Raw genomic sequence first — 52,691 nt, 5'->3', positions numbered from 1 at the left:
GTTGCTACCGCAGTCCTTCATAATTTTATTAGAATACATGATAGGAAGGATAAGGAATTTAAGTGAGATGAAAGTAACTCGGATAATCTAGAGAGCAATGATGATGAAACAAGGAGTAATAATCAGGAAAACATTGGTAATGTACATGATGAGGAGATGAAAGTGGTTCGTGACAATACAGCTCGGTCCATTTGTGGGCTATAAACAATACTTTATTAATTATGTTTTAGGCTAATTTTTAATGTACTTTAAGTTTTTATTGTTCTTCTCAACTACTAGTTTAAATTATTGGTGAATTATGTAAAAGTTAAATTTGAATGACATTATTGGTTTAATTTGATGGTTTGTTGTTCTATTTTCCATTATATGTATGCTTGGAATCTTTATCTCAAGAAAAAGTGTATATATATATATATATATATATATATATATATATATATATATATATATATATATATATATATATATATATATATATATATATATCATAGAGAAATATAATAGAATATTCATAGTATAAGAATTCCTTCCACCAAGTTCAAAAGATGTATAATTAGGTATATAACAATTCAATCTAAAAGAAAAAGGAGTATCTTTTTTTTTTTAGTAAAATTCTATTTTGTGATAGTTTGTATACAAAAATAGTAATTAATAAGTCATACATACTTTGGTTTGCAGAGATGTTGAAATGAAGGCTTAAACAATGTTAGTTATTTTACTGTTATAAACAAATGTCCTTGTTGGTAATTTGTTTATGAAATTACACTTTTATAATAATGTTATCTAAAAACTCAATTGACAGAAAAATTACTGTTTAATTAATATTACCAAATGTTAAGTGTGTTTTCAAAAATTGTTTTTTTATAAACTATATTTTGAAATCGCACTTTTTAAAAATTGCACTTATTAAAATAGCACCTTTTTTTTTTTTTTTTTTTTTAAAATGACTACTTGCACTTTTAGCTATTAATATATCCATTTTAATTGTGTGAAATCTTTACAAGACAATAAAGATGATTATTAAATAAAATAATAAATAAAAATACATATAGCATCTAACGATATTTTCGCTGCTACGGATGGGCACGAGCGTGGGTATCATTTCTCAATCATAAAAAAAAATCCCCTACTCCACAAGCTGTGGAGCTAAACTCAGTGACGTAGTTAAGTTGAGTCCCTTCAGCACCCAGACCCAGCCACAGCCGCAAACACAAACGCCTCGAGGATGGGCTGCGAAGTCTCTTCTTGGCTGCGCGCGCGCCCGCCCGTGGCCACGACCATCACGAGCTCAGGCTCGCCAAAGCGCGACCCCTTCTTCTTCTCATCCTTCAAGCTCACAATCTCTTGCTGCACCTCTGGTCCCGCGGATTCTCCTCCATCGTCGTCTTCCTTATCTTCCCGCTCCTACAGTCGTCCATGGTACAACCCCCTTAGACATAGGCCGTTGGTTCACGATCCGGAGATTGTCCGCCACTGGGTCGAAGCTGATCAGCCACTTGCACCGCCAGGTACATATATTATTGATATTCTCGTTGGAATATTCTTAGCAACCAAACGGCGCACTAGCATTTGAATTGCTTGATCAAGTTCTAAAATGAAGTTGGTTCTGTGCGCGCGTCCTTAGAGAATTTTCCTGTTTTGAAGCTCATGCAAACTAGTTTGAATTATATAGTAAAACTCTAGCACATTGATTGAACAGTGCATTAATTTTGTTGTGGTTTGTGGCTTGTGTGCGTGCCAGAGAGATTTACAGTTGTGTCTTATAACATATTGGGGGACAGAAATGCTTCAAAGCACAGAGATCTCTACACAAATGTTCCTTCTTATTACATGAAATGGGAGCGGCGTAAAAGGGTCATATGCAAAGAACTCATGGGGTGGAACCCTGATATAATCTGTTTGCAAGTAAGGTTCATTTGTTATTTATTTATTGATTTCGTGTTTGCTTTTTGATTGTTATAGCTAATTTGATTTACTGAATTGGAGTTTGGGGTAAAACTTATGGTGGATCTTGTGATTTTGTTAGGAAGTCGACAAGTATTATGAGATATCAGACATTTTGGTGAAAGCGGGTTATGTTGGGTCTTATAAGGTTAATTTTCAAATTTGAGCCAACATTGTCCGTGAAGTTAGTATTTTCTGACACATTTAATTGTATTTGACCTTCATACAGTTCCATTCAGCTGCCATTTGAAAATCGTCTTGAAATGTTGTTTAGTAAAAATAGCTTAAACCAACTGATTCGAAACTTGTCTTGAAAAAACTTTAAAATTTCCAACCATCCAAAAAGTTCAGAAGAATTTGACTCGCTTTTTAAGCTAATATTTTCAAATTGAACCAATTTGTGGTGTGTTTGATTTGATAAACGGACCACATATGGTGGTCTTTCACTTGAAAACTGTTTTTTTTTTTTTGGGACCTGGAAACCTGTGTAATGGAGCTGTATGAGAGTCATGCCCAATATTTAAATGGAGGTTCTATTTAAGTTAAAACTGAAAATTCAAAGTAAGTTGTTTGCACTTTGCAATTGTAGAGACGCACTGGAGATACTGTTGATGGCTGTGCTATGTTTTGGAAAGCTAATGAGTAAGGTTTTTTTTTTCCCCTGTATTTTATATTATTGTTTCTGATACTGGTTAGGTTACAATAAATGAATAGTTTTTGAACTTCTTTCCATCAGGTTTCAGTTATTAGAGGAAGAGAGTATTGAATTCAAGGTGTCTGGTCTTCGTGATAATGTTGCTCAACTTTCTGTTTTTGAGGTATCAATTTATTAGCATATGCTGATATTTTTAAGCAGTATATGATAAATGGTCATTTTGATGCTTTGGAGTCTAACCTTGCCCTCCATGCAGGCAGATGCATAAAGATGAATCAAGAAGACTACTTATTGGTAACATCCACGTGCTTTATAACCCAAGTCGTGGTGATGTTAAATTAGGTCAGGTAAGTCCTTTTACCTTGATGTCCTATTATATTATGCATAACTTGAAGATAATTACTTTCCTTACTGTCCAGGGGTTAAATTAGGTGACTTAATATTCCTCTTACAATGATTTTTCTCAGATATGAGGTGCATCTAATGTATCTTATAGCACCTCCTCCCAATTGATTTTGTATTCTAACCACGTCAAAAAAGTTTGTAATTCGAGCTTGTAACCAGGTGGGACAATAATGTGATTGGAGGTATTGGGGGGTGTTCACAAGTGGGGTGATATGGTGTCATTTGGTTTGTTCACCATAGCGTGAAGTCATTATTGGCACGCCCCCACCCCTTGGGTTAAAGGGCACCCATCCACCATGTATGGGTAGCTAGCTACTGGTGGTTGATTAAAAAATATGGCAATTTAGTGGTGGTGCTCTAATGTTGTCATTGGGCCACATATGAAGTGAGTCTATGGAAACATATTAGGAGGGGTTGGGATGCCTTCTTCAGTTTTGTTAGTATTGGAGGCGGTGGCGGCTCTTAGACCAAGTTTTGGGATGACATTTGGTGTAGGGATTGTTCCCTGAAGGAAACATTTCCGAAGTTATTTTGCATTGGAAGTAGCGCTGCAACTAAGCTGAGTCAAGCCGAGTATTGAATGTTCAAGCTTAGGTCGTTTAATATTTTTTCAACATGAGCCGAGTTTTAGCTTATTACCTGGCTAGATAATCTGTTCAAATTCTGTTAATTTATTTTTCGAATGAACTCGAGCTTGTTCACGAGTTGCTCAATTAATTTATTCATTGCATATATAAAGAAAATGTTGTGATTGTTAATTTTTTTTTTTCGTAAATCCATACTAATTATTCTTAAGATTTTATTATCTGAGTTAATTAGATAAATTAACTCGAATCTAAAATAATCATATCTCAATTTCTGCCTCTTCTCCTCCCTCTGAATAAAATTTTTTCTTGCCATACTATATGTTTGTTGTATAATATGTATATACATTTATTATACACACATATATACATACACACAAATATGCATATATCTATATTACAACTCACAGTTTCAATCATTCAAGCTATATCTATTACATTACAAAAAGGATTCTTTTTGATCTTTTTAAATACTTAGGGAAAAATTCACTTATAACCCCTGATCTTTCATCACTTTTATAAAAAGATATACAAACTTTAAAAAATGTCAATTTAAGGTATCCATCTTTCAATATATATATATATATATATATATATATATATATTTTTTTTTTTTTTTTCCAATTTCAACCATATATTAGAATTTTCCGTTAAATCCTATCAAAATTTCAAAAATACCAATGTGTTTATTTTTTTAAAAGAAAATTATAAAATTTTCAAATATTCAAGCATGGGTATTTTTGTGAATTCCGTTAAATTCTGACAAAACAATAAATCCTAACAATTTATTTATTTATTTATTTTTTCTAAAACAAAATGGGGTATTTTGAAAATTTTGACAGGATTTAACGGAAAATTTTAACGGAGGGTTGAAATTGAAAAAATTTGAAAGATGGATACCCTAAATTGACACTTTTTAAAGTTTGGGTACATTTTTACAAAGTGATGAAAGATCAGGGGTTATAAGTGAAGTTCTCCCAAATACTTAAGATGTTCTCATTACAAAGTAAAAAATAATTCTAAAATAAGAATGAGGTTATACGAGCTTATACGAGTCGAGTTGAGCTTATACAAGTTTGGCTCGTATAATAAACGAGCCTAGAAATTTGTTGAAGCTCTGTTCGTTTAATAAATAAACCAATCCCTAGCCGAGCGAATTTGAGCCTGTTTGCAAGCAACGTTGTTCATTTACAACCCTAATTGCAAGGGATAGGGATGCTTTGGTGGCTGACCATATGTCTGCTCACAATGACGAGATGCTTTGGGACATGAATTTTATCAGATTGGTGCATGATTGGGAGGTGGATTATGTATCTTCTTTTTTCAATGCTCTGTATTCCATTAGGATGGGTCGGATAGGTGAAGATAAGCTTAGTTAGATTCCTTTGAAAAGACTATCTTTTGAGGTCAAAACTTCTAACAAAGTTCTCCTTCCCAATGTTGGCTCCTCATTCCCTTGAAAGAGCAACTTGAGGTCTAAGGCTCATTTGAGGATGACTTTCTTTACTTGGACAACACCTTTAGAAAAAATTCTCGCCATGGATAATCTCCGCAAGCGTTACATCATAGTAATAGATTGGTGTTGTATGTGTAAAAAGAGTGGGAAAACTCTTGATCGCCTCCTTCACTTTGATATTGCGAGAGATTTGTTAAATTTGATTTTAAGATGTTTGGAGTAAAGTGGGTTATGCCCAGACAGATGGTGGAACTCTTGGCGTGTTGGAATGGAAGGTTTAGTGGGAATGATTTTACTGTTGTTTGGAATGTAATCCCTTCTTATATAGTGCACTTGAAGAAAAAAGAAATTCTCAAAGTTTTGATGATTGCAAGAAGACTAATTCGGATCTACAACTTTGTTTTCTTAAATCCCTCTTTTAGTGGATTTCTGCTAATGCCCTTCTCAATATCTCTAACTTTGTAAATTTTGTGCTCTCTTTTCTAGTTCTTGATCTTGCTAGGTGTTTTTCTCTTGTATATATATCATGTGTACTTGAGTTAGGGTGCTTCTTAATGAATTGGCTTTACTCATTGAAAGAAAGGTTTGACACATTTGTACATAATCTTTATTTCTAGCAAGAGTGAAATGTGCTTGTAGAAATAAGAAAAAAAGAAGAAGGAAGAATGGTAATAAGACAGTGAGACGGTTATTATCAACATTCTGGGTGATGGGTGCTTTGGTTGTTTTTGCTCTCCCCTGCAACCCCCCTTCTTTTGTTATGGATGTGGTTTAAGGAAATTTTTCTTTGGAAAATGTGAGCACATATACGAGTACCAATTCATGGTTGTCGGTGTTAGCATATTTTGAACTTTTTATTGCAGTTTTGGTTAATTAATTAGTGATGTGATAACATTTGGCATAAAAGTTTGTGTATTTAATGTTAATGAGAAAAACTGTGGTTTGCTTCTTGTTTTTTGTTTCTCCTTCTTCTTTCTTTCTTCCCTTTTTATTTTTTATTTTTAATTAATTAATTAATTATTATTATTATTATTATTTTTTAATAATAAAATTGTTATCAAGCTTTTCAATGTTCTGCATTGATTTGCTGATGTGCTTGGATATTGAATAGCTTAACTTTTCAGATACGCTTTCTCTTGTCAAGGGCACAGATCCTCTCAGCAAAATGGGGTAATGCCCCTGTTGTGCTTGTCGGTGATTTCAATAGCACTCCTCAGGTGCAATATCTTAAGCTATTTTTGTTTTGAGTATACTTCTTGCTCTAATTCTTACCCTTCTCATTGACAGAGTGCAATATACAAGTTCCTGTCATCCTCCAAGGTGATTGCTTAGTTGTTACCCTCACGAACATTATCAGGGTTATAGAAGTCATTCTCTACCTGAATGATACAGACAGTAGTCAGTTTGTGAACCAAAATACACATTTTATGGGCGAGGTGCTTGATTGAAATTTATTCTGGTTCCTATTTTGCAGCTAAATATCTTATCATATGATATAAGAGACTTATCTGGGCAGAGAAGTTGTCATCCTGCTCAAGTTCTGGGTGTCAAGAAAGAAATGAAGAGTCCATTTATCTTGATGAATAGGTACTATTTCTTGTTTGTGGTAGTTACATGTTACTTTCCTGGTGCACTGATATACATGTGTAATTCACATAACGGATACATACATTTGATATGGTTGAGAACTTTGGCCAGAGCAGCATAGCTGTGCTTGGACCTGGCCCAGGTTCATTATGCAGATGATTTTGCATGGCTTCACAATTAATTGTGATGCAGTTTTCAAAATGGGAGTTTTTTAGGTTAAGACATGCAATATGGGCGCGAGATGTGATATGTTGGCACCTCGTTATGCAACTGTTGACACAACTATTGAATTTTTTTTATTTTTTTATTAAACAAAATATACAAAACCATGTAAAAGGGTTGGGGTCTGGTTTTGTGTTTTCTTTTTAAATTTTTTTTTAAAAAAAAGTTAAAAAAATTAAAAAGAAATAAAGAAAAAATCAATAGTTGTCTTTGGGTGGCAAAATATCATTTCTTTATAGGCGCAAATCAACATAATCTACTCCTTTTATCTCATGAGGAATTAAACAGTATTTTTTTTTTGCTCTCTCTCTCTCTCTCTCTCTCTCTCTCTCAATCATTTATGAATAGAGGTTCTTCGCTTTCTGAATTTCTAAAACAAAAGAGCATGCTTGTCACCTTCTGGCAGATTTTTGTGGGATTTTCATCTTGTTTTCTGAATTTCTAAAACAACAGAGCATGCTTTTGTCACCTTCTGGCAGATTTTTGTGGGATTTTCATCTTATTTATCAAGGATTCGATCCCCTTAGATTCCAGAATCTAGTTATCTATCTTAAAACTGCAGGTGCTATTCTTTTATGGGCTAAAATCATTACTTAAATTACTAGTCCACTATCTTCCTTTCTATCGTAGTTTGAATTTTCTCATTTCAAATGGTATCTTCATTTTTTCTTCCCATCTTATGATCTTGTCCTATTCCACGATTTTGAATGTAGTAAGGCTTATTTTGGAGTTGTTGATGTCATAGGCATATGCCTACTCTAGGTTCATTAGAACATCTTGATTCTTGTTCATCATTTCTTGCTCCGAACAGTGAAAATATATATTATATTTCTTATTTGTGATCATTGACCTTTATATGTTTGAACTCTGTTCATTTCAGATTATTTGAAAATTGCTGGACGGATGAAGAGGTAAAAGTTGCTACTGGAAATGCTGGGTGCCATTTACTTGTGCATCCACTGAAGCTTGCCAGTGCCTATGCCACAGTGAAGGTAATTAGGTTCTACTCTTTTAAAACATTGTAGTTTAGGCCCCGTTTATTTCGGCGTAAAACATTTTCTGTCTGAAAATTGGCTATTTTCCGTTGTTTGGTAGCATCACTGAAACTGGTTGTAAAATGTCCAGCATTCCCTCATATTAAACCCAGCAACTTCATCATGCATCAACCCATCAGCACCTCTCTCATTCCTATGCTTTATTCATTAGACCAGTTGAATATCATTCCTATTCTTTATTCATTACCATAAATTTGCTCTGCCTCTGTCCCTGACCAATGCGGTGTTCTTCACCCTCTTCTTCTTGGTGGTCTGCTTCTTGCTGACCCGGTGGCGTGAGAAGATCTGCAACTCGACCTCTCTAGACGTTTTCGACCTCGCCAAAATCTTTGCCTTGGTCTCCTCCTTCATCTACCTCCTCAGCTTCTTCCAGTCCATTTTTTGCCCTTCCACCGACGTCTGGGCCACCACTGATGACAAAAACCATGCTGAGGATGTGATTCTCTAGGCCGACACTTGGAAAGTCTCTTGCGGTGGGGCTTGTCGATTGCACACTGTCTCCACCCTAAGTTGTACCCACCAAGGTGGTGGCAGCTCCAGCAAGCCAAGAGATCTAGGAGATCATAAAGTAGGTGGTGGAGGGGAGGATGCCGTCGTACTCACTGGAATTGAAGCTGGGCGATTGCAACAGGGTGGTGGGGATCCAGCAAGAGGCGCTGCAGAGGGTGACTGGAAAGCCCCTGGCTGGACTGCCACTGGAAGGCTTCGACTACCCGTCCATTTTGGGTCAGTGCTGTGAGATGCCGGTGGGCTAGGTTCAGATTCTGGTGGTAATTGTTGGGTTGCTCTTGCCTGACGGTAGGGGGTACTCAGTGCCATGGCGACGACAAAGGGGAGCTACGAGAACTATAGTTGTGCGAGTGAGGAAAAGCATAAAATGTTTTCCCCCCAGTGCCTTAGGTTTTTGGTGGTCGTGGGAAATAATTTTCGAATTTTTATGTTGCACCACACACGTAAAAAAAGTAGGAAAACGTTTTTTGAAAAATATTTTACGTCAAAACAAACGGAGCCTTAGATTTTCTTCTTCTTCTTCCTAGGAAGGCTGGAAGTTCGATCTTCCTATCTTGTGCAAAACACTCACTAGAATTTCTTGTATTTCATATCTTCTCAGGGCTCTACAAAAACAAGGGGACCTGATGGTGAACCTTTAGCTACATCCTACCACTCGAAGTTTCTTGGAACTGTTGACTATTTATGGTAAATTTCTTTTCCTGAAAGTTATGATGATGATTCTTCTAATGGTGGTTCATGATGATGGAAAAATCAAATTTCTTGTACTGATACAGGTACTCTGATGGTCTTGTACCTACGAGAGTTCTAGATACCATTCCATTTGATATTCTACACAGTACAGGTGGTCTCCCATGCAAGGTAGGAACACTCAAGACTTTTGCCTCCTGATGCAATTTGAGTTGAAATTTTTTGAAGTTTTTGAATGAATAATATAATTTTACTTTGAAGGGATTATGGCAGTTTGTCTTATGCATAGATTTTGGTCAGAAAACGAAATTAAGTGAGGGTTAGTGTTTTAAGGTTTAGGATTCTCTTGCTTGATTGTGGGTTTGAATCTTCTTCGTGAAACTCAAAAGCAGGTGTTCTTGTAACTGATAAAAATACCCTTATAAAAATATTTATAAAAACAAAAAAAAAATCAGAAAAACATAGAATTTTTTTATTTTTAAAAAAATGGTGGCCCACGGCAACTGCCGAGGATCACTAGACCCACGACAGCAGCCATTCCTTATTTTTTTAATTTTTAATTTTTTTTTAGAATTTATAAGGGTATTTTGGTCTTTTTGAGAACTTTTAGGGGTATATTCGTCTTTTTGCTGTATAAAAGGGCTATATTGCAATTTTTTAATAGTTTGGAAGAAGTGGACATTGTTTCAATTGAAAGTTTGGAGAGACATTGCAAATTGCCTTTTAGTTCGAGAAGAGTACGTGTACTTTTTCTTAAAAATTATTTACAAAGATTATAAAATTTTAAAATAATTTAGTAGGATTATAAAATTTATAAGCATAGCAATGCTCATTTTGTTTACTTCAATAATTTGCGAGTGCCTTATAATGTGTTTTTTATTGTATGTATAGCTGTGGTTGTAGGTTTAGTTGTACATTCGTTTATATCCAAATCTGACGTGTTGTTTCTTGTGCAGAAAGTGGGTAGCGATCACTTGGCCTTGGCTTGTGAGTTTGCATTCACACCAAGAACAAAAGAAGGCAACAATAAAACTACTACAACAACAATCTCTGGTACATCTGCCCCAGCATCTAGAGACGAAAATCATTAGTTGGTTACGTATAGGGCTGGAATCGAACCGAGTAAAGTCGATTGAATGTTTCAAGTCCTGTTAATTTGATTTGATTTGATTTTAAACATGAGTCGAGCTTGAACTTATTACCGATCTAGATAATTTGTTCTAGCTTGATTCATTTATATTTTGAGTGAACTCGAGCTTGTTCACAAGCCGCTCCGTTAACTTATTTATATTAGTAAGTATAGTGATTGTTTATTTTTATTTTATTTTTTGTAAATTCATACAAATTATTAGTTAATTAATTATTATTAAGATTTTATCATTTGAGTTAATTAAATAAATTAACTTGGATCTTAAATAATCTACTCTCGAGTTTATATGTATGTTTAATTCATTATGCGCACATATATTTATACATACACAAAAATTAAACACACATATCTATATCAAAACTCACATTAACAATAATTTAAGCTATATCTATTATATTAGGAAGATAATTCATCTTTACTTAAAGATGTTTTAATTATGAAATTAAAATAATACTGTAAAACATAATAAAAATGAAGTTATACGAGTTTATACGAGTATAACTCATTTAATATTTGAGCATAATTTTGAATTCACAATCAATTCATTTATTAAACGAACCAAATTTGAGTCGAGTTTATACGAGCGGATTGTCGAACGAATTTGTTCATTTACAAACCTACTCACGGAGTTGTGTTGACCTTTTAGAAACTTCAATCAACCGAGAGAGGACCTTCTCTGTGGATTATGCTGCAAAATGAAATTTATTTGTAGTAAACAATGAAATTTATTTGTAATAAACTTCAATCATCTCCCTCTCAAACCAGAACCACTCATGATTTAGTGTTGAAATGAAAGGACACAGAGAAAGGATAATCAAGTCACCCATTATGATAGGCTAAAAGCTTACGTAATTGCTCTAAAGGTGTAACCTTTATACTTATAATCAAATAGAGTTGCAAATGAACCGAGCCATTTGTAAACAAGAATCAACTCTTCGATCATTGATATCAAACATAAGACCTTTAAAACAATATTAGCCAAAAATAACCCTCTTATTTTCTAAATAAAATCCCTTACTTTTATGAGATAAAATTTTGGAGGTGTTCCAGATGTGATAATTCATAATTAGTAAAATGATTAAGAATATATGGTTGACAAGCCAGCCTATAACCAATTAAAATGACAGGTTATTTTTTGCTTAATCATTTTACAATTATGGACTGCTACATTAGTTTGTAAAAAAAAATATAGTAAAAACCGCAACAAAACTCATAAAAAAAAAAAAAAAAAAAAATTCCAATTATGACAGCTTATAATTATCTAGTTGTATGATATATATACATGAATCTATAATAGAATTATTATATAGATTCATAATTTAGGACTTCTATCACAACACGTTGCAATGATTCATTGATTTTGGAGTGTAGTTTAATGATATTATCTTCTTTTTTTTTTTCTTTTTTTTTTTCCTTGTTGATATTAGCTTTCTCAATCTATCGTGACAAACTCACAATCAAAGAACATGTACAACGTGGCAGAACAAGCGGATTGTGCACTGTACAGCGTGGCTTCTTGTCGACAAAACCAATCCTAATCCCTTATCCAAGTCGCTTTATATATCTTAACCGTCCATCTTCAGTTCTTCACCAAGGGCCCAGATACTTAATACTGTGCACGTGGGCGTATTCTGAGTCGCGAAACCGACACATCTTCGACAGGCTTCCACCACGTGGATTTCCTGACATTACCGACTTTCGCTTACTCCGCACGGCAGGAATCGCCGTCCAAATATATCGGGGACCCTCTGCGCAGCGTTTCGCCCGTCCCCTGCTCTCTCGGAGCCTCCGATTTTTTGCTTCCAAGGAATTTGTATCTTCTGCTGCAGAAATTCTAGAAATCGGACTTTATAAAGCGGGAAAAGAGAAAAACACGAATTAAATGTTGCAGCGGTTCGTTGACAACGTCCTCGCCGTCACAAAAGAGTGAGCCCACCCCTTTCCCAAATCCCATTTTGTTCTTCTTCTACCGCATGTATATAGGTATACTGATTTGAATAGTGTGATATATGTATTGATCTTGATGTGAATGGTGGAAGTGGCCTTCATAGTTTCATTTTTTTGATTACATGAAACTAGAAATGGTTGACGTGACATTTATTATGGTTTTTTTTTTTTTTTTTGTAAAAAATTTGGGTTTTTATAATTGGTTCTATATATAGAACGCTTTGATGATTCAATGAGCTGGGTCATTAAATCTAATTTCGATATCTGGGTTTTTTTTTTTTTTTTTTGGGGGGGGGGGGAGGAGAGTTGTATTGATTTCTAACAGTTAAAAAATTGTGTTCTAAATTAAGCGCAACAATATTCTGTGAATGTTTTGTTGTACAAGGGCAATTCCGTTCTTGAACATCAGTGGCCTCTAAATGACTGGAATTAGATGAGAGAATTTTACCCTTTTATGTACTTGAAGGACATCCTTATAGCTATCTTTAGAACGATGGAAAAGTTGATTTTTTGGGTCTTGTTAGTGATGAGCAGTCCAGGCAACCCATCTTGATTTCTTGTGATCATACTCGCAGGGTTTTTGTTGACTAAGTTATTTAGTTACCACATATTAGCTGCATTTGATAGTCTTTGCAGTTGGACTGGGAGTACACTCTGTGTCTGTATATGGTGAAGGTTGCATATCATATAAATGTATATGATGCCTGTGTTTGATCCTCATCAGAAGTAGGCCTTGGTGAAAGTTTTGGGACTTCCAGAAACAAATATATAGATCGTTTTGACCGGTTTCACATGTTTTTAGTGAGTTTGAAATGCCAATTCACCATTTTTGTCCTTCCTTGTTTGAGATTATAAGTTCTCTATGCTCCACTGCATTTTGCACGTTTTGGTTTATGGTGTTTTTTTTTTTTTTTTTAAAATAATAATTAATAATCAAGTTTTAACTTTTCCAGTTGTGGGGGTTTCCTGTTCAGGTTCTTATCCAAATTATCTGTAATTTTTCTATGCTGTCTTCAGAATTGCTAATAACAGGGGTTTTGGTTGATTTTCTGCTTTACTAGTTTGAGAGTATTTGGGTGTTACTGAGGTTTATATTTTCTGATATTATGTTACCAATTTATTTTTTATTTTTTATTTTTTATTAAAGCATATTTTTTCTTTTTCTTTGTCATGATATGACAAATTTGCTTTTTTGTTTTTATTTTTTAGTGCAGGTCAGTAAAGACATTCACTTATGAATCTCTGAACAATATTGTGAGGCTGATCAATGGAGTGTCAGCACTTTTGTTGACCATTTTACCAGGGAAGGCTACTATCCTTGAAGGTATCCATGGCTGGGAGCTTAAGCCAAGCTTTCGTGGACCTCGATTTCCACGCTGGATGGAAAAGTAAGTTTTTACTAGTTTGGTGGTAAATTCTTTTATGAAATTTTTCTGCACCAGAACTTGCATGGGGAATTGATATCTTTCATTTTTGAACAAAATGGACAGACTTAATAAAAAATACAGGATGGATAAAGTTATTTAACTAATTTCTGAGGAGTACTTTTTGAATAATGGAAATTTGAGTTTTTAATTTGTTGAAAGTGAGGTTACTTAGTTCTTTTTCTTCTCTCTGACTGTCTTTGCAATGAGCATAATTTTCTACATTTCTGGCGTGCATTCGATTACTTCACAATCACCCCCATCCCCCTCAAAGTTGAGTATCAATACTCAACATCTAGACCATAAAGCTTTCCTATGGTATGCGGTATGCCAATATAGGCAGGTTTCTTATCTATTCTACATCACAAGGTAGCTAAGTTAGAATAAACCCATTTCCTAGATCTTGGATTGGATGTTTCTACTAACTTACATGTGAAAATGGGCATGTGTTGAGTATTGTTGTGTAGTTGGACCAACTCTCTCCATAATTTATCTTCACAAAATAAGCTCATACATTGATGTGAAATTTTCATGTACTTGCAAGTGCATGAATCGTTTTCAAATATAGTTTTGTAAGTGTGAGGTCAAACCCATAGGGAATTGGATTAATTTAAGAAAACCAAATAGCTCTAAACCAATTAAATCTTAATCTAGTTAGAAAAATGAGTGATTTTAATTAAACTATTTTTTTTTTTTTTGATAAGTATTTTAATTAAACTAAAATTGATCGTAAAAATATGCAATAAATAAACCAAAATAATCAAAAGGTAAATTTTATTAAGTGACAAATTACTAATGTGTAGGAATTCACACTCATCAATTCATAGCAAAATATATCTATGGTCATCAATTTCTTTGAAACTTTCTTCATAACAATCTTGATTTTTATCACGTTGCCATAGATAATAAAATATTCTCATTAAGGTTCTATAAGAATCTCGTGCATGTTTTCTTACTTATCAAAAAAAAAAAAAAAAAAGAATCTCGTGCATGTTCTTCTTCACTTAAAAGAATAGAATCAAATCATCCAATGTATCCGTTTATAAAACAAATCACAATGGATATCCAATTTTAATATTTTGAAATGAAAATCCAAGCAATTAATTATCTTATAAAAATAAAATAAAAATCCAAGCAATTAATTAATGGAGATTATCCCAAATCACGAGAAAACATGATTAAACTCATATCCAAGACTCATCTCCTTAATTAAATTGAAGCAAGAACATTTAAATATCAAAGCTAATTTATTCAGAAAATATCAAATCAAATAAACATATATTTGCTACTTATTGATGAGACTTCATCCTTGACCTTAGTTGGGGATTTAGCCTCTCATGTAAATAAAAATAATCACAATCATAATTGAATCCATTGAGTTTGAGAAGCTTACGAAAATGTTACACCAAAAGAAATAATAGAAATCCCAAAGTACTGCACCGTGGTTGCTGTCTTTCTTGTTTGCGCTATGCGGCATTGGCTCTGCTCAAAATCCGATTCCCTCTTTGGCTCTGCGGCACTCTCCTCTTATAGAGAAAGAAAACCTTCCTCTGTAGTATTCGTATTCAGAATTTGCCTCGAACCCTTTTTCTTGTTAGTTTCGTATTCCATGCTGCTTTTGACTTCTTTTCTTTCATGCTTCTTTCCTTGATGGCCTACGAGAATCTTCTATTCTTTATAGTCCGTTGTGTTTCTCCTGCATCTCCTTGGCCTTTCTTTCAACAACATATTATGGGTCAATCCTCCAATCTTGGGTCCCACACATTTTTATTTCTTTTATTTACTTCTCCCACTTAGGCACTTGGTGAGACAAACTTTTCTCTTCTCTTGTTTTGGCCGTGGGCCCCACTTTTCCTTCACTGGTTTGCTGCATTTTTGGGTCATTACTGCAAATTCCACCAACTCTTTTAAGCTATTATCAATAGCCTTTGTTCCCATGTGGCAAATGTACATGCTGATCCATGAGCCCATTTTATTATCAAATCCCGAATTTATTACTTAGCTCTACTTCACACTTGGTTTTGGCCCTCAATATGTCAGAATTTGGTATTCAACGTGAAATCACAAATTGTTCTTCACTGAGTTATCTTTCCAACGCATCTGGCCTTGTTTTGATCCGAATTTTGAGTTATGCTCAGAACAGCACTCAAGGTTCATTGCGGAGTTGTAGGATCAACCTTGGTTTTCTTAATCTAATCTCTCCAATTTTTCCTTCTTTATTTGCCAAACTCCTGGGATACCTACAAAACATAAAAATCAACATAATAAGATTAAATAAAATATAAAATAATCCAAACAGCGTATGAATTAAGCATATCAAATACACACTATAACGCGCACATCATGCATGCTAGGGGATACTGCTTTAAATTTATGACTTTGAACAGGGTCTTGTAAGAACTTGCTTTCCTGTGATAGAAGATTGAATTTAATGAAAGTGTAAAACTGAGAGGTAGATTTCTTATTTCTTTCTCAATCTGACTGGAGTAAGATTCTATCTTTTTGTTGCTACTTTGTAAGAAAGATGCCAAGAAGATTCTTGCTGTATAAACTTATAACACAAACTGGGAGAGTGAGGGACAAATAAGCTTCCCTACAAGTTTCGTCATTGTCCTCATCTACAAAATCAATTATTGCACATCCAATATCTTCTCCTACACTCTTGTTACATCCAATAAGTATATTAACAAATTTTTGTGGTGAGAGTGCACAGTCTGACATTCCTATCTCCTTTAATAAATGGAAAGTATATTGGTGTTTTTCAAATTGTGAAGTGCTGGTAATTCATTTTAGCATAAACCTGCTTGTATTCATATTGCCTGGGATGAACATTTTTGTCACTTGTCTCTCTTTTCCTTTTCTGGTTAGGTGTTTCTCTTGTATATGCGCCTTTTCTCTTTTTAATGAAATTCGATTACTTATCAAAAGAATATTTTTGTCACTTGTCAATGGCTATTTCAAACTAATATAGTCTGAAAAGCTTTTGATTTTTCACCCAAGAATAGCACCTGAAGGACTTACGTGGTGATTTTTCTGAACATGTGATAATGTCAATATCTATTCTTTTGTACTTGCATATGGTACCCCCCCCTCCCCCTCCAAATTATTTTCGATTGGGCAATTTATAGTCTTTCTTTCAGCCGATAATTATTGTCATATGACGGCTTCTTTACTTTATATTTGCTGCTGGAACATATCTCAATTGTTGACATTTCTGCTTTTCCTTGATACTATAGTGGTGTGTCCTCTTTCAACCAGTTCATTCATGAGCTTTCTATGGATTCTGATACATCAAGTGTAGATTACTCCTCTGCTGAAGAAGATAGTGACCTAAACATATATCCTGCATCACCATCATCTCAGAGTTCACGAATCTCTGGGGCCAGTACTTTCACCAAGTATGATAGGCAGTGTACAGGATGGATCAGGTGCATATTCTTTTGGATTCTGTTTCCTGCAAAATTGCTTCTGGGAATCCCAGTTCGTCTTTGTCATTTTGTTTATAATAGGGGATCAAAATCCCCTGCTATCTCTGGAAGTCAACAGCATTTACATCCAATTAAGAGAGTGCAAACACTCAAGGACCATCTGCTTCACCGTACCACGGACAGGAGACGTGGAGTCATAGAGGTTTGTGCTTGGACTGCTATTAGTTATGATTCTTGGAAATTGTTGTTTGTTGATCATATGTTTTTCTTGTCTTATGGAAAAGATTTAGATGCATGATTTCCCTTTTGCTTAATTTTCTTGTTATGTCTACCAGGATCTTCATCTAGCAATCGAGATCTTCATAGAAGCTATTTTCGATGTTGTTCATAAGTTAGCTCATTTTATTCTCTCCCCATCAGACGCATTTAGAAAACTTTTGAGATGGATATCATCTTACAATGGGGGTACTGGAGAAAATCATGGTAGTGTTTTGGAAGCCACTGTCACTACAGCTACACTTGGGGAAGATGATCCAGCTCCTACAGAAAGGAATACTACTTTTCATCAGTCTCTAAATACAGATGCTCGGACATGTCAGGATGTCATAACAGAGCTTGGGTAAGGGTTGTTCTCTGCCAACTTCCTGCAAGTTATGTTTCTTTCTGGAATTATTCATATTTTCTGCAAGTTCCTTAATTTTCTGCCTGTATTAGGTACCCATATGAAGCTATCCACGTGACCACTGCTGATGGATATGTTCTTCTTTTGGAAAGAATCCCTAGGTAACAACTTTTCCTGTCAGGTTATAAGTTTATTTGAGTGCATGGTGCCTTATGCCTGCAGTGTGATGTTGCAGACGTGATGCACGGAAAGCAGTTTATCTTCAGCATGGAATTTTGGATTCATCTATGGGGTGAGTTAGTTCTTCTCTCTTTCTTGATTAATTGTAATTTGCACTAGTGAAAAGTTGGTCCAGTTTCTGCAATTGTTGGAAGAAGTGATTAGAAAAACCATGATGTTAATAAAGTTATAACCCTTTTGTGCCTAGCTCCAGCGTATACCCTATTCATTATAAGATATAATTTTCATCTTCAAGTTTGGTCGGAGGTCAATAAGGAGTTGAAAATTGATTGAAGTTTGTAGAAATGTTGAATCTGAGCTCAATAAAACTATTGAATTTTTCTACATAGGTGTTGAACTTGGTAACTAAATATGGGATCAGTCTTTTGAGTTTGTATGTTCATACAAATGTTTAAAATGTTGTCCTCCGTCTACTTGTGACTCCATCATCTAGATGTCGCTGTTGGTTTACCTTTTGCCACCAATGTTTTGTACCTCTTCCCCTCACTCTCATTGCCCTAATATGAACCTTGGGTCATTAAAGCCTTTCTGACTCAGCCTGGCCTGGTGGCCCTACATGACTGGCACTTTGAAAGGCGAAACTCTCGTAGTAGTTTGGTGTCTGTCTTCATGTCATTCATTTTTTTGGTTAACATTTGCATACAAGCTACTATCAAAATATGCACATATCGATTCCTAATTGAGATTTTTTTTGCATTCAGAAAGAGTGGCTGGTTTTGCAGATATTTACTCTGTTTCCTCCCTACCTTAATACATATTTGATGATTGTACGGTTTGCCAAGTGTTTCATTTTTTTGTTCCATATGTACCTGCCTTATAACCAGGTGCCCCCATTAATCTCTTCTCATGAATAATTAGTGCCGGGCAATGTAAATGGTCTTGGCTGCTGTTTGTCCCTTGCCCTTCTTCTCACTTTTGGTGTTACTATGGCCATGTTTGTGCAGAGGATAATTTCATCGAAGAAGTACTTTTCCTAATGTTTTGAATTCCCCAATATACCGATTACCTCGAAATATCACGGATTTTTTTTATAACAGTGAAAAGGAGAAAAAAGGGGAGGGAGGGAAGGAAGTCTTTGGGTTGTTCTACCCTCTTCCCATCGGTTGTATGCATGAGTCGGTTTAGTGCAGACTTGCTCCAATGGTTTGTGAGGGTGACTTGTGAAGCTATTTTTAATTGCTTTTTATCTAAGGCATTTCAGTGTATTGGCAATGTGATTACTGTTTGTTGAAAGTTTCACACCGGCTCTCTGCATGATGGATCCTCATTTCTCTCTCACTTTCTAGGTTGCACCGTTATTATAAAAAGCATTAAAAATGGTAAACCATAGTATGTTGTACTCATCCTTTACACATTCCTGTTTGTTGCACTTGGTCTTCTGGAACCACGTCTTTTTTTCCTAGATAAATATTGCCAAACCTTTATTAGGAGATTGGCTTTGTGATGTATGTATGAAAAATTAGCATTATATGTAGGGAGTTGGCATGTTTGTAAAAATAGCATTTATAGCTATGAAAGGCCTATTTAGAGCATGTTTGCATGTGACGGTATTGATCTTTCCTCGTAGCTCTATTTGTTCTATTTGCTCGTAGCTCGTGTTTGACACTGGCAACCTCTCTCTTTTCTTCAGGTCTTCAATTTTAAACATCAGTAACAGATGATTTCTTTACGTTTCCTTGTATTCCTAATAATTCTCAAACATTGTGTCATATCTTGTGCTTGTATTTTTTTTTTTTTTTTTTTTTTTTTTTTTTTTTTTTCTAATAAGTTAATTTTGTTGTGCTTGTATTTGTTTTCTAATAAGTTGATTTTGTTTTCTAGTTGGGTGTGCAATGGGGTTGTTGGTTCTCCCGCTTTTGCAGCCTTTGATAAAGGTTTGTTATATTTGCATTAAGAGTATGTGGAACTTGCAAAATAATTCAATATATTGAACTATGGATATGCTGTTGCTTGCTTGCTCCGCAGGGTATGATGTTTTTCTTGGGAATTTGCGAGGTCTGGTTTCTAGGGAACATGCTGACAAGAACATTTCCTCACGACAGTAAGTTTACATATAAGTCCCATTGTATTGAGTTGTCAGTTTTAATATGGAGTTATACCTTTGAAGATGTCGAGACGGTAATGGTGGTTTTAAGGAAGCGTCTTCTTAACACGTTATATCTATGGATAGCTCCCCATCTTTGCCACCTAGGTGTTTCTACTTTTGTAGACTTTCTTAATTTATTAGTTGTTCCTCCTGTTTAGGGGCTCTCTTGTATACTTCCCGTGTATTAGGGTTGCGCCCCTCTGCGCTTTTTTATTGAATTTTAAATTACTTATCAAAAAAAAAAAATATGGAGTTATACCTTTGGTTCATTTGCATCCTTTAAAGTTTATGGTTGGGAAGGAGGAGAATGGGACTACATTATTTCAGAATTCTTAAATAATGTGCCACCACTGTAGTAGGGTAATGCTGTATCTAAATGTTAGCATCAATGCAGGTACTGGCGATACTCCATCAATGAGCATGGGACTGAGGATATTCCTGCAATAATAGAGAAAATTCATGAAGTGAAAACCTCGGAATTGAAGCTTAGCCATCCTGATCTCGAGCAGGAAACTGATGATCAGCTTTACAAACTTTGTGCAGTCTGCCATAGCTTAGGAGGAGCTGCTATGTTGATGTATGCTATAACACGCCGAGTGGAAGAAAAGCCCCACAGGCTATCTAGATTGGTTTTATTATCACCCGCCGGATTCCATGATGATTCTACTTTTGTCTTCACGGTGGTGGAGCATCTTTTCCTTATGTTGGCTCCTTTTTTGGCACCACTTGTGCCTGCCTTCTACATACCAACCAGATTCTTCCGTATGCTACTCAACAAGTTGGCTAGGGATTTCCATAACTATCCTGCAGTTGGAGGGCTAGTTCAAACTCTGATGAGCTATGGCGTTGGTGGAGACAGCTCAAATTGGGTTGGCGTGTTAGGGCTACCTCACTACAACATGAATGATATGCCAGGAGTTTCATTTCAAGTGGCTATCCACCTTGCACAGATGAAGCGTAGCGGGAAGTTTAAAATGTACGATTATGGGAGTGCATCCGCTAACATGGAGGCCTACGGATCTCCTGAGCCATTGGACTTGGGTGAATTCTATTGGCTCATTGATATTCCCGTTGATCTGGTTGCCGGACACAAGGACAAGGTAATCCGGCCTTCGATGGTAAGAAAGCACTATAAATTAATGAAGAATTCTGGTGTGGATGTATCATATAATGAGTTTGAGTATGCCCACTTGGACTTCACCTTCTCCCACCATGAGGAACTCTTGGCATATGTCATGTCCCGCTTGCTGCTTGTGGAGCCTGCTAAGAAACAGCCATCTACTCGGAGGGCTGAGAGGTTGAAGAAAAAAGGACAGGTTAATAGCTAAAAACCCATGCATTATTTTTTTATTTTTTATTTTTCGTTTAAAAAAAGAAAAAAAAAGCATTTCAGGTTTAGGCATGTTATATCTGTGGTAGATGGTTGATTAGATTTATACCTTTAGTGGGTACAGTTTTATACTTTGAATTCAAAAGTTGTATTACATCGTGTACACTGAAAGCACGATAACTGTTGTACGTGCCTTACTCATCTTTCCCATCAATTTTATCGAGGGAAATGATTTTCTTGAAAGGTTATGCTTGGATTGGGTTTGTACTCAAAACAAAAGTTGTCCATCATACAATGTTTAAACTTTCTCGATTATTACATCTTTTTATTGCTTCAATAGGATTCCTTGAGGTGTTCTTGAATCTTGATTGGTAATAACCAGTGTTTGTAATGTATTGGAACTTTCCTGGGTTTGACTCCCTAAACATGTAATGCTCCTTTTTCTTTTTTCTTTTTTGTTTTAGGCAAGATAAGAGTTGTAATACATTAATTAAGAAGGTAATAATAACAAAAAAAAAAAAAAAAAATCCTGGGAAATACGAGGAAAAACCAAAAATTGAAAGAGCAAGACTTCCTACAATCACCCCTAACTAACAAATACAATACCAATGAAATGCATTAATTGATTGTCTTATGGAGACTTCAATCCTTGTTTCCTTCATCATGGAAGGCTAAGAAATTGCTAACTATCGAGTCAAACAAAGTAATAAGACCTAGAGGAAGTGAAGAGACTCTAGTTGACCAAAATCGGTTTTATTTTTCTTTCACTAATTGGGAACCACTAATACAGTCTATCATGAGGGGTATTTCGGTATTCTTAAAAAACAAAACGAGAAATGATACACTTACATTTTCTATATATATCTTGTACATCTACGTACAATCAAGTTTCGAATCTACTATTAAATTTATAAAGCCCAATGTGAATATTATAGGTAGATTTAAAAATGAGATCTACAAGAGATGTATAGGGGATGCAAAAATATCATTTATAAAAATAAAAATAGAGAGATTAGAGCCAAGTTATCTGATTCCCGAGATTACCAAAGATAGATTGAGGGAAAAAAGTCTACCCTAAGGACTATCTCAGTACAACGTGGAGACTATTGCGATATGTTGTTTTTATTGTGTAATGTTTGTCCCAACTGTCTTGGTTTATTGATGCGGGTTTAATGTCATGTTTACATTGTGTATGTTTTTGTTTATTGCCATGTTCGGTTGTGCGGGATGTTGTTCAATTCATTTGAAAATTACCCAATAGGTGAAAAAAAAAAAACTTAAAATTGAAAGAGTAATGCTATACATCATCCCCTTATCCTCCTTTTGTCCTCCCAAATTTGATGTGGCTCTTAAAATCACCATTAAATTTATGATAAATCATTATTGAATTTTGATCCAATGGTGATTTTAAGAGCCACATCAATTTTGGGAGGATAAAAGGTGGACAAGAGGATGATGTGTAGCATTACTCAATGCCTTAATCATTATTTTCTGTTTCCCGAAATAGTTTGCCATACACTTTTTAAATGATAAAACAATTTTCTATTTTTATTTTTTAAAACAATTCTAAAAAACAAGTAAAAATGATTTGCCAAACGAGCCCATAGTAATGCAAAAGGTCCAGGTAAGCTTCCATGGGGAATGACTGGGTCCTAGGCCCACTACACCATGCTCCCGGGTTGATTAAACCGCTGAATTGAACTTGAATTGTTGAAACGCAAACAAGTCAATTTTAACTTTTATAGAATCAAAATAAACGGTGGATTGGCTTCTGATGCCGCTTAAGTTCAATAAGAAACCGAGCAGTAACTTTTCCTTGAAAATTGAAGAAGGAAAGGAAGAGAAAGTATAACACAATTGTTAATCATCTAGGTTTTCTTTGAGATTTTGTATGGATTATGAATGTATGATTGGATGGATTATGGATTGTAATGAGAAAATGGATATGAGGAATCTGGAATGGAAAGATTACATGAACTGGCCAATTTTGAGCATTGGACCAACTTCCACCTACAAAGGTTAAGCTACATACTACAATTTACAACAAAACAAGATACAAGATTCTGAGCGAGAAGCCCAATATACCATGCCTCTATTTATACAAAACAACCCAACTGTATTAACAACTGCCCAGCCCACTTGAATGCCACCTAAGCTCAATTTGTTATCTACCCACTCACACTCACGTGCTCAAAGGAAGCATCTCTTTTATTAGACCTGTTACAGAATGTGCGAGGAAGAATGGTGATGGCTGTTTCTCAGAAATGGGGATATATTCGGATCATCACCGGCACCATTCTCGGTGGTGTTCTCGGCTTCTACGTTATGCACCGCCTCGAAACTAGCTACAAGGTCAGCTCAGCTCAGCTCCCCCAATTTCTAAACCCTCCTTTTGGTTGCTGATAAACCTTAAGAAATGAAAAAAAACCGATTTGTACTGAACTTTTTTGTTGTTGTGAAAATAGGAGAAAATGAATGAGAGATTGAAAAAGTATGAAGCCGAATTGAAGAAGAAAGAGAAGATCAATGAGCTTGAAGAATCCATGTAGCTTTGGAGTCTTGTCGAAATTTTCTTACTTGTGTTTTTTTTTAATTTTTTTTTATTTTTTATTTGATACTGTTTGGTTGCTGAGAAAATGCGGGAAAAGGTGAAGGAACTGAAATTTTGAATCATTGTTTTATGTTGTTTGCTCAACTAAATTAGTAATTTAGGCTTCGTGATAGTATTGGGTTCAATTTTATTGTGAGGTTTAGTTTCAAAGACTTCTTTTTGGGCCAAAAGAGCAGCTTTTTGTGTTTTTTTTTTTGTCTTTTGGTTGCTGAAATTTGATGGACTAGGGCACAAGGTGTGAGGCAGGAGATCAAGAGGGCTTGCTGTGTTGAAGCAACTCCATCAGACTGAGAACCAAAAGGTAAAAGATTCTCTCTTTGCGGTATTCAGTTTTGATTGAGTGCTGGATCACAGTAAGCAGTTTTTGATGGCGCTATTGCATTTACTAGGTTTGAATATTTTAGTTTGCATCCCTTGAATATGTTTTGCTGTTATTATATTAGAAAATATAATAAAGGGGATCCAAGACTTAATAGAGGATACCCCTCGTAAGCTTAAGGGTACAAGGGAGCTTCTGAATTTGGAATGCTCCTTTAATTATGATGCGAAGGGGGCATCATCTAGGCATGGGAAAGGCAAGGTTCATGCTTGATAGTGTTTGAGGGTTTTGGGCTTTGTTGTCTCTTAGGGCATGGTACACAGTCTTGCTGTTTGTTTGCCACTTATTAGCTTCTTTCTTTATGTGTCATATGTACGTAGAAATTACTCAAGAAAATTTAGTTGGTTGATCACTGGTTTTGTGTACCTTGAGTTCATAGACAATCCTTGAAGTGCATATGTACATGGATTTAGCTTAGGTGCTCTAAATAAAATACAGGATATCTCTTGTAATTTTTTTAACTGTCCAGAATTAATTCCACTCTCTCTCTCTCTCTCTCATGGAAAACTTGAAATTAAATCTGGAGCATTGAAAAAATTACCGAAATTCTCTTATAGTTGTTCTACAGCGCCTAAGCCAAATCTTATGTACATATGCTCTTTTGATGTACGATAATGGTTATGAGAGCTAGCATAAGAATGACAGGACCAAGGAGTATGCCTCTTTAGGATACAATTGGTGCTTCTTCTAGGTGTACTAGGGCCTCAATTTATACATTTTACTTCCCTGAAAGGATAATACAAAGTTTTGTGTTCATTGTTCTTTTTTACATCCCATGTACTTTGCTTGCATCTTTTTGGCATTTCCAACTGGCAAAAGTAAAATTTTATTTAGTTCATTCTGGTGGCCACTTAAGGGTTCTGTTTGTCCAAAATGATCTAGATTCAATATCTGCACAAGTCTATCAGTTATCAGGAATGTAATCACTAGCCCCAAACTTTTCAAGGAAGTTCTCTCTGATGAGGCAATGCTTTAATACTAGTGCATGGTGAATAGGAAAAGATTATCTTGAGATTTTAGTGATTTGGGTTTTTGGGTGAAAATGTTTAGGAGGATCTTTGGTATTCTCGGGTTAAACTTCTTTAGTGTCCTCCCTCTCTGAGATTTTGTCCCTAAGGAGTTCGATCCAATATATGAAACATGACAATTCTGCTCACTTAGAAGTCCCAACACGTGGGAACAGGAACGTGATCTGTGTTTGGTATTTTATTGACAAAGTAAGCGGATGAGCTATAGACAGTTCCTCAGAAATGAAGAAAGAGGAATTCATTTTATGAATTTCAATGAGATTTTGAGGGGAGTGAATTGTGTCCTTTTCATGAGCTCAGGTAAAGTGCACCGTCCTGTGTTTAGGAATCATCAAGATGGAATCCTAGTAATAACGTTGAGTGGGCAAAACTATTCCATTGTTGTTGAAGAGCTTATCTTTATTTGCTTGAAGTTGTACACATCTCTGGGTCAATTGTTATTTCTGATTGTCATGTACATGGAATGATAGCGAATCAACATTTGATTGCTTAAAAAAGATCCTCAATTGCACAGAAATTGATACTGGTAATGTCATAAGAATGGAATATATCAACTAGTTATTGTGCCAAAAGCTTTGAAGAGCATGATTTGAATTGATAGAAACAAAGTAATGTCTTGATGACATCATGTTCTGCACCTTCAAATGGAAGATACCGTGTTTATGTGCGTACACTTTTTTTTTTTTGCTGTCTTTTTCAAAATCTCGTTCTCTTTGTCCTTTCCTTTTGTTATGGATATACTTTATCCTCGTCTCTTGTGCTAGTAAGCAACATTCATGTGTTACTTGACAAAGTGCGAGGTACTATAAAATTTCACAATAAGTTTTTGGCGCCGTTGTTGGAGAGTTGTTATTATTTTTGAAAACGAAGCAAGTCTAATTTGATTTCATCTTTCTATTAGTTGTAGTTAGGATTTTTAATTTGCTTTGTAGAAAAAAAAATTATTATTCTTGCTTTTAGGATTGTTAATAATTTCAACTTTGCTTTGTATAAATGTTTTAGTGCATGCTTGGTTGTTGATAAGTGAACTTGGAACTAACTTTGATCCTGAAATCGAAAGAACGTTTAGAAGTAGATTGAGAACACAAGTCGGGTTGGTAAATTGTGTTGAGATGGGAGATAATATTGAGAAGGATTTTCTCGAAATCTATTCTACCTTTAAGTTTCAAATTTTTTATGATGAGTCAGTGCGTCGTAGGCTTTTTCCTTTCTCCTTGAAGGAGAAGGCAAAAGAATGGTTGAATTCCAGTGTGTCCGGTTCCATCACTTCTTGGGAAATCCTTGTCAGTAAGTTCTTGAACAGATTCTTCATTTTCCAAAACCAATGCACTTCGTCGCGAGATAACCTATTTTTCTCAAGAGGATCATGAGAAATTCTGTGAGAGTTGGGAGAGGTTTAAGGACTTGCTTTTTTGAAATGTCCCCATAATGAATTTGAGATTTGGCATCTCATCAAATACTTTTACAACGGTTGATCCAATCTAACCGTAATATGATCGAGTCCATGAATGGTGGAGGCTTTTTAAGCCTTACGGACAATCATGCATATAAGTTTCTTAACAATTTTTCTGAAAGTTCTCAACAATGGGATTTTATAGTCGTAGGAACAAATCTTCTAGCCTCCCTAAGAAGGGAGGCATTTATGACATGAAGGAGGAGGCCGATTTAAGGGTGAAACTTGATTCCCTTGTAAGGTCGAGGCTTTTTATTTAAGCCGATTGGTGAATTCTGCCAATATTCCCCAAATCGAAGGTTGCTCCTTGTGTGCTAGTCCTATGCATTTGGGCCAAAATTGTCCTTGTCATCCTCTGTCGAGTGTTCGATAGAGCAAGTCAATGCCTTTAATGACTTTAGGAAATAATTTGGAGGGCCATTTTCGGAGATTTATAATCCAGGGTGGTAGAATCACCACAATTTATCTGAGGCAAAATCAACCGCTTAATCAAGGAGGGTTTCCTAATCAAGCTCAAAACCAATACCCTCATGGATTTCATGCACTGCCTCTCATCATCTTCCTCTCTCCCAACCCTCTGGTGCCACCACCTCCACAACAATCTTCGTTGGAGGGCACTCTCAAGTCTTTCATGCAAATGACCGGCCAATCCATTCAAGAACTCAAGAAATCGAGTTTGGCAACCAATCAAGTTATACAAGAGACTATAAATGCCGCTATGATCAACGATCAAGCTATTGCCAAGTTGGAAGGCCAGTCGGTCAATTAGCCAATTATATGGTTGAGAGAGAGAGGTAAGTTCCCTAGTCAAGTTGTGCCTAACCCGAAAGGGCAGTTCATTATTGGAAAATCCTCTAGCTCTACTCAAGAGCTGGAGCATGTTCAATCCGTTGTAATCCTTAGTTTAGGGAGGCAAGTTGACAACAAAGTGTCTATGCCTGTTGAAGATGACCCACTGAGGTCAGAGAAAGAAGGAAGTCAAAGCAACCTTGTGAAAGTTCCAGAACCTACTCCTTCCCATCCCATTGTTGATAACCTCCCTACTAGGAACTTTGTTCTTAGAGCTCATTTTCCTGAGAGACTAATAGCGCCCCCAAGAAAGGTGTACAATTTGGAGATATTTTAGAGGTGTTTAAGCAAGTTCATATAAACATCCCATTCCTTGATGCTATCCAACAAGTGTCTTCCTATGCTAAGTTTCCTAAAGATCTTGTCACAATAAAGAGGAAGACAAACGTTTTCAAAAAAGCGTTATTGACTGAACAAGTTAGCTTCATTCTTCAATGCAAAGTCCTTATTAAATATAAGGACCTTGATTAGTTGATTGCTCTACAATTTCTTGGACAATAGGTGACAATCTCATTGAGCGGACTTTGTTAGACCTAAGGGCGAGTGTCAACTTACTGCCTTATTCGGTTTACTTACAGTTGGGATTGGGAGAATTGAAACCCACTTCAGTTAGCCGAGAGATCTATGAAAAGAATAGTAATTGAACACAGAAGTCTCTCTCTCTCTCTCTCTCTCTCTCTCTCTCTCTACCAAACCCTAGGTCTCTTCACTGTTTTTGTCTAGGGGGAGGGAGGCTCCCCCTCCCTCCTCCTCTTCCGGTTCTCTTTTTGTTTAGATCTAGGTATTTCTCTTCTTCCTTTTGGTCTTTTTTTGGGTTTCTCAGCTTTTGGGGTAGATCTGCGGTGGTTGGGTTTTCGTCTGCCCTCACGCGTCCAGTCTGAGGCTTCACCGGCTTTTTTCGGTCTGTTTCGTCGTCGGAGTTTTTGTGGTTCGCCGCCGCGCCGGTGTGCGTGGCTTTTGCTTCTTGGGGTGTAGATCTACGGTTTTTTGGCCCTCTTCTTCATGCACGGGCCTCACGGGTGGAATCTCTGCCGTCTCTGGCTCTTCCCCGTCGTCGGGTCTGCCGCGGGTGGCCGCCACGCGCCGTTCCGGCACGCGTGGCCGTGTGTGATCCGGAAGTTTGGGTGTTAGATCTACGGCGTTTGGGTCCTTTCCTCCACGCACGCGCCGCTCCGTTGGCTTCACTGGCATTTTCCGAGTCGTCTCCGGCTGGTTCTGGGTGGCGAAACCACGCGCAGTCGCCGGAGGCCGCACGTGGCAGTCACACGCTGTCGCCACTGCATTTTTTTAATTTACTTGTAGCTTGGGTTTTTTCTTTGTAATTCGGGATTTGGGTGTTTCTTGTGGGTTTTTTCTTTATTCGGGTTGTGTGGGTATTGGGTTTTTATTGGGCTTAAGGGTTTTTTTTTGTATTTTGGAGGATTTTATTGTATCTTGGGTTTTTTTGTATTTTGGGGGTTTACTATTGCTCCTTGGGTGTTTGGTGGGGGTTTTTATTGTACTTTGGGTCTCATGTGGTTTTGGGGGTTGTGGCCTTGTGGGTTTTCTTGAGTTTTTTATGTGGGCTATTGGAGTTTTTTTGTATTGTGGGTAGTCTATTGTATCTTGGGTTTTTCTATATTATGGGGGGTTACTTTTGTATCTTGGGTGATTGATGGGGTTTATTATTGTATTTTGGGTCTCATGTGGGTTTTGGGTGTTGTGAGTTTGTAGTTCCTTGTGGGTTTTCTTGGGTTTCTATGTGGGTTAGCTGAGTTGCTCCTGCGTATACTTCCTGTGTACTTGGGGCGCCTTACGCTTTTTTAATGAAATTTTCTTACTTATCAAAAAAAAAAAGAGAAAGAGATCTATGAAAATCCCTAGAGGTGTCGTTGAGGATGTTTTGATCAAGGTTGACAAATTCTATTTTCCTTTGGACTTCATAGTCCTTGACACTCAACCTGTTAAAAATTCCGACATACAAATTCCTATTATATTGGGGCATCATTTCTTAGTTACAACTAATGCCCTGATCAACTGTAGGACTGGTGTGATGAAGATATCTTTTGGAAATGTCTGTATGATTGATAATCTAGTTCATGAGACTTTTATTCAATCAAGTATTGAGGATCCTTTGGAGGCATGCCTTACTTAATTTGGATGTAATTTGGACATTGATGAGTTAATTGAGCAAGTTGATGCATTATTAAATTCTGCTCTTGTGATGAGTACTGATTGATGGCAGCCCAAAGTGATATCGCTTACTCCATGACCACCACTTCCCCCTGTCGTAGAGCCACCCAAGTTGGACCTGAAACTACTACCTAAAACTCTTAAGTATAAGTTTCTTGGTCCTTGTATTGTTGCTTGGGATCATAGCTTCCAACCTGGACGATACTCTGGAACAAAAACTGCTAGATGTCTTGAAAGAGCATAAAGAAGCTATATGGTGGTCTATTGAAGACATTAAAGGAATTAGTCCCTGCGTGGAAATGCATAAGACCCATTAATTAATATCTAGAACGTTACAATGAGGGTTTTGGTTTTGAGCTTGATTAGGAAACCCTCCTTGATTAAGTGGTTAATTTTGCCTCAAAGAGAAATTGGGGTGATTTCGCTACCCTGGATTATAAGTCTCCGAAAATGGCCATCCAGATTGTTTCCTAAAGTCATTAAAGGCATTGACTTACTCTATTGAACACTCGGTAAAGGATGACAAGGAAGGACAATTTTGGCAAATGCATAAGATTAGAACACAAGGAACAACCTTCGATTTGAGGAATATTAGCGGAATTCACCGATAGGCTCAAAGAAAGAGCCTCGATCTTATGAGAAAGGGAATCAAGTTTCCCCCTTAAATCAGCCTCCTCCTTCATGTCATAGAGGTCTCCCTTCTTAGAGGCACTAGAAGACTTGTCCCTATGACTCGAAAAATCCCATTGTTGAGAACTTTCAGACAACTTGTCAAGAAACTTATATGCATTATCGTCTGTAAGGCTTAAAAAGCCTCCACCATTCATGAACTTGATCATATTACGGTTAGATTGGTTCAAACCGTTGTAAAAGTATTGGATGAGATGCCAAATCTCAAATCCATGGTGGGAACATCTCAAAAGCAAGTCTTTAAACCTCTCCCAACTCATAGAATTTCTCTTGCTCCTCTTAAGAAAAATCCGTTATCTCGCGACGGAGTGCATTGGTTTTGGACATAGGGAATAATTTGTTCAAGAATTTATTGACAAGGATTTCCCAAGAAGTGATGGAGCCGGACACATTGGAATTCAACCATGCTTTCGCCTTCTCCTTCAAGGAGAAAGGAAAAACCCTAAGTCACATCGACTCTTTAGAAAAATTATGAAACTTAAAGGTAGAACAGATTTTGAGGAAATCCTTCACATGTTGGTAAGGATCCTCATGGTCAAACCTATGGAATAATGGTAGGAGTTGAATAATATGAGGCTTCAACTCAAAGTGTGTCGCGGTGGTTGTGGGCAACACTATGCAAGACGGAGGGTTGGTAGCAATGGGTGAAAACAACTCCCTAAGAATTATACCTTCTTCTACATTCTTGGTATTATCTGTAATCTCAACAGAATTTACCGACCCGACTTGAGTTCTCAATCTACTTCTAAATGTTCTTTCGATTTCGAGATCAAAAGGTGTTAGTTCCAAATTCAATGATTGACAACCAAGCATGCAGTAAAACATTTATACAAAGCAAAGTTGAAATTATAAACAATCCTAAAAGAAAGTAATAATATATATATAACCAAGCAAATTAAAAATCCTAACTACAACTAGTAGAAAGATGAAATCGATTTTGGCTTACTTTGTTTTCAAAAATAATTACTCCCCAGCAACGGTGCCAAAATCTTGTGAAATTTTATTGTAACTCGCAAGTACAAGCATAGGAAAAACCATGATAGAAAGCACTATCATGAATAATGGTTAGCTGATAATTGTTTAATTTAACATCCTGAACTTCTGTATTGAAAATAGTTGAACTATGAAGCCACGACCATCTTTTTAAGTGGATGCATTTTAAATTGTTCATGTAGATTTATTTGCTTTCATACTGATGCCTGAGAGGATCCTATTTCTGAATCGTAGTAGTAATTAAACGTTAATCCCGAGCATGCTTTTCTCAGTATTCATCTTATGCTCATTTTTTTTTTTTTTTTTTTGTTATCGTATTCTGATGTATGAGTGAGTTTACAAGCACTGCTTAACAAAGGCTTGGACAATTACTTGCCAGATTTAACTACAATCCCCTCGTCAAGAGAAATATAAGTTGCATGTTGTTGCAGATGTTGCTTCAGGAGATCTTTGCTTTCAGCAAATCCCCTATAAAATGGAGTGTCAAGCTATTTGAAGAGGCATGGTTGTGACTGTCCAGTTTTGCGCCAGTATCAGCAGAAATTTGACTGTCAATTCTGTGAACTTGTAATTGGATATCATGTATTCTAGATTTGATTGGATGCATCTAAGTTTTTGTCATTTTGTAGGTTTTAAAAAACAAAATTAAGAACAAAAAAGTGTCATACGATTTTAGTCTCAATCTGAAGTTTAAGTTTCTATACATTCTTTGTCATGCATCTTTGATATAAGTTGTAAAGGTAAATCCAGAACTTAAGAAGAAACCAAGTATAATTAATGGTACTTAAAGGATTATTGTTAGAAATCTTAGATCAATTTATTTCGCTTTCCGCTTTAGTATACTCTGATGATGATTAGTATAGCATGGTGAATTTAGCTAATTATCAGTTAATTGGTTGATAATACTAAAAGTAACACTCCAAGTTAAAGAAAATATAATATTTAATTTTGGGGGCGATATACAAAAATCCAATAACAAGCCAAAATGTACCCAAAACACTCGGAAAATATTCACGAGATTTTGTGAACTGAATAGAACCAATATTCTAAGACCAAACATCAAGAATACAAGGAGAGGTGGTGGACGCATGGCAATTTAAGGAGGGCTGAGTTTTGTGGACCCACCATGCAGTCAGGGCTTTTTTCCACCTTTACACATACACTAAAGTTTGGGCTAAGGTCTCTATGGATTTCGTTGATGGATTACCCAAGTCACATGGGAAATCTACTATTTTGGTAGTTGTCGATCAATTGACAAATTATAGCTACTTCATTCCCGTAAGTCACCCTTTTACGACCCCCAAGTCGAAAGGGTTTATTTTGAAAACATCTTTAAATTGTTGGAATCCATTGTGCGTGATCGGGATCCAACCTTTAGAAGCCATTTTTGGGGTTTATTTTGAAAACATCTTTAAATTGTCGGAATCCATTGTGCGTGATCGGGATCCAACCTTTAGAAGCCATTTTTGGACTAAACTGTTTTCTCTCCATAGAACTAAATTTAATTTAAATTCAGCCTATCACCTACAAACTGACGGGCTGATGGAAGTCTTGAATGGCACGGTGGAGATGTACTTAAGATGCCTAACAAGTCCAAGCCTAAGGAATGGGTTACATGGCTCCCATGGGTTGAGTATTGTTACAATACTAGTACCCATTTAGCTCATAACCTAACTTGTTTTGAACTGGTGTATGGAAGATTTCCTCCCAACTTTTTATCATACGTTAAGGGCACTGCTCAGGTGGAAGCAGTTGAAAAGACTCTCGTGAAACGTGATAAGTTACTCAGAGAGGTAAGAGATCGGTTGCTCAAAGCTCAACATCGAATGAAAGCAAATTTCCGTCAGAGATTGGGTCTATTTGAAGTTGCAGCCCTACCGACAATCCTTTGTGGCCGGCCAGGATCTCAAAGCAATGCCAATCCTTTGTTGCATCCTATTTTTGCAGGAATTTATTATTTATACTAGGTCAGGTGATAAGGTAATCACCCTTAGCTTATGCCACCAAGACATCAAAATTGTCCATGATGTTAAATGTGCCAGCTGGTTCTTATATTAATTTCTCTGAATTTGTCCATAATCCGCCTAAAAATTGTCTTATTCACGTACACTCAAAGTCAAGCTGCAAATATGTGAAACTTCGGCTATTTTTATCAAATTGAGGTCCAAATTGTTCTATTATAATCTAGCTTCTTGTTTTCCTCATCTTCGCCAGATGGGAAAGCAATTAAGGACTAGCTTTGTTAACAATTAATGAAGCAAAATGAGGTTGAGTGGGTTGGATACCAGAACATGTACAAGCATAATGGAAAGAGAGGATCGGAGTATCTTCTTCGACCTTCGATAGAACCATGATATTTTTGGTGTACGTGCCAGCTAAGCTAGCTGTTGCTGCTTCATTTGATTTCTTTTCAAACTATATATATAGCATCAAAGTGTCAATAGTGTCACCGTTGTTCAGTTCCGATCCCGTTATGTACACTACTATAGCTGATTAGCTAAGAAACACACCCACCCCGCCAAATCTCAAAGAAGGAAATTTTAGATGATCTCCGTGGAACAAGAAAATGCTAGCATTTGATATTATATTGATAGTTGACTTGGAAGAATTTGTGGAAGAAAATTTGAAAAAAATGTTGGTAGAGAAAGTAGGCTACGAATGGTATATTGATAGTTGTTGTATTTAACTCAAAGGTCAAGGGCGTGAAAAATGTGACTTTCCATTTCAACTTTAGTTAATTAACTTCCCAAACAAATGTTGTAATAACTATTCAATTAAAACTAAACTTACTAAGTTCTCAAGGAGTAGCTTAATCGGCTGGGGACCACGTCTCATGAAGCAGAGGTCAGTAGTTCGAATCTCCCCTCCCTCCTCCTCTTGTGTGGACATGTCAAAAAAAAAAAAAACTAAACTTATTAAGGGTGTACGTGTAAGAGTTTCCTATACATTCAAATATTGCAAATGTGTATGATAGTTGTTTTATGCGGAGCTTGTGAAAAAGCCAGACAATCATGGCTAGGCCGGTGTGTACGTACGTCTCTCTCTTTCCTATCTTCTTTTAGAATTCAATGCTAGAAATAAATAATTTGTTAAAGAACAAAACCATTCTAATGAAATGTAGTGAAAAATCATTCGTACACGTTTCACTACTTTAGTTAAAATAAAAGAATGTGACTTTTCATTTATTTTCTTTACACTTCGTCTACCATTCAAGGCATTCAAAGCACAAAATAAAAGCTTGATGAAAGACCAAAGTGGGCGGGTAGTAAATAGTTACTAGAATTTAAGTCTCATTTAATATCTTTGTTGGTACAGTTTCCGATATGGTGACGTGCCGCCTTGTGTGATTTGCCTTCACTGCCTTTCTCCTTCCGGCTTCTCTCTAAATCTGTAAAAATAACAAACAACTAGTCGGGGGCACCGACTACGCCCACTCCAATGACTAAGTCAGTACCAACTTTATGATCTGTTTGGGAGAACTTGAAAAATTTCAGAGCCTAGAGAGAGTATATTTCATGCCTGTTATGATCTCCTTATTTATAGACTTGCAGGAGTCCCTGAAGTATATCTGGAATGGTAATCTTGGCCACAGATCGTGCAGATTTTTATCTTATCTTTAATAAGTTTGAATTGGGTAGGACTCTTCCTTTTCAATGAACTCCACGCTGATAGGGATCTGTTCTCCAAATCTTGGGATTTGGTATCCTAACAGAACCTCCATAAATCTTCGACATAGAATCTTATCAATTAACAAATATCTCCTCGCTGAAGGTGAGGAGATAATCTCACAGTGCGCGTACTGGTAAGAACTTCGAGGTTGGAACCTCCGAGACATGTTGACTCCGTACAGACTAGAAGATCTCGGAGGTTTCCGCACTCTGCGGGGTGTTGAGTTACGGAGTATCCAGTTCACAAGGTCACGTTATAATCCGAAACGTTTCAAGCACCGAGCTGATTATCCATAACAAGGATTGACAATCGTCCGAGGTACCCACAAATGTGTTATGACCGAGAGATCTGACCAAGGCGACCTGGTACGGTTTGGACCGAGCCGAACCTGCCGGGTCGGATCGGGCTAGTCCGACTAGGGTACACGCTTTGAGACCTGAATTGAATAGAGGTCCACGTGGGTTCGGAGCTAACTATTTTCCCAACAGTTACCCCCTAATTCCTTTTATTTAATTTTTTGAATTTAAAGGAATTACCTGTACTTTTAAAATTGTCACTTTCCACACCATAAATGACGTATCCTGTATCTGATAGTTGCAATCTTTTCCTATCATAATGGCTTGCCTTTGCAACTCATGATGACGCCGGCTTTCAAATCCAAACTTGCATTTTCGAGGTTGCGCCTTTAATGCGGATTTGAATTTTGAATTTCTGATCGGCCGCCTTTTCGATTATGGAGTTTTGAAATGATGGCGCCCTTTATTTTTTGGACACGTGGGGGGGTTAGTTAAGCACCACTTTTTACCCCCTTAATAAATACTGTAATTTACTGTTCCTGTTCACTTTCACCATTGTCGCCGATTTCTTCAAGCATTTCTTCTCCCAAATTCCTTCTGCTTCTTCATCCTTTATTGATCTTCTTGCTTTCCCTTTCTTACGATGGCCAAAAAGAGATCTTCTTCTGAGGTTCCTTCAACTTCACGAGCAAGAAGCAAGAAATCCGAACGCTCTATAGATCTTTCTCCCCTGGAGTGGGTGGAAACAGCCATCCTCGAGAGGCACGAGGATGTCCTGCGTCTGAACTATGACATTCCTCCGACAGTGATGATGTTTTATCAAACCCCCGGGACTCGGACAATCAACGGTGGTGACGTCACCCTCTTTGAGAGGATGTTCATGGCTGGACTCCGTCTCCCATTCCCAGAGATTGCCAGGGACTTTGTTTTGTTCCTGATGGTTGCCCCGAGTCAAATAATGCCAAAAGCCTAGAGGTATCTTTTTGCGTCCTACATCCTGTGGAGGTTGGTCCTGAAGAAGGAGATGAAGATCCTTCAATTTTTCCACATCTATCGCCCGAGGCAGACTTCGGAAGGAATGATAGAGTTGTCTGTTCAACATCCTCCTGTCTTCATCAAACTTAAGAGTGGGCTAACCAACAATAAATACTGGGAGCAACAATTCTTCAGAGTGTCTGGAGAATGGGAATGCCCCAAGGGCCACAACCTGCCTGAAAATCGGAGAATGGCTCGGACCTGGCAGTTGCTGTGGTCGGATCGGTGCGAGCTCCCTTTTATTAGTACAACTGATCGAGACATTGTTACAAAGATAAGTGACTGGTCTGCGGCAAGGGCAAAACTTGAGAAGTTTGAAGAAATCGATTTCGACAAAATTGTGACCAACGAGACTTTGAGGCAATTTCTGGGGCATAAGATTCAGCCAAATAAGAAGACAATGACTAAGAGGGGCGCGGCCAAAAGAAAGGATGATGCTCCCCGATCACCGAGACCTGCTGCTAAGAGAACATCCGAAGCAACAGCTTTGACCCCTAAGGAGGCCCCTTTGAAGAAGAAGAAAAACATTCCACTAGCTGCTTCGGGTGCAAGGAGAACTCCTCCAGAGAGGCAAGAACCCGAAACCAATACAGAGGAAGGCTCGATGAGCTTCCGAGGTTTTGTGTCCGAAGCTCCACCGCACCAAGGAGAGGGAAGCTTGCCACCCTTTGGCCTAAGGGACGAAACGAGCTTCGAGGCATTGTACCATGGGTCGGAGATTCCCTTTGAAGAGCCAGAGGGAGCAGCCTTTGGAGCAACAAGTCCTAAATCTCTAAGGACGGGAGAAGGGGCAGAACCTACCCCCGAGCCAAGCCCTCGACAAACTCCTCTTCGCGTAAAGCACTCTACCTAGAGGAAGAAGTTTGGACCTTGAGGCCGCCTGGCGAGTATAATATTTGAGGCTGAAGAAATGTTGGGTAGACCGAGATATAGTCCCTCCGAGGTGGAAGGTTTTCATCCTGAGCTCTATTCTCCTGCTGAGACTGAGGAGGGTTGCGAAGGAGAAGAAACCCCGAGGTTTCTTTGGCGACGGAAGAGGCTCCTTCGACGCCTGTCGCAGTGCTAAGGGGTTCGACTTCGCCTCCAGAGGGACACAACGAGGGGATAGAGACAATCATGAGAACTGATTCTGCAATGCCAGAACCCACCCAAGCCCAGCAACTTTCCGAAGAGGGCACCATGGGAGGTTGTCGGCTTATCCCCGAGCCAATCGTTAGAGAGACGTGCCGGGTCGAAGAGCCTCAAAGGTCCGAGGCTCCTCCAAATGTCGAGGCCGAAACAGCCCCTGAAGCAAGTTCGGGACATTCCGAGTCCGAGGTTGTTTCTGCTGGGGAGGACATTCCCTATACTAAGGGACCCAGTACTTCAAGGCCGAGGTCGCCTTTGAAATCCTTGGGCTAGGGCTTCGAGGATGCCCGATGGAGGCCGTTCAAAATTTGATCCCCGAAGATTTTCTGGCTAATGCCCGGGTGACTTCATCAGAAAAAATTGCACAGGGTATCATAATCTCCCACTATCAAGTAATTTCCTTTTGCCTTAGGAATTCTTCACTACTTCATATATTTATAAATTCTCCCTCCACAACATCAATTTTTTTTTTTTTTTTTTTTTTTTTTTTTTTTTTTTTTTTTTTTTTTTTTTTTTTTTTTTAGCTCTTAGTAAAAATGACCGCGCTCTGGCAGAATTTCGAGAAGCATCATGAGGCTCAGCAAGAAGCTTCCAGCATTGCGGCACAAGCTCGAATCTCGGCGCTTGAGAGAGAAGTGGCCAAGAAAAATGCCCTTCTACAGGCTTGGGGTGAGGAAATCACTTTGAAGGACCTTGCCGCTTCTCGAATGCAGAACCAAATCTTCGAGCTTGAGCAAGAGGTCGTTGATTAGAAGGCTTTTCTTCAGACTCGAGATAATGACATTGCTTCTAAGGATTCTGCCATCTCCGAGGGCAAGTCCACCATACTTCGACTTGAGAGGGAACTTCGAGCGGCTAACGAACAATGCACGCAGTCAGTTTTAAGTTTATCAAACAAGCTGAATGCTCGAGAAGCCCTGGAGATTAGACTTCATGCCATAGCAACTGAATGCTCCGAGGCCTGCAAGAATGCGGCAGATGCGGAGGCAGAGAAGGAAAAGCTCGCCGCCGAAGTGGAGAAGCTAGAGGTTGAAAAGTCGAAGGCCTTGAAAGCATAAGACCATGCCGAAAGCCTTCTGATCAGAATTTGGGGGCGTTATGACGCTAATCAAGAGAAAATCAAAAGGCTTCTGAAGCAGCTGAGTTATGTTCCCTATATTCGAGACTTTGGTTTTGGTTGGGGCTTCAATTGGGGTTTCGAAAATTTCCAAGCCCTCGTCTTATATCCTCCTCCCAGCTTCAACCCTCACACAGTTCAGTATGTTCCTGAAAGAATTCCCGAGGATGCGGTGAGGGAGCTCTCTAGGTTTGATTCGTCATTCATGCCTGACATACCTGACTTGACCGACTCTGCCCTGAGTCCTTTTGATGAAGGTGAAAACCCTGGGGGTAATCAATAGTTCTTGAGATTCAAGATTGGGTTCGAGGATTCAACCTGTAAATACTTCAAATTTTTGTTTCGAAATGTATCTTTTTGTACAACAGGAACTAACACTAGTAAAACGTGTATCCCCTGGGGGTTTTTGATCTTTACCCCCAAGTGTGAAAAACTTTGTAAAACTTAACTTGAAACTCGTACCCCTGAGGGTTTTTGAACTTTACCCCCGAGGGTTAAAAACTTACTTGATGATTTTATATCTTGTACCAAGACGCTTTTTCAGAGTTTTGAATCCGAGAGCTTTATCTTTGTCTTGGTCATATCCTTATCTTTATCCGTATATTTTGCTGAGCTACCACCATCAACTTAGGTGGGTAGTCAGGTACCCTGGGTATTCCTCCAATACTCGACCGAGTTTTTTGGGGAGGAAGTCGGGCAGATAGGCCCTTGGGTATCCCTCCAATACTCGACCGAGTTTTTTAGGGAGAGAGTCGGGTGGATAGCTCCCTGGGTATTCCTCCAATACTCGACCGAGTTTTTTGGGGAGGAAGTCGGGTAGATATTCCCCTGGGTATCCCTCTAATACTCAACCGAGTTTTTTAGGGAGAGAGTCGGGTGGATAGTTGGTGCAGCATAATAACTTTGCTGTAGACAATAAATTGAGAAGAAGAGTTGTTTATTGATGATATGGTAGCCGGGCTACAATGACTACATATAATACTTTTTCAAATGCTCTGCGTTCCATGCTCTCGGGAGCATCCTTCCCGTTTCGGACTTCAAATGATAGGCCCCCTTTCCCTGACACTTTACTATTTGATAGGGGCTCTCCCACTTTGGTGCTAGTTTCCCTTCAGTAGCCTTTTTGGTCATCAAGCTTACTTTCCTGAGGACCCAATCACCGACTTGAAACTTCCTAAGGTTTACTGCTTTGTTAAAGTATCGAGCCGTTCTATCCTGATAGGCCGCCCAGATGACTTGAGCATAATCTCTTTTTTCCTGCAACAGATCCAGGTTTAGGCTGATACCTTTATCGTTGAGCCCTGGGTTGTAATAAGCTACCCTGAAACTTGGAGACCCCACTTCTGTCGGGATGACCGCCTTGGTCCCATAAGTGGGGGAGAAGGGGGTCTCACCAGTTGGGGTTCTGACAGTTGTCCGATATGACCAGAGCACTTCGGGGACGTACTCTACCAAGGCTCCTTTCTTCTTCTGGAGCTTCTTCTTCATTGTTTGCATCAAAGTTTTGTTCGTCGCCTCTACTTGCCCATTTTCCTTGGGACGTAGTACACTGGAATAATAGTTCCGAATATGGAGCTCAAAGCACCACTTTCGAAACTGTTGGCTATCGAACTGTGTCCCATTGTCCGTTACCAAAGCGTGTGGTATTCCGAACCGACATACCACGGATCTCCAGAGGAAGCAAATTATGTTTGTAGTGGTTATGGCCGCCATTGCTTTTGCCTCAGCCCACTTAGTGAAATAATCAACAACCACAACTAAAAATTTTCTGCTACCTTTACTAGGGGGCATCGGCCCGACAATGTCTACTCCCCATTTCACAAAGGGCCACGAGGACGTGATGGTAGTGAACTTCTCGGGGTGTGAATTCACTACTCTGGAGAATCTTTGGCATTTGTCACAATGCTTCACGACTCGGACAGCGTCCTTGCTCATCGAAGGCCAATAATAACCGGCCCGAGTTGCTTTGTGTGCCAACATCCGAGCTCCTGAATGGTTCCCACAAACGCCTTCATGGATCTCTTTCATCACATACTCTGCCTCAGCCTTCGGGAGACATTTCAGTAAAGGTTCGGAGTATCCTATTTTATAAAGGATTCCATCGAGAAGACTATACCGAGCTGCCTGTAGCTTGATCTTCCGAGCTACCACTTTGTCTTCAGGCAGAATGCCATTCTTCAGAAACTGAATGACTCCTGCAGCCCATTCAGGTTCGGTCAGAGCTGTATCCAATTCCATGACATCAAACTTCGGGGAAAAGGATAGCTCGGCTAGAGCATTAACTTTTTGATCCGAGGCCTCAATCTCTTTGTCACAGCTCGAGGCCAATTTTGAGAGCTCATCTGCTACCGTATTTGCTTCTCTTGGTATCTTGGTGATCACAACTTTGTCAAAACAAGATTAGAGTTCTCGTACCTTTTCTAGATACCTGCCCATTTTGACCTCCTGAGTTTCGAACTGTCCCTGGACCTGGCCCACAACTACTTGAGAGTCGCTACGGATTTCTACATTAGTAGAGCCCACTTCTCGGGATATGGACAGGCCGGCGATAACTGCCTCATACTCTGCTTCGTTGTTGGTGGTGATGAAGTCTAGCTTGACCGCAAATCAAAAAACTTGGCCCTCGGGGTTTAGTTACATGACTCTGACTCCGCTCCTTTGACTCGCCGAGGAACCATCGACATAAACAACCCAGGTAGATTCTTTGGTAAGTTCTTCACTCTCCGGAATGTTGCAGAATTCCACTAAGAAATCAGCCAAAGCCTGGCCCTTTATTGCTGTCTTAGGGTGAAATTCGACATCAAACTGTCCGAGTTCTACAGCCCTGTTTACTAACCTCCCTGAGAGGTCGGGCTTTTGTAAGATTTTCCTCAAAGGGTACTCCGTAAGCACTCGGATCGCATGTGCTTGGAAATATGGCCTTAATCTCCGAGCTGAGACAACGAGGGCGAAAGCCAATTTCTCGATCCGAGGGTACCTCTCCTCTGCTCCATGAAGCACCTTACTTGTGAAGTAGACAGGTCTCTGCACTCCTACTTCTTCCCTTACCAGTGCCGAGCTCACAGCTGAGGGGGATACGGCTAGGTAAAGATACAGTACTTCCCCCTCCGAGGGTCGGCTTAACAGAGGTGGGTTCATCAAGTATTCCTTCAACTTGCCGAACACCTCCTCGCACTCTTTACTCCATATAAAGGCCTTTCTCAAGATCTTGAAGAAGGGAAGGCACTTATTGGTGGACCAAGAGATGAATTGGTTGAGTGCAACAATTCTCACAGTCAACTGCTGAAGCTGTTTAGTGGTCCTTGGAGGTTGCATTTCAAGGACTGCCTTTACCTTCTCTGGATTTGCTTCAATGCCTCGGTGCGATACCAAGAATCCCAAGAACTTCCCAGATGATACACTGAAGGCACACTTGGTGGGATTAAGCTTCATTTGATGCTTTCGCAATGTGTTGAAGGTTTCTTCAAGATCTGCGATGTGCTTGGTTGCCTGAATGGTCTTGACTAGCAAATCATCTACATAAACTTCAACATTCTTGCCAATTTTATTTTGAAACATTTTATTTACTAACCTCTGATAGGTGGCTCCCTCATTCTTTAGGCTGAAGGGCATCATCTTGTAGCAGTAGAGTCCTCGGTTAGTGATGAACGAAGTATTCTCTTGATCAGTTGCATCCATGTGGATTTGATTGTATCCTAAGAAAGCATCCATAAAACTCAGAAGTTGATGCCCGGACGTTGAGTCCACAAGAAGATCAATATAAGGTAATGGGAAACTATCCTTTGGACAGGCCTTGTTCAGGTCTGTGAAATCCACACACATCCTCCACTTGCCGCTTGACTTCTTTACTAGCACTACATTAGCTAGCCACTCGGGGTAATCTACTTCTCGGATAAATCCAACCTTTAGCAGCTTCTCGACCTCTTCTGCAACAGCCTGATTCCTCTCTGCAGTGAAAGTCCTCCTTCTTTGCTTTACTGGTCTGGAGTTAGGGTCCACATTCAGCTTGTGGACAATGACCGAGGGATCAATCCCTGGCATATATTCATGGCTCTAGGAATATACGTCACAGTTATGCCTAAAAAACGCCACCAGCTCCTCCTTTACTCATTGGGGAAGTTGTGAGCCTACTCGTATTTTCCTCCCGGTGGCTCCGACCTCAAACTCTTTAAGGTCTTCGACATGCTCTCCCAACTGTGATTGCTATTTCCCCTCTTCTTTGGTTTTCTCCTCGAGATTGTGAATCTCGGGGGAATTCTTTAAAGAGAGGTTGTAGCATCTTCTTGCCTCCCTCTGGTCTCCTTTCACAACCCCGACGCCTTCAGGGGTCGGGAACTTCATACTCAAATGCGGGGTTGAAGTGACGGCCTTCAGCTCGTTAAGAGTGGTTCTTTCGAAAATGGAGTTATACTCCGAGGCCCTGTCCACTATCAGGAACTTTATCATAATGACCTTCTGCCTCGGATAGGTCCCTGCAGTGACTGGAAGTTCAATGGAGCCAAGAGGCGAAACCTTCTCACCTGCAAAGCCCAACAAATGACACCACTGGGACCACCCTTTCTCGGGGTATACTCATATGGTCAAAGGCTGATTTGAAGAGAATATCAGCCAAACTCCTTGTGTCCACCAGTATTCGCTGAAGTTGAAAGTTTGCAATAGTCAGTGATACAACAAGAGTGTCGGTATGTGGGAGTGAAACTCCGGCACAATCTTCATCCGAAAACCCAACAACCACAGGATCGCATCTTCGGGCTTTTGGAGGCTTTTGCACTGAATACACCTTAAAATCGTCCAGCTGTCTAGCATAAGCTTTCTGAGCCGAATTGGACTCTCCTCCTCCGCCCAATCCACCCGAGATGGTGTGGATTATCGGGATGTTGTCGTTCTCTCGGGCCTTACTCCTGCTCCTTTCGCGCCTCCCTTCTCTTGGCCTAGGAATGGGCTCCCTCCCCCTTTCTCACCTTTCTTCTTGTCTCGGAGCATAATCTCTCCAATGACGCCTTTCTTCCTCTTCTCTTGGCCTCTGGGCCCGAGCCCGATCTTGATGTCTTTTTTCCCCAACAAGAAACCTAACCAGCTTACCGTTCTCTATAAAATTCTCGATTAGTTGTCGCAGTGATATACACTGTTCGGTGAGATGGCCATAGCAGTAGTGGAAGGCACAATACTTGTCCGCAAGACGTGCTGGAGGTACCCCAGGGAGGGGTTTAGGCCTTTGAAAAGCAGGGTCGTTCTCTATTGCCATCATAACTTCAGTGATTGTGGCATTCAGAGGGGTCCACTTATAATCCCCAAAATTCTTCTTTACTTATAATCCGAGGAGGAACTGTCCTGCCCTGCCTCGGACTTCTTCTTCTTGCTAGACTTTCTGGATGAAGAAGGTTCCAGCTACCTTTCCTGGGGGCCTGCGAAGGCCTGAAGCATTTCTTCCTGGTTGATGTACCTATCAACCTTGATCATGAAGGCGTGTAGGTCTTTCAGTGGTTTTAGTGCCAATTCTGCCATGAGGGGCCCATCCTTCTTTAGCCCTTGAAAAATGGCACTGTAGATGAAGTCATCAAGGGCACTCTCGGTGTCCAACTTCTCCTGGTTGAACCTCCAGATATAGTCCCCGAGAGACTCTTTGGGCGCATAGAGAGCAGGTACCCTCGGGGTTTTCGCCTAACCCTGCTCGACATAAACTGTGTCAGGAACTTTTTCCCGAGAATGTCGAAGCTATCAATAGACCTCGGTTGAAGATTCCTGAGCCAGTCTCGAGCATTCCCTGACAATGTGAGCCGGAAAGCTCAACACGCCACTGCATCAGGGGTCTTGTACAAAGATGTATGCGACCGAAACACCATGAGGTGCTCCATTGGATCCTCGCTACCCGTAAAGATGGGGATATCAGGAATCTTGAACTTCTCGGGAAGAGCTGCATTAGCCACTTCCTCTGTAAACATAGAATCTGCATTCTTGAGGATATTGGCTAGAGGCTCCTTCCCACCTTGCTTCTCAGCCACGGTCTTCGACAGCACATCGTACTTTGCACCTAAGTCCTGGACCATCCTCTGCAACTTTCTTTCGCCTCAGTTGATGGGGGTGGTGGCGGATTTCCCTGTAGCTCACTCCGGGGATTGCCATGTTCTCCAGAGCCTTCTGGGTTTTCACCCGGAACCACTCCGTCACCTTCATTTTGGCTATTTTCTCCTTCTATGTGTCGTGATGGTGCAGGCGTTCTGGCGGCTAGCAGCACTGCATTTTGTGCCAGTAGATCCTCAACGTTCTTCTGCGCTTGAGCCAACTGCTGATTTAAATTGGCTATTCGGGCCTCAGGGCCAATGGACTCTGTGTCTTCTTGGGTGTTGTTTTGACCTAGATTGGTACGGCGCGTATTCACCATGACGGATTTTTTTTTGAAGGAACAATGTCGTTCCCACAGACGGCGCCAAACTATTGGTACAATTTTCGGTATGGTGACGTGCCGCCTTGTGATTTGCCTTCACTGCCTTTCTCCTTCCGGCTTCTCTCTAAATCTGTAAAAATAACAAACAACTAGTCGGGGGCACCGACTACGCCCACTCCGATGACTAAGTCAGTACCCCCTTTATGATTTGTTTCACAGAACTTGAAAAATTTCAGAGCCTAGAGAGAGTATATTTCATACCTGTTATGATCTCCTTATTTACAGACTTGCAGGAGTCCCTGAAGTATATCTGGAATGGGAGTCTTGGCCACAGATCATGCAGATTTTTATCTTATCTTTAATAAGTTTGAATTGGGTAGGACTCTTCCTTTTTCAAATGAACTCCACGCTGATAGGGATCTGTTCCCTAAATCTTGGGATTTGGTATCTTAACAGAACCTCCATAAATCTTTGACACAAAATCTTATCAGTTAACAAATATCTCCTCGCTAAAGGTGAGAAGATAATCTCACAGTTGTTGTGCAAATATCTACCTAAATAAATAGGCAAATACTTGTACGTTTTACTCGCAAGTGCACAAGATCAAAACAATAGTATAGCAGGCAAATACGAGATCATTCCCACGAGGATTGGTATAAATTGTCTTTAAAGAGAAATTCCTAAAAGCGATATGTTGAATAAGACAGGATAAAAGATTGAATTAAAAATACTATGAATAAAAGGTAGGGCTTCGATATCCACCGCTAATCATACTCAAATAAGATTCGCAATATGCACAATACTACAATCATAACATGATGCTTAATGCTTACCAGCCACAAGGGAATGATATCTTCTCCTAAAGCTATTGATTTCCCTAAACAACGAGTTAGGCACGGTATCTACTCTAACTCTTTTCTTCCTTGAAGGATTTAGCATGGTATCTACTAAGTTGTTCTTCAAGAAAGCATAAATCTATGGAAATCGGTAAACACACTCAGATTGGAATATGGTATCTATTCCAGTTGTCTTTATGTTGATTAATCCAAGAACCTGTGTTGGGGTTCTTCCATTACTCTATTATGCCCAGGACTCGATCATCCAAATTGACATAAATAACAAATCCATACCACAAGAATATGCTAGCTAAACATAAACATGCGAGGAATTCAAGAAACTAGAATTAATCAAGTTAAGCATCAATATATAAATTGTAGCAAGGCAAATTGAAAAACTTAAAAAGACATGATTAGGGCTTCAATCGAGCCCTAACTAAAGTATTAGTTACACATAATTTGGATGGAAATCATCCTCATAAGAAATTAATAAAGGAAAAGAAAGAAAATAAAAACTATAAAAAACCTCCTTCTTGATGTAACCTTTGATTCTTCCTCCAAGTTTGTGTGTCTTTCTTCAAAGGCTAGAGGCCTATTTATAGGGATTAGAGAAGCTTTAGAAGCTCTAGAATTCCTATTACAATTCTAAGTAGGTTTTCTAGTCCAAAAAGAATAATTACAAGTCTTCTCCTTTTTCTGAAATTTCTATCCAAGTAGGAAAAGGATTCTAAAATTCGTACAGATTTGCGGTCTTTTATTACGGGACAATTTTGGCATGGAAAACGTCCGAATTAGGAAAAACCTATTTCTGAGATATTTGTTGAATTTATTATTAGCTTTCCAACACCATCAATTTTGTTGCAATCTGATACATGAGCCAAAAGTTATGATTAAATTACTGAGACGTGCTCATTCTGGATTCTTTCCAAAGATAACGAATTTTTGCCAACTTCTCTTTCCTTAAATTCAAAATTGATTTGGAGTTTGAATCTATCCAAAAGTGAGTTTGCTGACTTCATTATAATCTTGGAATTTGATCGGTTTTTCTTCTAAAACCTGTAAAATATAAGAAAACACAAAAACAACACAAAATATCAAATTATAACAAAACTAAGAGCATAACATATGTAAATTAAGGGGCTTGAATGTGTAACATTCAGCACTTATCAACAGTGCGCGTACTGGTAAGAACTCTGAGGTTGGAACCTCCGAGACATGTTGACTCCGTACAGACTAGGAGATCTCGGAGGTTTCCGCACTCTGCCGGGTCTTGAGTTACGAAATATCCAATTCACAAGGTCATGTTATAATCTGAAATGTTTCAAGCACCGAGCTGATTTATCCATAACAAGGATTGACAACCGTCCCAGAGATCTGACCGAGGCGACCTGGTACAGTTTGGACTGAGCCGAACCTACCGGGTCGGATCGGGCTAGTCCGACTCGGGTACACGCTTTGAGACCTGAATCGAATAGAGGTCCACGTGGGTTTGGAGCTAACTATTTTCCCCAACAATCTTAATTGTTATTTACTTATAAGCAATCGTCTCTCATCCTTCTCCCAATATTATATTCTTGGATGGTATGGCATTGTAAATTCATCATTGATTTTTTTTTTCTTTTTATTTATGATTGATCTAAATAGCGTATCCATTTAGATCGATCAGCACAGACTGATAAGAGAAGGACAAGATAATATAAAATAGTGTATCTCTTTATACAAATGTTTGGCTTACCGGTTTCTTTGGAAAAAGGTTAGAGACTTGGTGAGCCATGGCCATAAATATGGCCTCATATGCATGTGATTCAAGGGAAATTAATCTACTAACTAATGTCCGTTGTTAACTCTATTATCTATTAAATCTCAAATTTAATAAATTAATTAACCATTCATCTAATAATGTGATGCTAGGTTAATTGGATTTTATTTAATGCACCAAAGTTGTCCTTTCATGGATTTATATCAAAACGAATGTAAAAACATAAAGCTTTATTCCATTGGAGATTAGACTAGCTTCCTTTCTCGCATTCCAAACTTCATTTTTAAGGGAAAGAAATGTTACGGTGGTCCTTATTGAATTAGAACTATGGTCCCCAAATCTCTGCTTATCTCTCTAGGTGATTGACTAGGAGTAGTAATTGTCTCTGCATTTATTTCCATATAAATAAGGAGCCTTACATCTCCTAGTCCAAGTTAGGTTAGTCATTATATTTCATTGTAAGGTATTTCCATATAAGGAGCCTTACGTTTCCTAGTCCAAGTTAGGTTAGGATGACAGTTCCTCGAAATTTACCTTGAACTCAGATCTACATTATATGGTATGTAACGCCCCAAATTTGAGCCAGCAAATTCGTAAGCAGAAACCTCCGGTTCCCACGTGACGTTACTACATCAGAGATAATTCTCACAGCGGAATATATTTTTTGTTCTTCTAAAGACTTAAGAATTGATAGCATAACACGTTAGAGCTGACTGAAATACCTCGATGCGTTTATAAAAAGTTACTTAGGTTTATCTTTACACGCCATTTGCACACTAGGTGCATTAAAATAAGTGCCACAAACGGCACATAAACATACAACATGAAAATACGCCAAACAAAACATCGTCATAATTATTACAAGCCTTGAAATAAAACACACATAAATATGCCTAGCAATTTCTAAGCTAGCACATATTGCTACAGCAATGGTTTCAAAAACCATTAAAACAGGCATATGAGTCCATGCCTTCGTCCTCCAGATCTGCATCAGCAACTATGTAAATATGACGTCATCATATTTACATAGACAAACAAGTGAGTCATCTATTTTCATATCTAAGTTACCATCAGATCAATAACAGTTCATAAATAGTATATATGCAAGAGTTGTATGAATATACATTGTAGTAACCATTTAGTTTGTATCTTATGATCATCTTTCTTCAGACCCCTCGTTCTAGGTTATCAGAACCCGTTCACGTCCGTTGCCTCCCACTTAAAGTCTTACCTGTTTTTACTGGGATCCTACCGGTTCCAGCATTAGTTTATATATTAGGACTTCGGACTCGCACTTTTTAGGGTTCACTGATGAGCCTTTCTTCCCCTTGCTACTACATTAGCTTTGGTTTTTTAACCCCCCAAGTCAACTGATGTACTGACTATCTTATCAGCCGTTATATTTTATTAGACACAACATGCTATGCATAAACAACCACATGCAATAAGCACTCAACACACAGTCCTAATGAAACATAGAATCATTCCTCAGTAAGTACATCCATACTTACTCTCTTCTTCGTGTAGTTCCTTAAACTTCTCTCCTGCATATAAATCCATCCATACAATAATATATATATCAATCATCTATTAAACAAATCATTGTTTATAGACCCTCATCTTTTTATATTTATTATTCATCACTTCATTATGTTTGAGACGATCACTCATAATAAATCTTAAAACCTTGGTTCATGATTTGGTGACGAGGCTATATGACCAATGCTACCAAATATGAACTTGAAGGATTAAAATATATCATAAGGACAATAAGGAATAAATACGATCAACTCATGAGAATCATGAGGACAATGAAATGTAAGGGAATATAAATACGATCAACTCATGGAAGTCATGTGGACAATGAAATATAAAAGTAAATATAAATACGATCAACTCATGAAGTCATGAGGACAATGAAATATAAAAGGAAATATAAATACGATCAACTCATGAAAGTCATGAGGACAATGAAATATAAAAGGAAATATAAATACGATCAACTCATGAAAGTCATGAGGACATTGAAATATAAAAGTAGTTTATATTACTTTTTATTTTAATTCTTTTTATCTCATAAGCTTATTGGGTCTTTAAACAACTCATAAAACAAGTAATGAAATCAAAACCTATATCATCAAATTAATGAAATTAATGATTGAAAGCTTACCAAAATACTTCTTAGCACACACTTCAAGTCTTGAACCACACAAAACTACACAAATCTCACAATTTTCTCTCTTGGTTGCAAGTGTGTGAGTGAGTGAAGCTTAATGAGTATTGCATCTTCCACCATGGTTCTATTTATAAGAGAATGAATGGTTAGGATCAAGTAGACACATTGTGATCCAATGGATGGGAATTGGTGCATCTTAGCCTTATCTCCAAGGCACATGGGTTTCATCATTACTAAGGTGGTGCATTCTAGATGTGGGATGTGGGCAACACTTGTGGTGATGAGTGCACACATTAGAGGAAGTGGTGATGAGTTGTTCAATCAAAGGAAGTATTAAATAATGCTATGTATGAATTTTCGTCTAAATAGAGGCCAGCTTACTCCAAGTAACGTTTTGATGGTCAAATCTACTCCGATCGCTGTAAAATTTTGAGGGTAGATAGATGACATCAAGACGAACACTTTCTCTTTTTGGTTCAACTCGATCCGAGTTCGTTATGACTTAGTTTTGGTCAATCAAAGTTTCTGGTTTACTTTGACAAGTTAAACCAAGATATTGTTTAGACTACTTTCATTTTATGATTACTCTAGATTCTATTCTAGACATCTTTTATTCTTTCATCATAAGAGGGGGAGGGAATAAATGTAGTGGAAGGTTGCACTAGGTGTTGAATCATCATATCTTACACTATCCTATTTAATCAAATCTAACTAGGATGATATATTTAATGACATTCTTAAAGCATAACATAGGTCTTTCACATGTTGAGTTGGGTGATGACTCATGTAATAATCATGACTATGGGCAGATGACATGTGATAAGTGGGTTGGGTTTGTGGTTAGCAATCGGAATGGGTTGGGTTAAGTTCAAAGATGGCCCATTAATGAATAATGTGGATTTCCGTCCAGAACAGGGGTTGCATTTTTGACGGATGTTTTCATGGCCTTAACGATGTCCAAACATCATGAAATTTGGAGGGGAGCTAGAGGACTTCAAAACGAGCGTCTCAGTTTTTGAATCGACAAAAATGGAGTTCGTTTGACCCTGTTTCCGTTATTCCAAAGTTTAAGGTCTGTTTTGAGTTTTTTATCAAATTGCAACTATAAACGTTTCTAAAAACAGAAATACATTATTTATTTTCATAAATAATCATAGTTATTCTTTTGCCTTATCAAAAGTGTTTTAAAATTAATTCAAACCATTATAAATTATGTCTTAAAATTTGGGGCGCTACATGGTAGGCACTTTGGTCTATACAATCACAACTATCTTTTAAATTCATGATATCATTAACTGGATTCAAAGTTTAACTGAACAATCTTTGTTTTCCCTTTCCCTCAAAAAGGGCGTAAGAAAATAATATTTTTCAATCCTACATTCAAATTGTTCTACTGATCTCAGTCTATAATTTAGACATTATTCATGTATTCCATTATATACGCCTATTTTTCCTGATTCAACCTCAAACATAGTTTAGTCATTAATCTAACACCCAATTTCTAGAAATCCATAATGAAACAATTCTTAGGTATGGCGAAACATAAATATCCAATATTAATACCATAAATTAGTTACCTCATTCTTGTTTTTTGATTTAGGAACAAATTTTCTTTATCTAGGTATAACTCTTATATAGTACCATGATTTATTTTATGGGTTCGACTTATCGACTAAGGTATGTATGCGTACTAACCTTATATGGTACCATGATCTTTTCCTTGTTTCATTGTAAACTCTATCATCCTCAAGAAGGAAGTAATTAAATTTTTAATATTGATCCAGTTTAACCACCATCGATTAAACCTTAAAAATTATGGGGCATCTTTCTATGCTACTTTATCTTCTTCGAAAGTAGTTACTACTATATTCTATCTCAACGGTTAAGTACTTTAAGAATTTCATGGAATTGGCGCAAATGAATGGACGAGAAATTCCTAAATTAAGTAGTATGCCTAATGCTATCTATTTCAGAAATGGTACCTGCCACCACATCTGTATAATCTTCCTCTTCTACAGCACCACCAGGGGTAAGTGAATATACTCATGCTTGGGCAGGATTTTGTTGTCAAGATCCACATCCTTGCAGCATACACCCTCCAATAGAATTTTTAGGGCAACTCCTCTTACAGTTACCAGACTTACCACACTTAAAATAGACCGAGCTAGTCATCCTACATTCTCTTGTATGTGGCTTTCCACATGTGTTATAGGGAGGTATCTATTTCATTGGTGCTGGCGGGTAACTCCTGCCTACAGTTGGCTTGGAATCGCTTGCTGGCCTTTTTCCGGTTGCGACAGTTGCTGCATTGATCGCTTTTTCAGGTTGTACGCCACTGCTGATTCATGGATCCCTCTCTCTGCAAGAGATGCTACCCCTACTAACCTGGCATAGTCTTTAATCTTGTGACATATGACTCTCTCTTAGATTTGAGGGCTGAGACCGTTCTCGAAGCGCTCTGCTTTGGATCCTCGTCCAAAATTAAGTTAGCGGCGAACCTAGCTAGTTCCATGAATTTGACGGAGTATTGTTCCACTGTCATGTTGCCTTGGACTAGGTTCTGGAATTCGATGGTTCGCAGTTGCCTTTGAGCCCTATGAATGAATCACTTATTGTACTCTACCTTAAACAAATCCCAGGTAATTTCAGTTTCGTTCCAAGGTTCTGAAAGCAATACCTTCTTTGAGGTCACCATCTTCCGTCTTTTCTTGTCAGCTTTAGTCCAATATAACAAACCTTCTGTTCATCAGTACAGCCGAGAGTGTCGAATAGCACGTCGA

The 52,691-nt window shown here is 38.2% G+C and overlaps 3 protein-coding genes across 7 annotated transcripts; all 3 read left to right on the top strand.

The window, feature by feature from the left end:
* Positions 1-1,141: 1,141 nt before the first annotated feature.
* LOC133865401 (carbon catabolite repressor protein 4 homolog 3) lies at positions 1,142-10,427 on the top strand. Of its 2 annotated transcripts, XM_062301800.1 has the most exons (13): positions 1,143-1,508; positions 1,742-1,905; positions 2,027-2,092; positions 2,534-2,586; positions 2,681-2,762; positions 2,860-2,946; positions 6,169-6,261; positions 6,332-6,364; positions 6,519-6,631; positions 7,734-7,845; positions 9,020-9,105; positions 9,195-9,279; positions 10,065-10,427. In XM_062301800.1, the coding sequence occupies exons 1-13, from the start codon at positions 1,226-1,228 to the stop codon at positions 10,197-10,199; spliced, it is 1,392 nt and encodes a 463-aa protein (XP_062157784.1). In that variant the 5' UTR covers positions 1,143-1,225; the 3' UTR covers positions 10,200-10,427. The 2 variants fall into 2 exon arrangements, with proteins under 2 accessions (XP_062157785.1, XP_062157784.1); XM_062301801.1 differs by lacking the exon at positions 2,027-2,092 and having other exon boundaries at positions 1,142-1,508.
* Positions 10,428-11,837: 1,410 nt separating this feature from the next.
* LOC133865790 (uncharacterized) lies at positions 11,838-21,672 on the top strand. Of its 3 annotated transcripts, XM_062302265.1 has the most exons (10): positions 11,838-12,184; positions 13,420-13,593; positions 16,866-17,057; positions 17,169-17,259; positions 17,393-17,676; positions 17,772-17,840; positions 17,915-17,971; positions 19,741-19,793; positions 19,885-19,960; positions 20,400-21,672. In XM_062302265.1, exons 1-10 carry the CDS (start codon positions 12,141-12,143, stop codon positions 21,331-21,333), a joined length of 1,974 nt encoding a protein of 657 aa, XP_062158249.1. In that variant the 5' UTR covers positions 11,838-12,140; the 3' UTR covers positions 21,334-21,672. The 3 variants fall into 3 exon arrangements, with proteins under 3 accessions (XP_062158249.1, XP_062158250.1, XP_062158248.1); XM_062302266.1 differs by having other exon boundaries at positions 16,931-17,259; XM_062302264.1 differs by having other exon boundaries at positions 16,866-17,259.
* Positions 21,673-23,524: 1,852 nt separating this feature from the next.
* LOC133867376 (uncharacterized) lies at positions 23,525-32,213 on the top strand. 2 transcript variants are annotated; one of them, XM_062304113.1, is made up of 3 exons: positions 23,525-23,687; positions 23,801-24,247; positions 31,942-32,213. In XM_062304113.1, the coding sequence occupies exons 1-2, from the start codon at positions 23,577-23,579 to the stop codon at positions 23,882-23,884; spliced, it is 195 nt and encodes a 64-aa protein (XP_062160097.1). In that variant the 5' UTR covers positions 23,525-23,576; the 3' UTR covers positions 23,885-24,247; positions 31,942-32,213. The 2 variants fall into 2 exon arrangements, with proteins under 2 accessions (XP_062160097.1, XP_062160098.1); XM_062304114.1 differs by having other exon boundaries at positions 31,890-32,213.
* Positions 32,214-52,691: the final 20,478 nt, after the last annotated feature.

Source organism: Alnus glutinosa, chromosome 4 (genome assembly GCF_958979055.1).
Source record: "Alnus glutinosa chromosome 4, dhAlnGlut1.1, whole genome shotgun sequence".
In the NCBI taxonomy this organism is placed as follows: domain Eukaryota; kingdom Viridiplantae; phylum Streptophyta; class Magnoliopsida; order Fagales; family Betulaceae; genus Alnus; species Alnus glutinosa.
This window is presented reverse-complemented; position numbering and strand designations above follow the sequence as displayed.

Coding starts and splice junctions, on each gene's coding strand:
- LOC133865401 (XM_062301800.1), top strand. CDS start 1,226: ATGGGCTGCGAAGTCTCTTCTTGGCTGCGCGCGCGCCCGCCCGTGGCC. Junction 2,093..2,533: donor GTTATGTTGGGTCTTATAAG/GTTAATTTTCAA, acceptor TTGCAATTGTAG/AGACGCACTGGAGATACTGT. Junction 9,106..9,194: donor GGAACTGTTGACTATTTATG/GTAAATTTCTTT, acceptor GTACTGATACAG/GTACTCTGATGGTCTTGTAC.
- LOC133865790 (XM_062302264.1), top strand. CDS start 12,141: ATGTTGCAGCGGTTCGTTGACAACGTCCTCGCCGTCACAAAAGA. Junction 17,677..17,771: donor GATGTCATAACAGAGCTTGG/GTAAGGGTTGTT, acceptor TGCCTGTATTAG/GTACCCATATGAAGCTATCC. Junction 19,961..20,399: donor AAGAACATTTCCTCACGACA/GTAAGTTTACAT, acceptor GCATCAATGCAG/GTACTGGCGATACTCCATCA.
- LOC133867376 (XM_062304113.1), top strand. CDS start 23,577: ATGGTGATGGCTGTTTCTCAGAAATGGGGATATATTCGGATCATCACC. Junction 23,688..23,800: donor GCCTCGAAACTAGCTACAAG/GTCAGCTCAGCT, acceptor TTGTGAAAATAG/GAGAAAATGAATGAGAGATT.